At 32.9% G+C, this 72,089-nt stretch overlaps 4 protein-coding genes across 7 annotated transcripts; 1 reads left to right on the forward strand and 3 right to left on the reverse strand.

Annotated features, from left to right (window-relative positions):
- Positions 1-24,092: 24,092 nt before the first annotated feature.
- On the forward strand, positions 24,093-35,911 carry LOC120068532 (mediator of RNA polymerase II transcription subunit 33A-like). Of its 3 annotated transcripts, XM_039020340.1 has the most exons (13): positions 24,367-24,498; positions 24,702-24,786; positions 25,318-25,428; positions 26,634-26,981; positions 27,222-27,541; positions 27,652-27,743; positions 28,475-28,835; positions 29,395-29,608; positions 31,042-31,156; positions 31,272-31,433; positions 32,996-33,653; positions 34,015-34,221; positions 34,551-35,911. In XM_039020340.1, exons 4-13 carry the CDS (start codon positions 26,638-26,640, stop codon positions 35,666-35,668), a joined length of 3,591 nt encoding a protein of 1,196 aa, XP_038876268.1. In that variant the 5' UTR covers positions 24,367-24,498; positions 24,702-24,786; positions 25,318-25,428; positions 26,634-26,637; the 3' UTR covers positions 35,669-35,911. The 3 variants fall into 3 exon arrangements, with proteins under 3 accessions (XP_038876267.1, XP_038876266.1, XP_038876268.1); XM_039020339.1 differs by lacking the exon at positions 24,702-24,786 and having other exon boundaries at positions 24,093-24,498; positions 29,398-29,608; XM_039020338.1 differs by lacking the exon at positions 24,702-24,786 and having other exon boundaries at positions 24,094-24,498.
- An 88-nt stretch (positions 35,912-35,999) lies between these two features.
- On the reverse strand, positions 36,000-38,308 carry LOC120068533 (pentatricopeptide repeat-containing protein At5g19020, mitochondrial). The gene has a single exon (XM_039020341.1). The coding sequence runs from the start codon at positions 38,222-38,224 to the stop codon at positions 36,128-36,130; it is 2,097 nt and encodes a 698-aa protein (XP_038876269.1). The 5' UTR covers positions 38,225-38,308; the 3' UTR covers positions 36,000-36,127.
- A 4,535-nt stretch (positions 38,309-42,843) lies between these two features.
- LOC120068534 (uncharacterized protein At5g19025-like) lies at positions 42,844-47,143 on the reverse strand. Of its 2 annotated transcripts, XM_039020342.1 has the most exons (3): positions 46,299-47,141; positions 44,962-45,023; positions 42,844-43,169 (listed from the first exon to the last, which is right to left on the reverse strand). In XM_039020342.1, the coding sequence occupies exons 1-2, from the start codon at positions 46,925-46,927 to the stop codon at positions 44,972-44,974; spliced, it is 681 nt and encodes a 226-aa protein (XP_038876270.1). In that variant the 5' UTR covers positions 46,928-47,141; the 3' UTR covers positions 42,844-43,169; positions 44,962-44,971. The 2 variants fall into 2 exon arrangements, with proteins under 2 accessions (XP_038876270.1, XP_038876271.1); XM_039020343.1 differs by lacking the exon at positions 44,962-45,023 and having other exon boundaries at positions 46,299-47,143.
- A 3,135-nt stretch (positions 47,144-50,278) lies between these two features.
- LOC120092553 (serine incorporator 3) lies at positions 50,279-55,749 on the reverse strand. The gene is made up of 6 exons (XM_039050673.1): positions 55,478-55,749; positions 53,982-54,215; positions 52,691-52,802; positions 52,424-52,598; positions 51,787-52,027; positions 50,279-50,797 (listed from the first exon to the last, which is right to left on the reverse strand). Exons 1-6 carry the CDS (start codon positions 55,650-55,652, stop codon positions 50,499-50,501), a joined length of 1,236 nt encoding a protein of 411 aa, XP_038906601.1. The 5' UTR covers positions 55,653-55,749; the 3' UTR covers positions 50,279-50,498.
- Positions 55,750-72,089: the final 16,340 nt, after the last annotated feature.

The following is a 72,089-nucleotide window of genomic DNA, read 5'->3' on the forward strand; positions in this document are numbered from 1 at the left end:
TATATATTTTTTTGTTACTTATAAAAATAGTTTTTAACACTTTTAAAAGAAAACTTTCCTCATATAAATTGAAGTTGTTAATCTTAATTCAATATATGAAAATAATTAAATCAGAATTTTACGTATTTACATTTTACTTCTTTTTAAAATAAAATTTTAATCTGAACCAATCCAAATCAAATATTTCATGGTTAGATTAGATTGGATTGAGTTCATTTTTTAATACGGGATATTGGGTTGTATAAATTTACAACCTAAACAATTAAGTTTGATCTAAAATGTCCTTCGATCTAATCCAATCCGATCCACAAACACGACCCATGTAGTCTACCAACCAAGACCACCCAGTATATTTTACTTTTTATAATTGATATTTAAATTACGAATAGAATAATATCCTCTATGTTTCCACGTCATTTCATGTGGTCATTTCGACTTTGAAGGTCTCTATCATTTTGTGCATTTATATATATATTAATCAATCATTTGATCCAAATTTATCATAAAATTATAATATAAATCTATCCAAATTTGACTATAATATATTTTAAAAAGAAATGTTTTCTATTCAAATTTTATAAGCAACAATTTCTTGATTTATGGATAAGTGGTATTGAGACCACCATGAAAAGCATGGAATGAAAAATTGAATGGCTCCTTGCAACTAATATTAAGAAGTAAATAAACTACTTAATTTAATTGATTTAAACATTTTATATTTATTTTAAAAGTTTTTTTATTTGTGTGGGAATCTCAAATATTTATATTCATTTCAAAGTTCCTTTTCTTTTCTTTTCTTTTCTTTTCTTTTCTTCTTTTTTTTTTTTTGGGAATCTCAAATTTTGATGGACTTCTTGCACAATAGTTTTTCAAAATTATTATGATTGCTCATCACTGTCCTTGTGTGTATATTCAGAAATAAACAACCTTATGCAATCTAAACTTCAATTTATCAACCATGACAATCTAATATTTAAAAAAATAAAAAATAAAAAATCTATCACAATCATTTCTCTAAAAAAATTTCTCCATCACGATAATGTATAAGTAAATATAGTCCATTGAAAAAATACTACATCGATTTTAATGTCTTCTTTTAAAATAAGTTGAAAGTAATATTTCGAGCTAAATTTGGGTTGATATATAATATACCACGGACTTTTATACAAAGTTCAAAACAACACAACTTAACTTGCTTTAAAAAAAAACGTAAAATTATTATTAACTAGATTTATAACAATAAAAATATTAGACTATTAAGGACAAAAAAAAAAGTTATATACATTCAAATCACATTAAACCAATTTATAAATTAATTTAAAATAAAAGGATATCGTTGAAATAATGCATCGTTCTAAAACACTTGTGTCAAGCATTTAGGGTGTGTTTGACCGAGGAGTTGAGAACTATGAATAGGAAAGTAGGAGTTTGTGAACTTCCCTCCTTATTTGATCCAATAAATTGGTGGGTCCCACTACTTAAAAATACTTATTGTTAGTTAAAATAATATAAATTAATTAACTTAAATTACAAATAATTTAAATCATTTGATGATTGAATGAGATTTCACGTATTTATTTTTCTAAATTTTGTTTTTAACCATAATTATAAAAGCGCATTGGTCATTTAATCTATCAATTGTCATTATTCTAATTAACATCTACATTTTTATATACAAAATTTGAAAATATGAAAATTCAAGATTGGGCCTTGTATTTCATATTCTTTAACTTAAAGTCTAAGAGCAAAAAAAAATACATATACATATCTTACCCGTAAAAAATATAAATATATCTTAGATGGACACTAAAGTTTAGGATTTGGAATAATTAACTATAATTAATGCATGCTTTAGTTAGTATTGTTGTCCTCAAAATTTAGCATTATAAAACAGAAAAAAGGCATTATTTCTGTTTGTAGAATGGCATTATTTCACATGCACCGTGCTTCTGATTGTCTCTTATTATCATTATTATTGTTATTATTTTCTTTCTCAATTTTCTATAAATAATATTTATACTCTTTCAAATATGTAATAATAATATTTAAATATTTATTTATTTGTTGTATTTTGATTGTTGGCTTCTTGTTCATGGGAGAGGGGGAAATGGCAGGGCCCATTTCCAACACATTTGGGTGGCGATGGTCACCCAATGAACAGTAACCACATGAACTTTTTATTTATTTATTGTTTATTATTTATTTATTTATTTATGTTTTNATTTATTTATTGTTTATTATTTATTTATTTATTTATGTTTTATTTTAGAACATGAAATGAATTGGATTCGATAACTATAGGTCAATGGCCCTGGGTCCCACTTTTTTTTTTTTTTGCCTCTCTTTTTTTCTTTTCGGGAAAATAATTATTTTTTCCTTTGGTGGGGAACAGAATAAGGTTCTCTTCTGGGCCTGCACGTCTTGAAGTGGTTGTTTTCAAAATAATCTTTAGAGTTTAGACTAAAAAAAATTAATTTTTAGTTTTATCATTAATGACTTTTTATAATTATATCAGTTTAATCTAATTATATCAATTAAACTCTTAAACTTCGAATCATTTTAGTTTTTGTAATAATTAATTTTATTGTGTAATAACATTGTCGACACATTTTCTAACCGCTAGTTTACTTTTACATAACAGTTTTATTCCTACCGTGTAACTGATTAAAGGTATGAACTATAAATAACTACAATTAGATTTATTACATGCATAGATAGAAATTAACATACACAATATTTGTAAAAGAGAAAATGTTGTAAATAATCTTCAAGAAGAATAAGTGGGGATAATTTTCATGGATGTAAGCAACTTTGCTGAACTACGTAATCTCTATGTTTCATCTTCTTCCCTTTTATTGTTTTCTTTCGATTCTTCAACATATTTTTGCATAAATCAAACGAACAAAAAGGGATTCAAAATAAACATATTCGAAGCAAATAAAGAATCAGAGAAATTGAGAGAGAAGAGAGAAAAGAATTTTACCTGAAATGAAATATTTCCCATAGTGGAGTAATCTGATCAACTAAGACCAAAATCTTAGCCATACACGTGTGGAGAAATAGCTCAGGAATCATGGCATAATAACAGCCAAGTTCTTCACCAACTCCCTGTAGATCTTACCACATCAGCTTTTGGGCCTTAGTGCCTTCATTCTTTGGGCATAACAATAGAAATAACCCAACAAAACTGGTACCATAACTTGAAGATCATCAAGTTAGTCTTTCTTGAAGCGTCAGGATTTCAAGAAAATGATTCCTGGTGGTTTAAGTCTATTCATCAGATCAGTAATGACTGTTGCAAGATTCGAAATAGAAAAATTTGATGGGAATGGTGACTTTGGCTTATGGAAAGCCAAAATCAAGGCAATTCTTGGACAACAGAAAGCCCACAAAGCCCTCTTAGACCCATCTACTCTATAGCTTAAAAAAAAGAAGATATGGAACTTAATGCTGATGGAACCTTAGTCTTTAACCTCAATGGCAGCATTTTGAGGCATGTAATTGACCAAGACGCAACTTATAAGATGTGGATCAAATTGGAAGGTCTTCATGCAACAAGGGATCTACCTAACAAGATGTTTTCAAGAGAGAAATTCTTCACATTCAAGATGGATTCTGCTAAAACACTATCTGAAATTTGGATGACTTTAAAAATATATTTTCTGAGTTCAAGAGCCTTGGTGAAAATATTGGTGATGAAAATGAAGCTTTTGTTTTGTTGAACTCTCTACCCGAAGCCTATAAGAAAGTAAATAATGCTTTGAAATATGGCAGGGAGTCAGTCATCACTGATGCCATTATCTCAACATTGAGAACTAGGGAGTTGGAGCTTCAAGTAGTCAAAAAGGAACAACCTAATGCAGAAAGACTATTTGTCAAAGACAATAACAAGCAGAACTACTCAAAATGGACCAAAAATCAGCCCAGTGAATAACGTAAACCAAAAACAAAACAAAGGTGTAACTACTGTAAGAAGAAAAGGCACTTAATGAAAGATTGATGCAGTTTGGAAAGGAAGAATCGAGAGAAAGAGAAGGATAAAAAAGGGAAACAGCCAAGAGCTTTTGTGGTTAAAGGATCATATTTCTACTATGATACCTTAGCTTCTACAAGAAACAAAACCAACCAAATCAATCATTTAGAGAAGCATGATTGGGTACTTAACTTTGGTTGTACCTATTATATGATACCTTTTAGATCTTGGTTTAATACCTATAAGGATGTGGATGGAGAATTAGTGTATATGGGGAACAATGAAGCCTGTAAGATCAAGAGAATTGGTTCAGTATCCTTAAAACTAAAGGATGGATCGGTTAAGATTCTTAGAAATGTGAGACATGTACTTTTACTCAAGAGAAACTTGATATCTCTGGGCATGTTAGACTCCATAGAGGTATATATGCAGGGGAAAGAATGGAATCCTAGAAGTTATTAAGGATTCTAAGGTGATTTTCATTGGTGAAAAGTAAATGACATCTATATTGTTAGAGGGGTAGAAATGATGACCGGAGCCTATACCATTTCTACAACAAACTTGATAGAAGCAGACTTATGGCATAAAAGATTGTCCCATATCAGTGTCAAAATGATGTAAGCATTGTCTAAGCAGCGTATACTGCCCAAAGGGATCAATGAACACTTTTCCTTCTGTGAACACTGCATTTTAGGGAAAGCCACTAGGCAGAGCTTCACAAAATCTCAGCATACCGCCAAAGGAATACTGGATATGTTCATCCTGACCTATGGGGACCATCTCATACACCAAGTCTCAATGGCTCAAGGTACTTTCTAACCTTAACATATGATTTTTCTAGGAAAAGTAGGATATAGTTCCTAAAAACTAAGGATCAAGTCTTTGAGAAGTTCAAAGAATGGAAAATTATGATAGAAACTCAAACATCTAAGAGGTTAAAATACTTTAGAACTGACAATGGGCTTGAGTTTTGTAGTGAAGACTTTGATAAGTTTTGTAATGAGAATGGAATAACTAGACATAGGACTATGAGGTACACACCTCAACAAAATGGGGTTGCTGAGAGATTAAATAGAACTATAATGGAAATGGAAAGATGTTTGTTATCTGATGCTATCCTAGGTGAAAATTTTTGGGCAGAAGTTGCTACATGCACTATCTACACACTAAACAGGTGCCCACACATATCCCTTGAACTACTTACCTCAAAGGAGAAATGGTCTAATCACCCTCATAATCTAGACAATCTTAAAGTATTTGGGTGTGTGGGGTTTGTACACCAAAATAAGGGGAAGTTGAAGGTCAGGGTTGCTAGGTGTATGTTTGTAGGTTTTACTAAGGGAGTCAAGGGATTTAAGATGTGGCATTTAGTAGAGAAAAGATTCATCATTAGTAGAGACATAACTTTCAGAGAAGAAGCGATGTTTAAGCAAAAGGAGGAAAAGCCAAAGGATGAAGTTGAGTCTTCCACCATAAGAATTGAGATGGAGATAACTCTTGAGCAACCAGTAGAGCCCAATCTACCTAGTGATTTAGAAGAAGTAAAGGAAGAAGCAGGGGAACAAGAGGAGACAACTAATATACAACTTGACTTGAGTCAATATGCCTTAGCTAGGGATAGACAAAGAAGAACTATTACTCCTCCAGCTAGGTATATTGAAATGAACTATATGAACTTAGTCCTAAATGTAGTAGTGGTTCCTACTGATAAAAAACCAACTTCTTTTTTAAGAAGCTATAAGTGGTTCTAGTGCAAGAAGTTGGATAAAAGCCATGAATGAGGAAATGCACTCACTAAGTGTGAATGATACCTAGTCCTTAGCCCTTCTTTCTGAAGGATATAAATTAATAGCTTTTAAATGGATTTTTAAATTCAAGGAAGGTGTATCCTATGATTTAAAAAAAACAAAAACTAAAAGCAAAAACAAAAACATAGGTACAAAGCAAGGTTGGTTGCAAAGGGTTTTACACAGAGAGAGGGCATAAACTACTCTGAGATTTTATGTCTATAAACAAACTTCTATAATACTTCTCCTATCTCTGGTTGCTCAAGATAACCTTGAATCATACAAACTAGATGTCAAGATTGCTTTCCTCTATGGACATCTAGAAAGACAATTTATATGATGCAACCTAAGAGGTTTGAAGTTAATGGGAAAGAAAACCTCTACTGCCTACTCAACAAGTCAATCTATGGACTTAAAAAATCACCAAAGTACTGGGAGTTAGAAACGTGACTCGATAGCGCAGGCACAAGACCTTTGAATGCAAACAAAGAATAGCGAGACCGCATATCAAAAGAACAACCTTTTCCGTTGTCTTTTTCGAATTCCTTTTCACACCAGAACATCGATGTGAGGAAGAGGAATCGAAGAATGCGAGATGAGCGCTCCCCTGATTGGAGTCTTCCCTCCAAGCCTATATTTCTAGCATTGGATTCAAAAGAAGCTCTTATGACATATGTGTATATGTGAACACAACTTCCTATAAGGATAAAGTTTACTTACTCATATATGTAGATGATATGTTACTTGAAGGAAGTCCAAGCAAGACTTTACTCATGTCAAAAATCTCCTAAAGAGAAAATTTGACATGAAAGATTTGGGACAAGTAAGTAAAATCCTAGAGTTTGAGATCCTAAGGAACCGAGAATAGTCTACTCTAAGCATCAATCAACTCAACTACTGTGAGAAGATTCTTAAAAGATTCAACCTCAGTGATGCTAAACTTGTTACCCTTCCAATTTCTCAGCATTTCAAACTATCCTCAGCTAACTCTCCTAAAGATTTTGACCTAGAACATAAAAAACAGATGTCTACAATACCCTATAGTCAAGCAGTTGGAAGTCTAATATATTTAGTGATTTCCATTAGACTTGATCTCTCATACTCAGCAAGGTTGTTGGTAGATACATGTCTAACTCAGGTAAGAGGCACTAAGAGGCCATTAAATGGATCTTAAGGTACTTAATTTGGTCCAAGAACTCTAGCATAGTCTATTAGAAATCAAATGAATCAAAGCTTGAGCTATATGGATATATGGATGCTGACTATGTTGGTGATTTGAACAAGAGAAGATCCTTAACAGGCTATGTATTTCTCTATGGTCCTAATCTAATTAGCTGGAAAGCTATACTACATCCTATAGTAGTCGTATCTACAACAGAGGTTGAGTACAAGGCTCTAACAAAGGCAATTAAAGAAGCATTGTGGCTTAAAAAATTGTTGAAAGACTTTGATTTAATTCAAACAGTCGTAAAACTCTATTGTGATAATCAAAATGCTATTCATCTCTCCAAAAATCCAAAAATACCACACAAGAACAAAGTATATTGATATAAATTATCACTTTATAAGAGACAAAATTGAAAAAGGGGAAACAAAAATCTTGAAGGTTCATACCTTTGAGAATGCGGCTGATATGTTGACGAAGCCAATTCCAAAGCTGAAACTTCTCAAATGCCTTGAGCTAATTGGCTTCGACCTACCAGACACAGGGTAAAAATGGTTAGAATCTGGAAGGACAGAAGGTTGCATGTGTAAGATTCAATGTGGAGATTTGAAGATTTTTTAATCTTAACACATTTTCCAACAGTTAGTTTACTTTTACATACCAGTTGTATTCCTACTGTGTAACTGATTAAAAGTATGAACTATAGATACCTACAATCAAATTTATTCATAGATAGAAATTAACATACATAACATTTTTATTAAAAAAAAAAAAAAAAAAAAAAAAAAAAAAAAAAAAAACTATTCTAAACAATCTTCAAGAAGAATAAGCGAGGATCCTTCCCATGGATGTAAGCAACTTTGTTGAACCACTTCATCTTTGTGTTTTATCTTCTTCCCCACACATTGTTTCTTGTTGTTAGTATGAATAAATGTTTTATTTTATTATCATTACTTTTGTTTAGAATAAAAATTATATGTGAGTAGGGAGATTATAAATGTTTTATTTTATTATCATTACTTTTGTTTAGAACAAAAATTATATGCGAGTAGGGAGATTCAAACTTCTAAATTCAATCAATGGTATATTTCTAAATATATTAAGCTATGTTTATGTCGATTTTTTTTTTCCCGACAACTCGATACCTATATATACATGGTACTTATGGTACGCTTAAACAAGTATCCTTTTACAAGTAATTTTCCATTTTCTCATTTACCCTTCCCTCGGGTACCATTTCCAAAGAGAATACGTCCTCGTTGTTGTTATCGTTATTTTATTGGTTAATTTCCACAGTTTAAATCTTAAAATAATAAAACATGCCAAATACTTCAGGCAAAATTTTTAAGTCGAAAATTTTGCTACATTGGGCTTATTGGGCCATACAAAGTAAGACTCTTTTTGGGCCTGCGAGCATCAGCCCAATATAAGAAGTATATAACAGAAGTCCAAGTCCATTCTAGATTATTATTATTATTATTATTGAAAGAAGTCCATTCTAGAGATCTAAACTCTGCTCAAATGGATAAATCGAATAAACTTCTTAATTAATTATCTTTATTTCTTAGATAAACTACCGTTACATTCCTAATTTTTAATGTTGTTGTAATTCTCAGTTTTTTTTTTTTTTCATATGATATAAATTTGGTTAAAGTTAAATTATCATTTTAGTCTCATTATTTTAAAATTCGTTCAATTTTAGTCATTGTACTTTTGATTGTCCAATTTTAGTCTCTATATTTTTAATAAATCTTAAATTTAGTATCTCAAAGTTAATTTTTGTCAAAATTAGTTAAATAATAACAATATTTTTTATGCAAATGAATATAATATGTGAATGTATCTTCAAAATCTATAGTAAAAGTGCTAATAGGTAACAATTTTTATTTAAAAACAAAAAAAAACAAAAAACAAAAAACTAGCATTGGAGACTATATTTAAGGTTTATTGAAAATACAAGGACTAAAATTGGACAACTATAAATATACAAAGTAAAATTGAACCAACTTTAAATATAGGGACTAAAATGGTGTTTTAACCCTTTTTTTTTCTATGTACATCAAATATTTGATTTTTATTTTCTTTTTTAATAATCCCCAATAGTCCTTTTTTATCAACCATTAGTTATTGTATAGACAAATACAATTGCTTTAATTTAAAGGTAAAATACAAAATTGACTTATTATTTTTCAAAATAAAGAATAAACAACTAACCGATTATTAAATGGCCCCTTCAATATTTATCTTCTAATATGTCATGTGCATTTCTCACATGGTCCTCTTATGCTACTTATTTATTATTAAATAATTTTTAAGGTAAAGTATGATAAAATTATTGGGAATTTTGGATTTTTTAAAATTTATTTATTTTTTAAAGTTTGAACTATGTTATGTTGTGTGAAAAGCCATCACAAGGAGTCAAACTTTGGCTTTGTACGAATTATTATTGCTTGTACTAATTAATCATCTTTCTTGCCTAGCCTATGATATTTCACTCTTTGACTTGTATTATATATTTTGATTGACTTTTTTTCTCTTTCCAAAAATAAACATATATCTTATAATTGACTTTTTTTGGATTAATGAAAAATAACATGTACTTGATAATTCTCATCTTCCCATCCTTTACCCACTTTAATTTTTACACATTAAATTTATTTTTACTTACCTAACATTATTTTTACCATTTAAGGGATGAAAGGTCGATTCAACGAATTAATTGAAATTTTTTTATATTAATACTATTGCCACGTGTTTAAGATGTCGTGAAGTGGTCGCTTTCTTGAAAAAGAAATATTTTTTAAAAAGAAAGAAACCGTCTATGTGTGGAAAAGGAGCACCCATAAAAAAGAATAATAACAAAATTTTATCTTATTTTAAAATCTTTTCTTTCTCGTAACATTTTCATCAAAGAAGCTTAATTTTCAATTTAAGATAAAAATCAAATCGGTGTATATTAACGAATGTTATAGATGCTAATATCTTCCTCGTGTTTTAATAAAATCAATATCTCTATCACTTTAATTCTAATTGGGACCATTTCGTCCACCAACTTTAAACTTATTTTTCTCAAAGCTTGGGACAAGACTTTGGTCATCATTTTTTGTTAGCATATTTTCCCAACTACCTCAAGAAACTTTGCACCATGTAAAAATTTGCCTTTTATTGCATGATTGAGATGGATGTTGATTTTTGTTGAAACTGGTTTTTATTTCATATATTTTAATCTATATACAAAGGAAGTTCAAATCACAAGAATCTCAACATTTTAAAGAGAGATGTTGAACTTAAAATTTACACCAAAAAAAAAACATTATTTATACACTATGTAAAATGTATGCTCATATGAATATTTAAAAAACCTTAAACCTCGAATAATTTATATAAATACCTAAGTTTTATCCGTTAGTTTCATTTTTATTTTTTAACTTGAAATTTGTTCTAAGAGTACATTTAAATAGACTTTTTTTTTCTCACTAATATGAGATGGAAATTGAAAGAATAACTAATATATAAAAATTGAAAAGCATATGTGACATTAATAATGTACATTTATGTAATGGTTGGTGTAAAAATTGATTAGGTAAATGATTTACGCATATCTTTGAAGATGAAATGAATGGTATGACAAAGATCTTAATATTTTATATAGTTTTAAATAAGGTCATGTACACTTTTCTAATTATTTTGTACATATCAATCCCCACAATTAATTTTCATTGTTTAGTTTAACAATAAGGATACTTTTGTTGAGTTTTGGCAAAATATTAGAAGTGCAACTGTTCCACGTCGAAAAAGTAAATGATGAGTTCTAAGTACTATAAAGGAATCCATGTCTTTGGTTTCGAATTGGCCAACTAGAAAAGTTTTGGTGCGTTAACTCTAATTAAATTTTTTGGCGATAATTTTTCATCGTTTTTTTTCTCCTTTCAATATTGGAATTTTATTATCTTTTAAAATTTGATCTCATTTGTTTATTTATTTTTGCTTGCCTTTGCCGCTTTGATTTTGGTGGTAGGGTACCTTTTTGACAATGGATTAACGTTATTGTGGAATAAATTTCTACTTTACCATCACAGAAAGAAATGTTTAGATTTACTTTTATTTTTGTATGTTAAGCAAGATATATTAATTAGTTTATTTACTTGAGAAAAAAAAAGTATATCGATAGGGACATTTTTAAATATGAAAAAATATATTTGAAAATATTTACATTTTATAACAAAAAAAATTCAAAAGTACGAACACTCTGAAAATTTTTTGCTATAAAATATAAATATTTTTTAGATTTTTATATTTATAAGAAATTTCTATATCGATATGTGTGATATTTCAAACCCTTTTATGAGAAAATTTTCACAAACATTAATTTTTATATATCGAAAAAGCAAATTTTAGATATAATTCTATAGGTACTATTTTTCTTACTACTTCACAATAAGAAGTAGGTATCTAGATTAACGCTTAGTTGAAGTAGAAATGATATATATTAAAGGAACTCTTGCGGTTAAATTAAGTTGATGATAGATAGTTTGGTGAAAAAATGACAAAAGTAGTTTAGATTGCAAAAGTCGGTCATATGTACTATCTCATTCCTTTGAGAAAAAAAGAGAGAGAGAAAAAAAAATTGTAAGGTTTGGTCGATTGATATTATGATAGACATTTTACGAATGTTAATTTTGTTGAAATTTCTTTTCAAGATTCTTGTATTTTATTAGGTTAAAGCTGGTGACTATTTGAGAATTATTTTACAAATCTTAAGAACTAAAATGTATAGTTCAAATATAAGGGATAAAAATGTGTTTATGTTTTTTCTTTTTTTTAAACTATTTGTAATCGATATGATTTTGATAAAATAGTCCTACGTTTTTTTAATCATATATATTCTATAGTCTAAGGGTTCAAATTGACTTGTATATTTATTGATTAATCAAATAAAATAAACTATATCTTACCCAACAAAGCTAGTATTTTAAAAATTATTTTAGGAATGTTCTTTGCTTAAAAAAAACAAAAACAAAAACAATACACACATTGCAATCATAATATGGACTATTTTTCCTTTGAGATTGTGTGATGAAGAGAGTTTAGAAGAATCTTTTTTTGCTTCAAAACTAATAGATATTAAATTTCCACAAGTTAGCTTAATAATTAATGAACCTTTTAATTTAATCTCAACACTCTATCCAATTTAAAGTCACTTTCTTTTTTTCCTATTTAAAAAATAATAATAAGATATCAACTAATTTGATCCTAAAATAATAAAGTTTGTTTGGTATACCTTATTTAGATGACCAAACCACTCTACCTAATCACTCTCTAAATGCAAAATCCTCCAACCACTATAATTATTCCTAAACCCTTAAACTTTTTACTTACTCCCCACATGCAATTAATTAATTAACATAAAAGAAAAGGCAAAAGAATAAATTCCATGTCACATTATCTCTTTTGATATAACATTTTTATAATCACATTAATGTTATCCACCAAATCATGATTTGCAAATCTTCCATTTATATATAATTTTTTTTATTTATAATTCTCAATTACTCGGAGTATTTGGTAGAAAAGTGAAGAAATATGTGTTTGTTTTATTCTAATTTACTAGTCATGAATCTGGTAACCCTAATAAAATATTGATCTCAAACTTATGAACCCAAAATTTATATAATATTTTTATTTTCATAAATAAACTTTTAAATGAAATACATGTTATGTCAATCTAGGTTTCTTAACCAATTTTTTACATATANCAAATCTAACTTTCAAATTTCATCATAAAAAATATGAAATGAGAGGAGCGAATTCAAATTTATAATTTATAATAAAAACTCTATAAATCAAATCTTAAAAAATGTCTTCAATAGTTAATTATAGGCTAATGTTATAAGAATTTGAGATAATTAAAAATTCAGCCATTGACATTTTCAAAGTTGAATGTTGAGCACATAAGATTTAAATTTATAGTACACGAGTATGGTATATACAAATAAAAATATAGAATGGAATAAGGGATTGTTGCAAATATGGTAATCATGTTCAAAGTATTTGTAGATATAGCAAATTTTAGATGTTACTTTTAAAGTCTATCAACAAATGTCACTAGTAGGAGTTTATCACTGATAGACTATATCGTTAGTAGAAGTATATCACTTAGGGGCTGTTTGGGACGCTAAGATGATATAGGATATGGGGAGTTATGATGTCTAGAAAGTTTTAATCGAGTATGAACGATCGAATATGATCAAGTATGTTCAAGTACTGAGATGATATACAATATGTAACACCCCAAATTTTGTTAGTAATGTAATTTCAGTACTTTATATTAATTAAGGACATTTTTGAAATTTTGGAGTTCAAGTGTAAGTACAGGAATTTAATTTTTTGACCTTACAAAATTATTCAATTTAGAAATTAATGGCAAAAATTAATTTCACTTTTTGAAAAAGAAAAAAAGTTAATAAAATAAAGTGGAATAAGGAAAGGAATAAAATAAAGTTTAATTTATTTCTTTTTTAAGTTTTAAGTTTTAATATTATTTTTTTATATATATAAACAAAATTTTCTTCTTCTTCTTCTTCCTCACCGTGCGCCCCCTTGAGAAAACCATAGTCGTCGTTGACACCCAGCTGCTGCTCGTTTGCCCGTGAATCGTCGTCGCTCGTCATCGTTGTTGGAGTGTCGCTCGTTCGCTCGTGGGTCGCCGCCGTTGTCAAAGTGCCGCTCGTTCATCCGTGGGTCACCACCGCTCGTCGTCACTTTCGAAGTGTCGCTTGTTCCGTTCGCGAGCAACCAGACACTCTCCAGCCGCTGCTGTGAGCCTCCGTCCAACTGGGTCGTGCGTCCGCAGCCCCAGCCTCACCACTATCGGTCGCCGTTGTCCTTGTCGCGTCAGGTCCGTTTTGGTCTTTATCAGAATCTTGGATTAAGGGTAAGTGTAAATGTTTTGGTTGGATTCCTTGAGGATTTTGAACAATCACTTGAGTTTGGCCTTGATTTGTTGGTACACATCATGTTTTGGATGTAGGGCAAAATTTTAGGTTGTTGAAGTTGTCGTCCAACCGATTAAAGAGGTAGTCGACGAATCTCGGTGAAGTGTAAGGCTCTAAACTTATGTGGGTTGTTAAGCATGTTGTATGTTTATGAATTCCTCGATTTAAGTTTGACTGAACCATGGACTGCGACCTAAAATAATTTGCCATGATATTAGGTGTTAGGTTTGGATCTTGAGGTGTCCTGGTGTCTTTGTTTTGGGTGATTTAAATTTGATCCTGTGGGCTTTCGGTTTCATTGGACAAGAAAGAGGTTGAGCTTACTAGTTTAGAGTTTGCGAGTAAAAGTAAGTAATCTTACTACTGGAACCGCCTTTGTGCCGGTAAATTTATGATTGATGTTGAGGATTGCAAGACTAGTTACAAGAATAATTTTGACTGTTCTGAGATTTAATGGACTGTTTAGAAAAGATGTACGAGCATGTGATAATATGACTGAAGCATGTTAATGTATAAGCATGATTTAGAATTTTATGAGATATATTAAAAGGACAATTGGGCATGACCGTAAATTATGAGTTAAGCGACACTACTACGGAAATGTTTTAAAATTAGGTGAAAGTTGGAGCATTTTGTTGATGTGCTTATTGATGTGATTTATTATGACTTACACGATGTATTATAAAATTCAAATGTTTAATTGTTACATGAGTTAGTACATGAAAGTGATGTACTAGAGTGGATCCATTAATACTATATTAATTACGTACATTGAGGTTAACTAACCTGATCTTGATCAGGAGATTTTAAAGGATTCATGATTAGGTGAATGTTATATGTAATATAAAGTTAGATGCAATCTTTTTTCCTTTCCAAACCAAGTGACTGCATGAAAGTGATGCACGTCCAAGAGCGCTAGTACATGAAAGAGATGTACTAGGGTTGGTGTGTATGAAAGTGATACGTACCTAGAGGGTATTGGGGTGTACGAAAGAGGTACATACTCAGTGGGTTATGTGTATACGAAAGAGGTGTATGTCTAACCATGTGTACGAAAGAGGTACACATCCTTACATTTATAGAGAGGATCTGGGGGTGTACGAAAGAGGTACATACTCAGTAGGTTAAGTGTATACGAAAAAGGTGTATACTTAACCAGGTGTACGAAAGAGGTACACATTCAGTGGGCTATGTGTATACAAAAGAGGTGTATACATAACTAGATATACGAAAGAGGTACATACTCAGTAGGTTGGGTGTATACTTAACCAGGTGTACAAAAGAGGTACACATTCAATGGGTTATGTGTATACGAAAAAGGTGTATACGTAACCATATGTACAAAAGAGATACACATTAAGTGGGTTATGTGTATACGAAAGAGGTGTATGCATAACCATGCATATGTAAGAGATTGTGTTTCTTTCGGGATTCACCATAGGTTGTGAGTTATATGGGAATTACTAGATGTAGTGGACATACTTAAATACAGTAGGATAGAAATAAGTTTTTCATGTATATATATGTCCCATGAGGACTATAGCAGTTTATATGTTCCACTAGAGGTAGGCATCTAGAGGACATAGATGCCTAGCCTGACCCCAATAGTGGGGTTACTTACTGAGTATTTTATACTCGCCATTTTCTCATGTTTATGTTTCAGATAAGAGTAGGGATGCGTCGGCGAATGACAAACGAAATTCGTGATTGAGCCACTGGGACCAGTTTTATGTTTCCGCTCATGAGATTTAAACTTTTTTTCATGTTTTTTTTAGCTTTCGGTGTTGATGTTTAGTTTAAAACTTACTATTAAGAATCGCTTCTAGATTTATTTATTATCATTTATGATTTATGGGTACTCTACTGTTGTTTTTAATATTTGAAATTAAATGCAAAGTCTTTTAAATTTACCTTATTTAATTAGCATTTATTTCACCATAACAAAGTGTCGTTTTAAGTTCCATGCATGCATGTGTTTAGTAACGGTCTAACTTAAGTCCTAGGATCGGGTCGTTACAAGATACACGTAAGGAAAATGACAGAAAATGGTAGTGAGATACAAAACACATTCTAAAAATGGACCCACAAACAATTAAAATAGATAATGAGTTTCCAAACACTAAAATGATATAGGATGTGGGGATATATCATCTCATGTTGGGCTCCCAAACACACCCTTATTGATTTTTTTTATATTTGCAATCTTACACTATACAATTACTCCTACATATAAGTTAATTTTATTATTATAATATTTTTTGTTAAATGCACACACATAAATTAAATACTTTATCACGTTTAATTATTATTTATGCAACGTATAAGAAAATTTTCACCCAATAATATTCAAATAACATAAAGTAGAAACCACAAAAAATGACAAGCAAGTTGTTGAAAAAGAGTGTTTTTTTTTTTTTTTCATTTTCAAGAAGATTAAGTATGTGTTTTGAATGCATTTTTAAGTGTTTAATTTAAAAAAATAAATTATTTTGAAATAAATTGTAGTGTTTGATAGTTTTTTAAAGCATATTTTAATCACTTTTGATAAAAATGTTAAATATAAATAAATTCTTTGAAAAACATTATTAATCCAAATGAGTCCTAAGTAGTTAATATGAAAAAAAAAATAAAAAGTCAAATAAAGAAAATGGATTAACAAGTTATAATGTAAGTCAAAATTGATTGTACATCGATTTGAATCATTTGTCGTAAATGACAAGTCAAAATAAATGAACAATGTCCCGTCTACGGCTACTTCAAAAATTGTGACTATATGACTCTTTATCAAATTAATTGTTTGACTCTTTATCAAAAGTGACTTTTTCAAAATGAGAATTTGAGTCAAACCCCTGATCGATAGCATTTGGAAAAAATACTGAAAGACAATACAAATATTATTTTAATCCATATACTTTAAAGTTTATTCCATTTTAATCATTATATTTTCGACAAATCTTAAATTTTGTGTCATTGCTAGTTTGTTTCGAGACCTCATCGTTTAGATTCGGATTGGTCTCTCGAAAGCTCATGTGTCGTAGGTGGTAAGATGTGGGCTGGAATAGCATGTTAATAATCACCGCAGGCCCTTATGTCCTGCTTCCTCTTTCATTTCCAAATCTGGCTTGCTCCCACGTGTCCTTTGGACCCTTTGCTTAGAAGTGGATTTGAACTATTGAGGAGAGGTGGAAGAAAAGGCTCGAGATGGATTTAGGAGTCTTTGTGCGAGTCGTCTTGCATGAAAAATATTATTATTTATTGATACTACAATCTCATTCACTTTGGTTTCCTTGTGGGTGCCCGATGGCCTCGACCTCCGACCCACTTTTTTCTAGTTTTTGGTTTCGATCTTATTCGAGTTGACACGTGTAATTGATCTTTGCACAGGTGTAGTGTTGAGCCAACTGCACTATGATGCTTAAGTTAATACAATGAGTGAGCAATTCAGATAAGCATTAGAAAATTCAAGGTCGACTCCCTTAGTTAGAGATTCCTTACCCCTCCTGTGGGATGGTTCAATTGGGCTATTTATAAGTATGTCCTCTGATACAATGCCCATGGTTGCGTGTGATGGCAAGCGGTGTCATGGACATTTCTATCACTCGAGGCTGCAGGGTACCAATCAGACTTTGGCTTGTTTATTTTTCGATTAGTATATATGTACGAACTCGGTTGGTTGACCTTGACCTAGAGGCACTGACATTTTCCTCTTGGGATGCACGCTCCCCTATTATCTTTTTACGATACTCCTTGGGCTTGGGACCCGCCATAGGCTTTGAGCCTTGCCATGGACAATCCTTAACATTATTATATAACCAATTTCGGTAAAATTTAACTTTGAGAGACTACATTCAAGATTGATTGAAAGTACATTAACTAAATTGGATAATTGAAAACATAAAGACTAAAGTTAAACAAGTTTCAAAGCATGAGGAGCAAAGTTGTATCTTAACCAAAGAAGAAAAAGGGGAACTCTGACCAAATTGTAAACCTTTCATTTTCTACACAAACAAATATGATACAAAACAATGTATAACACAAAAAGAACGTTTGGGACAAGGATTATTGTAAGACTATAATAATCATCTCTTACTACAGTAAATACTATTTTGTAATCTCCAATTAATTATAATTATCACTATTTCAAAGCACCTATTTACTACAACATCTACTATTTATTACAATTTTTACTATTTTACATTCATCATTTTTTTTTATTATTTTCTATAGTGTTTTCTGTTTTCTTCTCAAACTAAAATAGTTTATACCTCAAATACATACTATTATAATCCAAACTAAAATAATTCAGCCGAACACAAACTATTATAATCTAACTAAAATAACTTAGAACTATAATAACCAACTTATTGTCTTAAATCCCAAAAAGACTTTTATTATTTATAGCATAGAAAAAATATTGCCAAACAATTCTATGGCCTTATGATGGTGAGGATGAGGAAAGTGATGGATTGATGGACCATTATCTCCTTTTTGCCCCTCAGTAGTGACTGGTGCACAGTTCATTCCCACCACATTTGTCATTGTCTCCCACCTAACCCTACCCACTCTAAAACCTTTTATCTTTTAAACTTTTATATATCAGGTTACTTTATTTTGTCCCGTTCCTTATAACGATTTGCATATTTCTCAAGTATGATGATTGAATTCTTAGTCAAATTTTAAAAGCAATAGCAATTTTTTTAAAAGTTATTTTATTTTTTAATTTTGGCTTGATTTTTTAAACCATTAATAAAAAAAGATAACAAATGAAAATTTGAAAATAAAAATAGTATATATAGACTTTATTTTCAAAACAAAAAACAAAAAACTACTTATCTTAGTAATTATAAGTTTAGCTTGAGTTTTATAGCTTATAAAAAATTATCGTAAACTTTTGTAGTTTGAAATGATTGAATAATGTCTATAATATGAATTCAACCGTTTAACTTATCGAAGCAACTTCAAATACATATGTGATTTCTTGTTGGCTAATTAACAAGTGCAGTTGGATAACTGATAAAGAATTGTTGTGGGTCCAAATGAATGATATGTATATTGTGAGTCATTATTTCTTACCATTGTGATATGGGGTAAAGCAATTTATTACTTCATCGTTTTGTATGATTGCAATAGGTTAGACTAACTTATAGTTACACGTAAGAAATTTATTTTTGTTTGACCTTTGCCTTCCTTAAAAGTTTAAAAATCATTTATCAAGTTGATTAGATAAAAAGAGAAGCATTATCTAAATATTTTAGAGAAAAGTTCAAAAGCAATTTATGATAAGTCTTAGCTTTCAAATATTTAATTATTAAATTGCAAAGGGAGATTCAAATTTATTTACCATTCACAAAAAGAGTTAAAAATATATATAACTTATACTTTTTGTTTCACATATTAATTATTACTTCAATAACATTGTTGAGTAATGATATTAACATAAAGGTTAAAAATATTTCAACATAAACTTCCATGAAATCAATAATTTAGTTCATAAATTTTAGTTAGATTACAATTTAGTCCATATACCATTACATTTGTAACAATTAGTCTCTAAATTTTATTAAGTAATGATCTAATCCCTATTTTAATTGTTTAGTTTCTATTGTGAAAAAAATCATCAAAGTTAAATGTCAATTTTTATTACATAACAACTTAGACTTTATAATTTGTAAATAAATTTGATTCCTGGTCAATTTATCAATCTACACATATAAAAAATGTTATTAAATCATACTAATATTTTTCACGATAGGGACTAAATTGTTTCAAGTGAAATATAGAGACTAAATCGTTAATTATTAAGGTTCATGTACTAAATTCTTACAAATTTAAAATGATAGAGACTAAATCGACCAACTAAAGTTCATAGACTAAATTATTGTTTTCATGAAAAGTCAATGACCAAAAGTATTTTTTTAACAAAATTTTATTTATCAATTAGAAAATTTAAAATCTAGAGACTTATTAGATAGAAAATTGAAAGTTCACAGACCTATTAGATATAAAATTTAAATGTTGATGACATGTTATGTACATTCAAATATTTGTTTGACATAAGGCCACATTTACCAATCCATAATGAAAATTTGTGTAATCTGATAGATCAATCACAATGGGCCACAATCGCAAACGTAATTAGATTGTTTTTTATCACGTTTACTTAAAATTATGAATTTGTCACATTTATTGTTAATATTATCGTTACTGTTTATTGTCATACGGTAACAATATATAACAAATTTTGGCGGTTTTTAAGTTGCAATAGTACAATAACGGTAACGTTAACGTTAACGTTATAGGATAGATCACCTCCGCTACTCAATCAAACTATATCTTTTTATTACAAATTTGGAAATAGACTTTAAAGGTAAGTACGAATACGAAAACAAAAGTAAAAAACACCAAACGTAATTCAATGCGACTCACTCTTCGATATGGCCTAAATCTAGAGATCCATGGGCTAAAACAATAATTATTCCTTTAACCAAACATTAAAGTAGTAAATAGCAATTATTCTAATTTGTTTGGTTAGAAATATGTTGCAAGATAATTGAAATTAGTCAGCCAAGTGGAAGTTTTTGTGATTGGTGGACCAGGGCTGTTCTGATGGCCATGGTGGGCTAATGGTGGGCGTGAAAACTGAAAAGTCGCCATTAAAAAAAGAAAATCAGAAAATATAAAATTACGAAAAAGTCCTTGACCGAGGACCCGTTCAACTAACTAATAGAGGCGGGGCAGTTGGATCCTGCGTTTCCTTTTATGACTCGGATTCCAATAGGCCTGACGAGGGGTAGAGATGGTAATTTGCTTAAGATAGGATTTTTGGTGGTCGTCAAAATCTGAAAAAAAAAAAAAAAAAAGAAAAAGAAAAAAACACACACAAAAAAGGAAAGGGAAAAAAATTATAAAATGGGATTTTTATTGACCACCCTCGTTTTTGTTGGATTTCTAAATGTAGAAATAAATTAAAATCATCAAGAAATTCAAGGTAAATGTTGATCTCTCAATATATATGTATATATTTATCTTATACGTGGATGGAATTTTATCTATAAAGTAATGAATAGATCTATAACTATAACAATTGTAAAAACAATGTTTATCACTCAAAAAAAATCATAAAAGTAAAATTTGATAAAACAAAAAAAATTGTTTAAATGAAGATAAAATTACCTGTTTAGTCATTGAATTTTGTAGAATATGTGCATTTGGTTTATGAAAATCGGTCTATTTTGTTCCTGAGTAATCAAAATGTATTTTTCTAGTTCCCAAGTTTATAAAAACAGGTTAAAAAGTTCCTTAAGTATTTTTTGTTTGATTTTTTAAAAACAATTATGTGATACTTAAAATTTAAATTAAGGAAAAATTAATTTTTTAGTCCCCAAGTTTTAAAGAATATGTACATTTGGTCTATGAGTTTTAATAATATACTTTTTAGTTCTCAAGTTTATAAAAATAAGTCTATTTGGTTTTTGAGTATTCAAAATGTACCTTTTTAGTCTCTAAATTTATGAAAACAGGTTAAGAAGGTCCTTAAGTATTTTTCGTTTGATTTTTTTAAAATAATTATGTGATACTTAAAATTATAAAAAATAGTTCTAGAGAGGATGTGATTTTTAAAAATTAATTTTCTAATTTGAAATGTAATATAATTATTCAAAATAATAGTATAAAGTTATTTGAGAGTCTTTTTAAACCTATTTTAAAAAATTCATGGACTAAAAAGTTACATTTTGAAAATTTATGGGCCAAATGAGTTTATTCTTATAAATTTTGGGGCTAAAAAAGTATCTTTTTAAAACTCAATGACCAAGTATACATATTGTTCAAAACTCAAGGACCAAAAGGATAATTTTTCCTTAAATTGACAAATAAACATTTTCTATTTTTAAAAAATCATTTTTTTTCTGCACACGATTTTTTTCTATTTTTAATAAGTGGTTTTTTTATAATTAATAATATAGTTTTTTTTTTATATTCATCGATTTTTTATTCAATTCACCTTTTAGATTGATGTGAAACATATTAAAAAAATGAACTTTAATGACGATTTAATATATAATCATGATAATAAATTTAAAATTATTATATATTTTAAAAATTATAACATTTCTTTGTGAAGTTTTGTTTTGTTTTCATTCGGTTTATCTGAATTTTGAATATAAGATTTTATTAACGCGTAGATTAATTGAACATTGTGCAAATTGAAAGTTTGTTAATTTGACTAACTATTCTATTTTATAGTTTACTTTTTAGAGATGTTTTGGGATTCAAACAAAAATGTATACAAACCAAGATTTTCAACATATTTTTATGTTTGGTTTTTTTCTTCTTCTTGACATTTAGTTGAAATACATTAACTAGTAAGTTGTTTTCAATAGTTAAAATATAGATTGTTATAGATATTAATAGACTACTATTCTATCACGGATAAACGATGATAGATATTATTACTGATATACCATGACATTTTACTATATTTGAAGATATTTTCAACAGTTTTACCATTTAAAATAATTTACTCTATATGCATACACGAAGAGGTGTGCTTGAATCATTTTAAACCCATATGTAAAAATAACAATATTGTATGCATAATTTGATGTGTTTGAACCATTTATAAACTCTTGTATATGGATGATGAAATAATTTAATATGAAATTTAATTTAATTTAATAGGTTTGAGAGTTTTTTTCATGAGAATTAACTATTCCAAAAGAAGATTTGTAAGAAATTAACCATTTAAGTGAAGATTGACAGTGAAAAATCAACTATTTAAATTATTTTTTTAATACTATTTCATATTTTTGAAAAAAGTTAAATCGATAATGATTCTAAAAAAGTATTGGAATATGACACTTGAGATATTTTTATTTTTTAGACTAAAAGATATTTTTATATTTATTTGTCTATAAGTTAAAGTTAATCCATGAAAAATTTACAATTTATTGACCGAAAAGATCAAATCTCTTTCGAAGTTGATTATACAAGCACAATACTAATTGAGTTATGTTTATTTTGATTATATATATATATGAAAGGAATGACTTTCATAATAATATAATAATAATAATAATCCATCAATAATAATAATAAAATAGATATAAAAGTATTGGGAATGCATTACTCAAGCTAAATTACTTAGATATCAATTACACACTAAAAAAAACATCATCAATTAAAATTCTAAATTTTCATATTAAATAACATAGATATTCTTTGTGAAATCATTTCAAAATATTTAAATTTTGATTTTAACCATTTTATGATCTTTCACTAGTAGAATTTAATTGACAACAATTACCATTCCTTGTTTAAGAAAATTAATTTACTAGTTTTGTCTTCTTTAGACCTACTATGCACGTGAAATTTAGTGTATATATATANAAAAGATTATAATTAATAAATAAAACAATAATTTATAAAATTTTAAAGAGTAAATGTTGGTCATCGTCTATTTAAACATATGTCAATGTAAGATCTGATGTTTAATATCGATAGTCTAAATTACACCCATAAATGAAAATGGTACACTATTACGACATCACAATGGAGAAATGATGCGACTGTTTATTTAAATATATGTCTATCGTTAGATCATGATCTTTCATATAAATAGTTTTAGATCACACCCATACACGAAATGATATACAACTTTATCGTATAACTATTCGATTAAAATAGTTGTAATGCGACAACATATGCAACTATTCATTCAAACATATATTCACAATTAGATCGTAATGTTTCATATCTATAATCCAAATCACAACCATAAACGTAAGGACACACCACTTCATATGTAACTACCTAGACACAAATAGTTGTAACAAAGGACAAAATAACAATTATCAAAAGATGTAAGAGCAAATTGGGGATGTAAAAGTTATCTTTGTGTGTGTGTGTTTTTTTTTTGCAAATGAATGTGAAAACTATCTTATGAAAAAACATTTCATTAAATAAATAATTTTGGAAAAAATTAGAGTATTTGAAAACTACTCAAAATAGTTTTTTTTATATATATTTTAATTAATTTTACAAAAATATTTAAATAAAAATGAGTTTTTTTTTGAAAAACATTTTTTTTTCCTTCAATCAATCCATAGTATATATATAAATTTAATCAACTAGAAAATTACATAAAAGTATTAATTTTAAGAGAATCTAAGTAATTATATAATTGGCGATCCAAAAGCCACTGTTCTCAAACTCTCTCCTTTTTCTCTCCGGTTTTTCCGTGTTCTTCCCGCAGCACTTTACCACCAGCAATTAGCCAAACAAATCGGTTCAATCTGGCTCGAAAATGGCGGTATCTGTTCAAAACAGTCTTTGGGACAGAGTTACAGAACTAACCAAGGTAGCTCAACAAAAGGGAGTTGATCCTCTTCTTTGGGCCATTCAGCTGTCTTCAAATTTGAACTCGGCGGGAGTCGCTTTGCCGTCAGTTGAGCTCGCTAACCTGCTGGTTTCGCACATTTGTTGGGATAATAATGACCCTGTTTCATGGAAGTTCCTTGAGAAGGCTCTGATGTTGAATATTGTACCCCCAATTCTCGTTCTTGCCTTGCTCACAACCAAGTTCGTTTTCGTTTGTTTTTGCTCTCTACTTTTAATTTTTGTTATTATTGTCGTCTCCTTCTTCTTCTTCTTCCTCTTCTTCTTTTTTTTGTGCATGAGTTTGTATTTTGCTGTATGAGTTCCTGAACGAATTCTTTTTTTGACGGCAAAGTCGTGTCCTGTGGATGTTCGTTTGTGAGTTGAGTGTAAATCTTGATTGATAGGATGAATATGGAGCTAGTTTGATGGAATTTGTTGCAACTGCGAAGAAATTGTAGAGATTCTTCCCTTTTCACGATGCTTGACGTGGTATGGAGCTCGTGTTTTCATGATCATCTGTGCGCAAGTACTTGTTACTTTTGGTTTGAATTGCGGTTACGTGATCCCTTATTTTTTAGTTTTTGCCAATTGAACTCATGAAGTTATGAGCTGAATTGGAATTCGCTGATCATGAATTTATTTGTTATTTTGTCCGTACTTTACTTAGTGGTAGTAGTTAGGTTTCGATTTTTAAGCATGACTATGAATAGTATAGTACATTTGCGTTTAAGAATAGTCTTTGTTTGCTACGTTTGATCCAAATAGATTCCAGCCAGGATTTGGATGATTCCCGATGGATATCCGATCTGTTCGATGAGTCGAGAGTGGCATTTTTTTTGTGCGTGTGCAAATGGTTCTTTGATGTAGGGTTTAGCTGTAGAATTTGCTGTTGATTTGCAAGTCATTGTGTATATTATCTGCTAATTGGATCTGATCTGAATTTAATTTGTTTACCTTCCACTTGTCAATTTATAATCAATAGGAACCAGTGTTGATAATTGTCGTTGCTTCTTTCTACAGAGTAATTTCAAGAAGACAATTCCAGCCAGTAGCATATCGGCTCTATCTGGAACTCCTTCGAAGACATGCTTTTAAACTTAAATCTCATATCCATGGCCTCAGATACAAAGAGTTAGTTTTATGATTGAGAAGGATAACGAAGTTCAAGTCACACAATTTTGCTGCCGTTTTTATCTTTTATGTTTAACAATGCACTTGATCTTTTTGTGGAACTGTGGAACTGTGGAACTTAGGGAGAGTTTTGGTTAATTGTTTCTCACTTATCATTTTTTTTCCTAAAACAAAATTAGATGTAAGATGCTGAAATGGAAATTGTAATGGTTGTGTTTATCTACCTTTTCTAGTTCTTGAATCTTGACAATCCTCTTGACCCTGATATGTTCTATTTTGTATCTCTCTTCCCTTTGGAAGCTTTGATTCTACTTCACAGAATCATTGATTTTTTTTTTAATCCAACTTTTCGTATTTTTCCATTATAGAGCTCTATATCTTGTTAAGCTTCCTGACCACGACTTCATAAATGATAGCAACAGTACCTACTTTTGTACTTCACAGGACAATAGCTGCTCGACAGTCCATTGTTATCTCCATGCAATATTTTCCCCTATTAGTTGGCATGTGCATCTAGGAGTATATAAGAAAGAAAAGATGTTTCATAATGAAAATATCAGTATATGAGATGATTTTAGATATTTGGGTTTGCTAAAATTTAATCCCAAAGTTTTATGATGATTTCAGCCCTGGTCAATGGGTTCATATACATTTTCTTAAATCACTAATTGACCCAAAAGCTTAAGCTAGTGGGTGAAGGCAAATTTAATTATATATTAACTAAACTCCCCCTCACTTGTGAACTTGAAATATGAAGAATGTCCAACAAGTGGAAGTCAACATTAATTGGGGGAGGAAATAACATTTCAGGGGTTTGAATATAGGACCTCCCTGGATGACTGTTCTGGTACCATCTTAAATCACCGATTGACCCAAAAGCTTAAGCTAGTGGGTGAAGGCGAATTTAATTATATATTATCTAATATATTGTTTAATACTTCTTATATTGTTGATGCTTTATAAAAAAGTTTTGCAACATATCTTTATTTAATTTTTTACTCTGGAAGATTAGTGAATCATAGAATTATGAGTCTACAGATCAAGGTTTACTGAAATATATTTTCTCTGTTGATACCATGGCTTTGATTTTGAAGATTAATCTATTCTATGCAGCATTTGAGAGAGAATGGATCGGTTTTAGTCGTAATTTTGCTTCTTAGTGTCATGCATACATCTTTAGTAATAAACCTCTCTCTCTTATACAGGGTCATGACCTCTGTTGATTCCGTTCTTCGTCTTTCTGAGACATTCAATTTGCCAGCAAATGATCCTGGGACCCTTGTGGTTGAGTTTATATTTTCAATTGTCTGGCAGTTACTTGATGCAACACTTGTTGATGAAGGGTTATTGGAACTTATCGTGGAAGAGAAATCCAAATGGCCGACAAAACCTCAAGAAATGGAACTAGATGGTCACAATGGTTATGATGATAAATGGACTGAACAACGTGAGAGATTGCGGAATGTAAACATTGAACTGACAATTGAGATAATTGGGAAATTTCTTCAAGATACGGTTACTTCAAGGATTCTTCACTTGGCTTGCAGGAATATGTAAGGACTCATCTATCAAATTAAAACTTTAGCTTTTCTTTGTGACTTTGAAGTAGAACGGTATGAATACACTTAATGAGGAACTGTGCTATTCAACTTAACTAACCATGATTTTGCTATTTATATGATTAAACTTATATTTAGTCAAAAACTACTTGTGGAAAAGATTATAACCAATAAAATGGCTATCTTATCTTTTCTATCACTGTTTTCATCAACCTTCTTCTTACAAATTTCCAGGCCTTTGCATTGGGCAGATCTTATTCAGCGACTCCAGTTGCTGGGAGAAAATTCTTCAGTATTGAGAAACTCAAAATCTCTGAACTCAGAGATTTTTCTGCAGTTCACATCTGATACTTGGACGATCTTCTATCAAGAATTTAAACAAAATTCACAGCAGAAGTTCCATCCAATTAGAGCATTTGGATCTCCAGCAGCTTCTGCTAGTTTGTGTCATAGAACTCGGTATTCTGCACTTTGGCTTCCTCTCGATCTAGTTCTAGAAGATGCAATGGATGGATATCAAGTAGAAGCAACAAGTGCCATTGAAAAAATTACCAGTACAACTAATTTTCATCCTTTTCTCTAATTTCTGCTTATATGCACAAATCATATCAGTTTGTACAGGAAAAGTATACATGAAAGCGAACATCATCTTTATTTCTTACAGGTTTGGTCAAAACCCTCAAGGCAATAAATGGAACTAGTTGGCATGATACCTTCTTGGGTCTCTGGATAGCAGCTCTTCGTCTTGTTCAAAGGGTTAGAATTCTTTGGCCTCAATAGATTATCTGTAGGTTTATATATATAAAAGAGTCTTGTGATGAAATGGCACATCCTTCTTTGCTGTAGTTTGCTAGAACTCATGAAACACTCAATACAAATACATGTTCTGTCTGTTAGTAGATCCCAAGTCAATTATAATTCTTTTTAGTAAGACAAATGTGGGGTTGGGGATTAGAACCTAAGGTCAATTATGAAATTTTGAATCAGGATAGTTGTCTGGTTTATTTGGTTTAACATTCTTGTCCATAAATCAAACAAGCAACTCAAATATTTGGTGAAAGTAGATCCCAAGTCAATTATAATTCTTTTTAGTAAGACAAAATGTGGTTGGGGATTAGAACCTAAGGTCAATTATGAAATTTTGAATCAGGATAGTTGTCTGGTTTATTTGGTTTAACATTCTTGTCCATAAATCAAACATGCAACTCAAATATTTGGTGAAACATATCATATTTAGGGCGATCAAGTAGTATTAGTATATACATTGTACATCTGCATTCTTTTTGTTGCTTGATTGCTTTTTCATCTATCATTATTGCAGAATACATTACTTTAATGTTCTCTTTTGATATTTATATTTGTTTACTTCTGAAATGATGATCCTCTTTTCAAAAAAAAAAAAAAAAAAATTGATTATATTTGTTTACTTCATTAATAAGATTTATGTAAAAGTGGTTTGATATTCTTTTTTTCAAAATGTTAAAAAGGAAAGAGATCCCATCGAGGGGCCTGTGCCTCGCATAGACACTCGTCTATGCCTTCTATTGTGTATCACAGTCCTTGTGATTGCTGATCTGATTGAGGAGGAGGAAAGTACGACAATTGATGAAACAGAGTATGTTGCCTCCAATCACTGGAAAGAAAAAAAGGCCCCTGGAAAGTGTCGTAATGAACTAATTTCCAGCCTACAGATATTGGGGGAATATCAGAGTTTGCTGACTCCTCCTCAGGATATTATCTCTGCATGCAATCAGGCGGCTGCCAAAGCAATGATGTTTGTATCTGGAATCAGTGTTAGTAATGCATATTTTGAATGCATCAATATGAAAGACATGCCAATGAACTCTTGTGAGTATTATATCTTCTTGATAAGCATCAATTATAATAATTATGAAATCCACTGGCACATGGTACCAAAACCAACATAATAAAATAGAATACTGTGGTCCTGGACCCATAGACGGTAGATGATAACTGTTCATGCGCTTTGTAAAAGTTTCGTCCCCATCAAACTGTTTGTTGTGCATTTATGCTTAACTCTCATATGATGAGATGTTTGGCTTGTAGAAGAAATAATAATGGGTACATCTGATCATTATACTGAAAGAGTTCATGTTTGATATTCTAGTATGATAGGATATAAGTTTCAGATTTAATTGGTTTGCATGTCCAATTAAATAGTACACAAGAAATTGCAGGGTAAGAGACTGCAAGGCAATATAAGTGCACATGACATTTATATTCTTCAGAATGCATTGATTATTTCCAGCCTTGCATACATTATTATATTTTTTTGACGCTTCTATTTCCCAAAGATTATGTATTTTTTCAGCATACGAGTATTTGGTTCTTTAAAGGAGAAGCCAGCGGCCTGGGTCTTCTTAACATAATTTTATTGTGCTCTCAGCAGCTGGAAATATGCGTCATTTGATAGTTGAGGCTTGCATTGCTAGAAATCTCCTGGATACATCTGCATATTTCTGGCGAGGCTATGTGAACGGTTGCATTAGCCAAATGCCTCAAAGTATACCACCTCAAGCACCTGGTTGGTCAGCTTTCATGAAGGGGGCTCCACTTAATCATATAATGATAAATGCCTTAACTTCAACTCCTGCTTCAAGGTATACACAAATGAACCTACTTTTGGCCCTTTCAGTTTTTTCTTTTCTGTTTGGACATTGAAAGTCTGAAAATTCACATCAAAAGACATGTAATGCCACCAGGTTTTTCATTCAATATTTGTGCTGGTTTCCTTATTGTGAAAGAAGTCTCCACCAAAATTACATGATAACTTATAGAATTTATTTTGGGAAGATTACCCATAGAGTACTTCTATAATCTTTATCAATCTCTTCAGGCTGGTATTGGTTATCCAGCAAATGGAATCTTCCTACTCCCATTTGACCTGTGGGCATAATTTTTTTTTTTTAACTATTACTCGAGTGTTTTGATCTGAATAAGTGCGAGAATTGAGAAACCCAATTGTACTTCTATTTAATTGGTTTTTCCCGAAACAAGAAAAACAAAACACATCAAAGAACACGTATAAATAAGATATTTCTCACTCAAACACCCAAAAGGATTACAAATGTGAAAAAAAATAAAAACCTTCAACAGGCTTGAATGGTCAAAAAATGACAATTATGAATATAAATGGGTTCTGATGCTGGATATGACTGTGCAGTCACAGGCCAGATTCGGCTCAATGAATCAGGTCGTCTAGTTGGTACCTGCGTGTTTGATCACTTGAACCATTGTGATGTTATGGCCAACACACTATGATGCTTAAGATGCTTAAGTCAATATTGGATCGAAGTAGTAGTAGATTGAGTAAAGGTAATGGCTGCATATCTCAACGGAGAGATTGTTCCCTTTATTTATGTGTTCCCCTTCAGACGTGTCAGGGGCCAGGGCCGTACAATGTGTTGGCTGAAATTGTGGAAAAGTGGGATATGACCTCAGCTCAATTAACACCCAACTTGGAGGTGTGAGGCCATGTCCTTTTTCAGTAATAGTCCTCACTCCTCGGCTTGGCCCCAAGGGCCAGTCGAGGGAGGCCTCTCTCTACCTCATGGGCCTGTGGCCCAATTGGGATTGGGTCTTCCCTGGCCCACGGCTTGGTCTTTGGTCCACCCCATAACAACTAGTATTCTAGTTGAGGCTGTAAAGCAACGAGATCCTTCACCTCTTAATTTGTTTCTGGATTTCTAAAAAGAATCTATGTTCTTCCCAATCCAAAGCACCCACCTACACTCAGTATGATAACATTAGTCCTCAGTAATTCAATTTGCCTGCCGCTGTGGCCATGACCCAAATGTAGAAGGATCAAAGAATCTTTGACATATGATTATACCTAGTATTCTTAGTAATCTTATAGAGAGAACGCATCATATATTGATTTGATCAAATATGGATGGCTTTCAGATTAGCTCTTGTTTACTTATGGCCTGTTCTTCAGTTGTTCCCTTTTTTCATGTAGTCAGGTATATCAGATGCTCTTTTTTTGTAAATTTACCAAAAGGTCTGAATTTTAAGCTCATGGGTTTGATGGAAGCTTAGCAGAACTGGAGAAAATATTTGAGATAGCAGTAAAAGGATCAGATGAAGAGAAGATATCTGCAGCAACCATTCTTTGTGGGGCCTCCTTGATCCGAGGCTGGAATTTTCAGGTGACCATTGAAAGATAATATGACATAAAGTAAAAAGTTTTTTTTTTTTTCTTTTTTTTTTTGGTCTCACATATCTTCTAAAGAAGTAATGGTATTATGACCTACTTCCATGCAGGAGCATACTGTCCATTATATTACCAGGTTACTTTCTCCTCCAGTTCCCACAGATTACTCTGGATGTGAAAGTCATTTGATAGGCTATGCTCCAATGCTGAATGTGCTTATTGTTGGAATAGCATCTATTGATTGTGTTCAGATTTTTTCTCTACATGGTTTGGTATGTTCTTCATTGTTGCCGGATATTTATACTGAGGCACTATTCCGTTACTGGTTTAATTAGAACCATTTACTTTGATGTACTTGTTTCTGGGAAAATTGAGGTTCTTCTCGTTATTAAGGTGTATCTATCTATTTATTTTTATTTAGAAGAAACAACTTTATTGATATAAACAAGTAGGAAACTTATCCAGAAAACAAGAGGTGTTACAGAAAGGCCCTTCGACTAGCCTATACCGAAGAGAGAGTTGCAAGGAAATATATTTGTTCTATGTTAACAAGAAGAAGAAAGAAAAAGAATGACATCTCAAATAACCCTTGCACCGTGAAGTCCTCAGGAATTCTAGGGATAACTTTATCTGCTGCCTTTAATCTTTCAACTCCCCTTGTCAAAGATTTCACGTTCTTAAGGAGCTTTCTATTCCAGATGGCCTCAATAACCATCTCCTTCAAAACTAAAAGCTTGGCAGTGAACTTCTGGTACAGAGACATGTAAGAAAAACCCAGACAATTTAAGAGTCCACCTTCGACGCTATCTCTGGTTTATCAGGTGAAAAGTTCTGTAGAGAGGTCCACTGCAAAAGCTGCCTCAGTCTCAAATCCATAAGTTCCTTCGTGGGATATCTCAGATGGTTCTACCTCATCCCAACACAAGAAGTCACAGAGCCACCTCTAGGATTTATATACCTAGTGTCACGGTTGTACTTCTTTAACTGTGTGGCACTGATTTACACTTGATCATGGTCAGTCTTAGGGAAACTCAAGTCCCAATCTACTTGTCGCTGGACTCATTGAAGCTTCATTGGACCTTAGGAAGCTTCATCGGACCTTAGGTGAGGTCTATCATCCTCAACTGAAATTGAAACTCATGCTTTTCAATCATTTTGAAGAGAGAAGAAAGGTTCATGGATTCTGATTAGTTCAGAGGTGGTGTTAAAATCCCTTGGTTTTAGACAGTTGATTGAGAAAAACTCCAGGTTTATGGTGAGTTGCTGATTATAAGGAGATCATGTTTGATTTTAGGAAGATTAGGGGCTAGATGATAACTCATTCAGAAGCTTTTTCCCTATTCCTCACTAGGAGTGTTAATAGTGAAATATGGGATACTGCTGTTTCTATATCCTCTTGTTGGTTTTTCTTTAAAGAGTTCTCTAATTGCTCTCCTTCATATAATTTGTCCAATTGGAGTAGATTTTTGCGACTATTAGAGTCAGAGATCTCACCTCCTTTTTGTTTATTCTATTCACGTTCTCAATAAAATGGATGCTAATGGCTTATTTTAGGGGGAAAGATAGGATGATAATAAAATTTAGTCTAGATGCACAAATAGCCAATGGCTGGTTATCATTTTAGATTATGCTAAATCTGATCGAAGTTTTCATCTCAACTGAGTTGAATAATTATCGAGTCAATTAAAGTTTTGACGTAGAGATGTCAAATCTATAAACAATCTCCATTTATTTATATGTAGTTTTGTTTCGTTTTTCTATATTTTTTTTTTCAAAATGAGATTCCAACCTCCACCTATCAATTTCATTATGCCTTGATTGATATCTGTTCTAGGTTCCACAGCTTGCATGTTCACTGATGCCAATCTGTGAGGTTTTCGGCTCATGTGTGCCAAACCTCAATTGGACATTAACAACAGGGGAAGAAATCTCTGCTCATGCTGTGTTTTCAAATGCGTTTACTCTTCTCTTAAAGCTTTGGAGATTTAACCATCCTCCTCTAGACCATGGAGTGGGCGATGCACCTACGGTTGGATCTCAACTTACTCCAGAATATCTACTCTTGGTGAGAAATTCCCATCTGGTATCTGGAAATGTCCACAAAGATCGCAATAAAATGAGACTTTCAGCTGTGGCAAGTTCCTCTTCCCCCCAACCAATATTTGTAGACTCATTTCCCAAATTGAAAGTCTGGTATCGGCAGCATCAAGCATGTATAGCGTCGACCCTCTCTGGTCATGTTCATGGCAACCCAGTTCATCAGACTGTTGATGGACTGCTTAACATGATGTTCCGAAGAATTAATGGGGGAAATCAACCGTTAACTTCAGTTACTTCTGGAAGCAGTAGTTCTTCTGGGCCTGGAAACGAAGATTCTTCTTTAAGACCTAAATTGCCTGCCTGGGATATAATGGAAGCTGTTCCTTTTGTGATTGATGCTGCTCTAACAGCCTGTGCTCATGGAAAGCTTTCTCCTCGTGAGTTGGCTACAGGTCAGTATAAATACTGGTTAAATAAAATTCACAATCTCTGCATTTCTTGTTCATGACCGAGTTTGTAATATCTTTAATATTTCTTTTAATGTTTTTAACTTTAAAGCTAAGGTTTTCTACAATCATGGCAGCAATCTAAGCTGCTATGCGATACATTTTGTTGAGGCTTGCTTGTCTGAACTTAGGATTTCAACTAAGTTGTGCACTTAAGCAGTGACTTTGAATAAACTATAAAGAAAAAGAGTTTATGTAAGTTGCGCTAATAGTCATGCCCATACCCAATTTTGAAATGAACAGACTTTAAATCAAATCATTAATTTTTTTTATTAATTTTTATTTTATTTTAATCTAATCATTCCAGGACTCAAAGATCTAGCTGATTTTCTACCAGCATCTTTAGCCACCATAGTGAGCTACTTTTCTGCAGAAGTAACTCGGGGATTATGGAAACCTGTTTTTATGAACGGAACAGATTGGCCAAGCCCAGCAGAAAATCTTTCCAACGTTGAAGAGCAGATCAAGAAAATCCTGGCTGCTACTGGCGTTGATGTCCCTAGCCTGGCTGCAGGTTTGATCATTGTTATCACTGTAAACTTCTAAATGAAAATATTCAAATTTGAGTTTGATTATGCATATCTAGATCACTTCCAAAGCAAACCAATGACTATTCAAGTGATAAGTTAGGGCCTTCATATTGTTTGTAATCACCGTCTCGGTTCTATCAAGCACCTTCTTTTTCATTGGCTGAAATGTATGAAATTTAGACCCTCCATTGAAAGCTCATTCAATACGAAAAGATTGACTAGGAAAAGGAAAACCTAATTAGCCTTGTGCATAAATCTATCAACCAATAAAGAAATGGGCTAATGATGAGTTTTTTATCTGTGATTTTTGTAGGGGGAAGCTCTCCAGCTACACTTCCTCTACCCTTAGCTGCCTTTGTAAGCCTTACTATAACATACAAAATTGACAGAGCATCCCAACGTTTCCTCAATTTGGCTGGCCCAGCCTTGGAGTCTCTCGCGGCTGGTTGCCCATGGCCATGCATGCCAATTGTTGCTTCCTTGTGGACTCAAAAAGCCAAACGTTGGAGTGATTTCCTGGTCTTTTCAGCATCTCGTACAGTCTTCCTTCAGAACTGTGATGCCGTGGTTCAGCTGCTCAAAAGCTGCTTCACCGCCACCCTAGGCCTGACTGCCAATCCTCTCTCAAATCATGGGGGTGTCGGGGCCCTTCTTGGTCATGGATTCGGATCTCATTTCTGTGGTGGGATTTCTCCCGTTGCTCCAGGAATTCTTTTTTTACGCGTCTACCGATCGATTAGAGATGTTGCACTATTGGTTGAAGAGATTCTCTCTCTTCTGATGGATTCTGTGAGAGAAATAGCTTGTAATGGTGCTCGAAAAGAGAGATCAGGGAAATTAAAGACAACCAATAATGCAAAAAGATATGGACAGATTTCACTATCTTCAGCAATGACTCAAGTAAAGCTTGCAGCTTCCCTTGGAGCTTCACTAGTATGGCTATCAGGCGGTTTAGTATTGGTTCAATCTGTGATAAAAGAAACATTACCTTCTTGGTTCATTTCAGTTCATAGGTCTGAGCAAGAGAAATGTTCAGAGGGGATAGTTTCAATGCTTGGGGGATATGCATTAGCTTACTTTGCAGTGTTATGTGGGGCTTTTGCTTGGGGCACCGATTCTTCATCATCTGCATCAAAGAGACGTCCCAAAATCCTTGGTGTCCACATGGAGTTTCTTGCAAGTGCCCTTGATGGAAAGATATCACTAGGATGCGATTGGGCCACTTGGCGTGCCTATGTGACTGGGTTCGTGAGCCTAATGGTTGGTTGCACACCGAGCTGGGTTCTAGATGTAGACGTTGAAGTATTGAAGCGATTGAGTAATGGACTAAGGCAATGGAATGAAGAAGAGCTCGCTCTTGCATTGCTTGGACTTGGTGGAGTTGGTACCATAGGCGCAGCTGCTGAACTGATTATTGAAAGTGAGACGTAAGTTTATTTAGCCATTTTTGTATTCTTTTAGGTCGGTTTCTAGAGTTAGAATAGTTTGTACTATAGTTTTATTTTATTCTAAGGTCAGTCCTGTTAACCATCAGCTTTAATTATTGAAGTATAGGGTTGTGAGTTAGTTACATCAATGGAGAATTTTGTTATAAGTTCTTCCATTTTGTACCTAAGCTAACAAATGTAAATTGTTTCATTTCCCACTACTACATTTTGAATATATATTTTTTCATAAGAAACTTGTGAGAATATGAATTAAACACCTTTCGGGGCAGGGGGAAGAGTGAACCCTCTCCCAAGAGAGCTTAATTACAAAAGAATTGATAAAAGCTGAAAATTATCAGAAAAAAATAGTCAGTTACATTCAGTGTTAAAGACAAATGCAATACAACTTAAAAGGGTTAGTTGACAAAAGTTTTCATATGGTTTTTTCCTTGCTTATAATTCTTCATACAATACCACTGCACCCAGGTGATCTTATCACCTTTTGACTTTGCATTGCTTTTCTAACCAAGGCTGCATCCTCCCATAACCCTGCATCAGCATATAAGTTGGACAGGAGGACTCGACCTGGCCCGTGAGATGGTTCCAATCTAGCCAAACTCTCTGCAGCTCTTTCGCCTATTTCGACTTCCCCATGTGTTCTACATGCTGCCAATAATGTACCCCATATCACAACATCTGCCTTCATTGGCATGGTTCTTATAATTTCCTCCGCTTCCCTTAACCGCCCGACCCTGCCTAACAGATCTACCAGACATCCATAATGCTTAATGTTTGGTTCTATGCCATGTACTGTCTTCATGCTCCAGAAGCATCTCTCCCCGAGCTCGACTAATCCAGCATGGCAACAAGCACCGAGAACCCCAAGAAATGTGATTGAGTTGAGCTTGATACTCATTCTTTGCAAGTTGGAAAATATTTTGATAGATAAATTTGCATGCCCGTGCATTGCCAATCCACATATGATGGCGTTCCATGGTGAGACTGTGGAGGCCTTGTCTCTGATCTGATGGAACACATCCAAAGCAGTGTTGATACTTCCACATTTGGCATACATGTCAATGATAGCAGCACTCAAATTATCGTTAAGAGGAATGGCTTTGTTGCAAACATACTCATGGGCCCATCTTCCTTCTTGTAGTTGACCTAAAGCTGCAATAGCAGAGAAAACGCTAGACATGGTGATCTCGTTAGGCTCGACTTCACTAACAACCATTCTATGGAAAAGCTCTAAAGCCACATCAGGCAACTCATTCTGTGCATAACCAGAAATCATGGTGCTCCATGAAAAAACATCTTTTTTAGGCATCATATCAAATATTTGCCTTGCTTGATCAATCATTCTGTTCTTTGTGAAGCCCACAATAAGGGCATTTGAAGATGCGAGATGACTCTTATCACTCATCTGATATTGCAAATAAGCAAGATCAATCCTTCCACAAGCTGCATAGAAACTAATAATAGTTGCTTGTATGAAATCATAACAAACAAAACCATTTTTTACCATCAGAGAATGGAACTGCCTGCCCTCATCAATTGAAACTGACTGCCCACAAGCAGAAAGCAAATCAACAATCATCACTTCATTGGGATGCATATCACTCTTTCTCATTGAAGAATACATCAACAAAGCTTCCCTTAACTGTTTCCCTTGCACAAACCCATCAATCATTGTAGCCCAAGAAATCACATCTCTTTCTGGAATCCTGTCAAACAACTCTCTTGCTTGATCAAGAAGACCTGATTTCACATACCCTTTTAACATCACATTCCATGAAACAGTATTACGCACCGGCATCTCACTGAATAATCTCCTAGCATCCTTTAAACTTGAACGAACACAATACATGTGCAACAAATTTGTCGAAATAAGAACAAGATCAAAGAAATGTAACTTTATTACCAATGCATGGAGCATCCGGCAGTTCCACATATCACCAATATGTGAACATGCTGACATAACACTTGCCATTGTCACTTCATTTGGGGCCACACCTGCAGACCTCATATCCTTAAAAACCTCAATTGCTTCCCTCCAACAATCATTCTGTGCCAAACCCAAAATCATGGTGGTGTAAGAGACGCAGCCTCTTTCAGGCATTTTATCGAACAACTGGCGTGCATTCTCCAATTGGCGAAGTTTTACATACCCAGATATCATAATGTTACAAGATACAGAATCCAAGACAGAACACGAATCAAACAGCAATCTAGCATCGGAAAGAAGTCCACATTTGACATACATATTAATCAAGCTATTAAGGATGAAAGTATTGGAGTTAAACCCAGATTTGAGGACGATTACATGGATTTGTTGCCCTGGAAAAATGGCTGAACTGGATGCGCAGTACTTCAAGGTTGAGACCAAGGATAGCTCGTAATCCAGGCAGTTGCTTGAAGGTCTGCCATTGAGGAATGAGGAAAGATTCCGGAGAGGGCGTGGAGAAGATCCGATTGTGGAGAAGGCGGAGACCCATTTGGGATAAAGAGGAATCGTAATACGTCGAGGGAAGAAGAATTTGGGTATCGAAGAAACGAGCATGAGACGAAATCATCTAAATATTACTCAAAATGTTGGGTTTAAATCCCCATCTAGCAGTCGGTTGAAATCGAGTCAAGAGATTGTAGTGTGACAATTAAAATATTATTAATTTTTAAATTTGAATTATGCTGACTTGTTTTCTTAAAAAAATTAATGACCCCAAAATTATACCATGTTTTTTCAATTACTTACATTAAAAATGTGAATGCTTTTAAAATTATTTAAGTTTGTATAACTTTTTTACTCCAATTAATGAAATCCTAATTTTATAATTCATATCATAGTTTAATTTGTTTATATAATATGATTAATTAATGTCAGTGAAAGCTTAAACAAATCTTATCTAAAAAATCAAGCAAAGAATATACATATATAATTAAAAATGATAATTTTTTAAAAATAAATATAAGGATATAAAAGGAGCAAGTTAATTTTTATTTCAAAGATCTTTTTAATTTTTATTTTAAAGATCTTTTTGTTTTTCTAAAAATAGATTTTGAAGGTTTTATATGTTAAAATCATACCAAAGAAAATATATTTTTTTAAAACGACCAAATCCCATGATCATTAAAGATTTGTTTACCAACAATTTTAATATTGCGTTATTTAAAATGTAAATGGGATACTTCATTTATAATATAATTATTAAAGTAATCAATGGTTTTTTCTTTTGCAAATCTGATTAAGAATTATTTATGTCAATTTTAATGCTCGGAAGATTTTTTTTTTTTTTTTAAAAAAAAAATTTCTAAAAGCATATAAAGCCATTGTAATTAAATATAAAAATCATATAAATCTATTGCATTTGAAACCATGGAGAGGAAGAATTCCTAAATCAAATCCGTCCGTAGTCCAAAAAGCAAAACACTAATTTAACATAAAAGATTTCTAAAAAAAACATAAAAAACGAAACTAACCGTTAATCATTTGGCTACCATGGTACTTGAGTTTCTTCATATTTCCTTTTAGAGATTTTTAAGCTTAGGGTGAGAGATATTTGAAGAGGATCTCATTTCTCTTCCAATCGACTCCTTATATTATGATGATTCATGATATACGTTTATTTACTTATGAGATATCTTGTCAAATAAAAACTGTTTGAAACGAAGAGTATATGTATGGACAAAATGGTCATTATAAAAAAATGTAAGGGCAAAAAGGAAACATAAAAATTCTCCCCCTTTTATTCTCATTTATATTTATATATAGTATAGATGTATATTAAAAATTGAATGGGGAAGAGGGCTGAAAATATAAGGAAATGTTTGGTAGAGAATTTGAAAATGAAAATTTGAAAGCAAGGGATTCAATAAAAACATGGTTGTATTTCATGTTTTCATATATGTGTTTAGTATAAGATTCAGAAATTTGATTCTAATTTAAGGACTCGTTTGGTAACTATTTGGTTTTTTGTTTTTGAAAATTTAAGTCTATTTCATTCATATTTCTTACAATAATTTACTCATTTTTTAAGGACAATAGTTGAATTTTTGGCCAAATTCCAAAAACGAAAACAACTTTTTGAAAGCTACTTTTTTTTAGCTCTCAAAATTTGGCTTGGTTTTTAAACCATTGGTGAAAATAGATAATAAAAGAAAAAAAATTGAAGTTGGAAGTATTTTCCATAGACTTAATTTTAAAAAAACAGAAACAAAAAACAAAATGGTTTTCAAACGGGCCTAAACAATTGTTTAAAGTGTGTTTCTATATATATATATATTAATAAATCATAACAATAATTGTAGTTACCCATTAATATTTAATTGACAATAAACTATTATTAATTTATTTATGGATATAATTTATGTTAAAAACATTTATATAATTATTATTTTGTAATATTATATAATTTATAATATATTACATGATACATATTATATTTTTTTACAAAATGAACCGAGTTTATAACATGACATATTGTATTTCTAATTTTTTTTTTTTATCTTTATTTAATATGATTATGCATTTTAAAATATAAATTCAAAATCTTGATACAATGAACACATAAAAATGTTGTTTTCAGACTTTGCACTACATAATGTCTGCCAAACACATATTTGCAACTGTGTGAATTTGAAAATATAAAATAGAATATGCATTCTCTACCAAACAAGTCATAAATGGACCCGGGCTTTTATTGAAAATAATAGCCTATTAGGTTTTTTGTAACGTCAGGATTCGAAATCTAGATTCGGTATATGATGGCCCCGACATTCCCCTGTAACCAACCCAGGTCTCACCCAACATAAGATTGCTCTAAACTAAACACACTTAACTATGAAATTTTTATGATTGAGCCACCGAAAAGGAAAGTGTATCTTATTGGTATAGGTAGTGACTTTCAACTTTTTAAACCTTTCTTAATCATACCTTCATATTCTCAGCATCTGTCTCATTTAGATGTGATCTCAGTTCATTCATATCCCCTCTTAAACTTGGGATGTTACAACTTTTCAGGTAAAAAATATGAAAGTCTAGATAATTGTGTAATTGATCCTATTTATACTATATGTGTAGAAAATCTTCTTTAAATTGGCACATCCAAAGTTCCAAACCAACCATCATCAATTTTTTGGGTCTTTTTTGTTGGAATACCAATCGGATGAATACCATGACTATTATTTGGTAAGTAATCTTTCAAATTGATTTGGAGATATTGTAATAGGAAAATCGAAAAGAGTCCGTGACAAGGAGAGAATCAGAGATTGAACTGAGATTTGAATTAAGAACAATATAAAATAATAATCAATCTTGATTTTTGTTGTAATAAGAATATTTCCACCTTTCACAAATAACACTCAAAGGAGTACTATTTGTGAAAGGTGGAAAACTCTGAGTGTTATTTGTGTCAGTTACCCTCAAAAAATAGGATGTAGAGTGAGAATAAAAAATTTAAAAACGAATATTTGCTAAAGCTAGAAAAAGTTTTTTTTTTTTTTCGAAAAATGTTTGAGAATAGGGAAAAAAACATATTTTGACAAAGTAAAATATCATTTTGGCTCAATATTTTAGGTTACATGTACAAAATACCCAATTAGATCTCTCAATTAATAGGTACATCAAATTTGTTGGCCTTTTATATTTATATCTACGAGTAAAGTCAAGTCCATAAGAAATCCACGCGATAATGATCACGCACGAGATCCGAAGGCCAACAAATATAATTAGTTAAAAACATGTATTTTTAAACCTAGCCAAGAATTATCTACGAGACTTCTTCCATCCAGCACCCTTCTTGATTGCTTGATTAGTGTTGCATGGGCTACAATGTTTATCGATTATGTAATTAAATAATAAGAAAGTAATATTAAACAAATGTTGTCGTAATACAAATCTTTCATATGATGATAGTGGAAATCAAACCCACATTGTTAGCTTGAAAGACTAGGAGTAATAGTTGGCGTTGATTTATCATTTTCAAGGTCTCTATTGACTATTTATCTCCTCCTCGACGGTTTAAAATATTACATCATCGAGTAAAAAGTTAGATCTTTGAATCTCATCCCCATTTTTTTTATGAAAACCTTAAAAGTTTCATTAATACATTAAATAAATGCTCACAATGATCGTATATGAATGAAAACTATTTATCTAGAACCTATCACCTCCCTCTTTCATTAGGCCTCTTTCCTCTATTATAATATATGACCACCTAACACTTCCTCAATTTTTTAAAGTTATTTTGAGTTGAAAAAGAACCAATTTGAAAACAACTCATATTGATATCCTCATTTTTTTCCATTCAATACTCTATAAATTTGGTAGTACACATGATTTTTTGCTTTTTCTTCCCAATGATTGTCTCTCTTTTTGTATATCAAATCCAAGTATATTAATTCATATTCAACTACTAACGTACAACCTTTAAGTTCTAAGATCACGTTTTGTGTATCAAATCCAAGTTATTCCATTATTCTCCTTTCTTGTTTGTTTTGTTTTGTTTTGTTTTGTTTTTTTTTTTTGAAAACTTCTTGTTATATACTATATAACTTGATTGGAGGAGGTAGTTTTAGGAGAGAAGAAACAGAAGAAAGAGGTAAAAAGGGGTGTAGAGAATCGGTTTTTATCCATATGTTGACAATAAGAGATTTTTTTTTTAAGGTTTAAATTGCCATTGCCAATATTGCTCCAACCCTCTGGGATATTAGACTTAAAAAATCAGGTGAAACTATAAAATATACCTTTTAATACTCAGAACGGGTTCCTTTTCACTTACCTGAATTAAAAAATAAAAATAATAATAAAAAAAATTCTACACAAAAACAAGAAGACATTCATTGATGTCTGATGGCTCATTAACCTTCAACTATAACTTAATTCAAAATTCGGCCTATTTGGATTGATTTGAGAAAAAATGTTTTTCAAAAAATTCATTTTTATTTAAACACTTTTGATAACAACTGATCATATATTTGAAAAGTTATTTTGAATGATTGCCAAACACTCATATTTCTCTCAAAATGACTTATTTTTTAAATTAAACACTTGAAAATGTATTCCAGATACACCTTAAATAGATCCAAATAGATCTAACGAAAGCAAATATAATAGATCCAACGAAAGCAAATATAAGGGGAAAATTTCCCAGAAGTTAAAGATCCTATCGCACTAACAAGATGGACCAGGAGACATAATTATCATTGTCTATCATTTTATTTGCAGTTTGGTATATATTTTTCCATTTCCATTTCCATGGAGGAGGAAGAATCTCCCAGGATAATGCAGGGATGGGGGAAGCCTGTTTCTGACAATGAATATCACTGTGTAGTATTTTCTTATAGAAGAAAGCTCTAATCATCCATATGTTTCAGAAAGAGCATCTAAAATTAAAGTAAAATGATGGGAAGAGATGGTAAGTTATCTGGAAGGTCTGCTCGACAACGAAGTCACCATCTACAATCAGTGATGGTCTCCTCCCCCATCAAGACCCAGTGTAGCCAGAGCCCTGCAAAAAATGGCAGCATTTGAAGATTACAAATATGATCTAAAACTAAAGTAAGTCTGCTGCAAGGTTACAAGGTCATAGATGTGAATGAGTAATGAAATCTCTGCTGCAAATTGCAATTGTAACGATTGAAACAGAGAGTGCAATATGAAGATGGTCTTCATAGTGAATGTAAGATGTGTTATACAGCTTCCACAGTTCATCAGAAATTGAAATTCAAAACCTTTCCAAGAACTAAATGTTAGACACACTCCACAACAGTTTGACAATCTTACTTTCAAGGATTGAAAATTTTGGTTCTGTTCTTAATAGGTTTCAAATCTGCCGAAATCATCCCTATAAGTATATATCATCAGGTGGTGACAATTTTTAAGGAAGCGGTTTCTAAAATCTGCCAACTAACACAACAAAGATGTTTGAAGTTTAGAATGGTTGACTTCAAGAACAAAAGAAACCCCTGTTATTTACTTTCTGAAACCAAGAACTTGAAGGTCATTAAACTTCACACGGAAATTGATTTGGGTTCAGGTTTAATATAGCTCAATGTGAGCTTGATGTAAAGACTGGGCAAAAAAGCTGAGATGAACGTGACACTATAATCTACAGCCAACGGATATGTTTGTTCACTACTCGGTAGTAAGTAGCGTGCAATGAAACGGGATGCATTGAATTCCCAACGCATTCGCCCTCATGGGGTAAACAGGATATTAGGACAAAACTATCAATCCAAGATCCTGCAAGTAAATTACAATGTTCATGCTTCCACATCTTTTATGAAGCTGAAACCAGTGAAGTAAAATAGGATGAAGATCATGTCACTTGTAAAATATCCAAAATACAGCCACATAATTAGATGGTCTTAATTAGGTTTCCAGGAAAGAAAGGCTACATGCAATAACGGCGATTAAAAATGCTATGAGACAATACATGACAAGACTTGATTATGCATTTTTATAAAAAAGTTAACCAAGTATATGCTTTTCATTGAAAAACGTCCAATGGATCTCAGACGATAACTCATTTTGAACAGACTCGTAACAACCAATGAATAGGGTTCTAGTTGTTTTGTGCAAGAGGTTGATTATTTGGTAACATATAGATGAAAGAAATTCAACCTTCTTATGGTTTTTGCCGAAACAAAATTAAGTTCCTCAGGTTCCATTAGCTTTTGGAAGTCTGGGTAGCGTGGAGGTTTGAAGGCAACACTAAAGTTTTGTGGAACTGTGCGGTAGGAGAAATTGGAAGGAAAAAGGGTTTCATTGGGAAATTTTTGCGGTAATGTACGGCTAACTTCCTCATGGTGGTGCTTTCACAAAGTTCTTTTCTAATTAGAGCCTCTCCATAATTTTTTGCAATTGAAGACTCTCCTTTTATGGTCCTTTTGGGAGAGAGTTTTCTCTACCCAGCCCCTAGGCTGTTCTCTTGGGTTCTTTTAGTTATGATGATGTTCAAGTTCCTTTCCTCTTCTTCTTCTTCCTTTTTTTTTTTTTTTTTTTTTTTATTTTATTTTAAATGAAAGTTATTTAAGAGATAAAGATATAACATATTCTCCCAGATATAGGACCAGAATACATCATATACCAATGTCAGGGTTCATTAAAACAATCAAATATGCCCTGTTAGGTAAATCATGACTGAATTTTTTTTTTAAAAAAAAAAATTGGGTAAAGTTAGCAACATTAGGTAAATTGAGCACATACTAGAGCTGAACACCATGCATACAATAAAATTTAATTACTTAGAAGCTAGGAGAACAGAACATCAGTGCTTCAAACCTAGTTTAATTGCTCACCAGAAACCAATTACTTGGGGTATGTTAACCGAGCCCCTGAAACTTGCTTGCATAGCTTCCCACTGAAAAATAAATTAACTAACTTGAAGAGTGGACTCAAGAATGAAGCGAATTTACATCATGTAAAACGGCTAAAAAAAAAGGAGTAAACCCTTCAGTAGATCAAAACATGAAACAAGGTGCTAAATAATATTAATAATAAATGACAAAGAAGAGATACACACAAGGGAAACAAACGAGAAGAAAAAAAACTCGCCATGATTAGTCGTCTTCTTCCTTCTTCTTTTCTGGTGGTAATTTTAGATTCTTAATCTTAATGAATATAAAACCTATCCAAAGAATTTTAATAATAAATGACAACTGCACCAGGATGAACAAGTTACAACGTAAGTTTACATAAACTCTACATCATGACACACAAAGCGAATTCATCATCTTCAATGGATGTCATAAATGGCGAAAAGAGACGATAGTATGAATTACCAAATGAGAACGGTATGAATTTATATATGAGCTCAGAAATAAAACAGAACAAGTAAAGACTAATTAAAATCTAAATCAATACAATCCAGACCTTCAAATCCCTATCATTACCAACATCGACGACATTATTCAGAGTTCAGCATCTATACTTTTCAACAAGAAAAGTGTAAATGATCGAATTTTGAGCATCTAACTCGAGTTTTTGGTCTTGAGGAATTGGTTATAATTCCATGAAGAAAGGAGTAAATGTACAAGAAAAGAAACAGCATCAACTATGAGTCCAAGATGCAAGTATAGCTGCAGAATTAGTTTCTTTTAACAATTAGTCCAGAACTTCAATCTATGTGCAGGACCTATGATGGACTCTGCAAGTACTTATACCTGATTTCTGTCAGCACTCAGCAGGTGTTGATCTAATCAACTTATTACTATTTTTCTTTTTTGAAAAATCAATATCCAATAGGGAACATGATAGATTTTGATTTAACAAACTGAAATAAGATAGTCTTCCTCTACCGTAATCCCACCTCCCATAAAATTGTTAATAAAGATTATCTAATAACCGCAATGTTAGACAGGGGAAGAAATTTATTCTCAATTCCGAACTAAGTTGGATACTACAGTTCATAAAATGTTTCATAGATGCCACCGGGACTTGAACAAATGATATCTAAATCCAGATACACCCTTTTCCTTCATCATTATCTTTTTAGTTTTGGGGTTTTGCTAGGGAGAAGGAGATCGTGATAATTTCAGCAGAGCAATACCCAATTCCAGAATTAAGAACAGAGAGCGAAAGAGCTCAAGCCATTGAATGATTAGAGCAAAAAAAAACAAATAAAAAACGAACTCACTTCTTATGCCGCCGCCCGCGCTTAGTCCCCCAGCCTTCAAGCTTCGCGATGGGGCAGCCACAGCGTGCCCGGAAGAGCAGAACAGCTCGGCCATTAGGTGGTGCCATCTTCCTCAGCTCAGACCTCAAGCACTCATAATCCGGGTTGGCCTCACTACCTCCCTTCCACGGCAATTTATCAATCTCCTTCGACCCACTCTTCACACACTCCTCCGTTTGCAATTGCAGATCAAACTCCATAGCTTTTTTCAACCCTTTACATCCCGGCTTAGCACATTTCCTCGATCTAGCGCCACAACAAATCTCAAACACACCAATAGTCACACAAAAGAACAACAAAAACGCAGCAATAAACGGAAACGGAAATTGAGGAAGCTGCGGGGCGGAATGCGACAAGAGAATCGACAAAGAGTTGAAAATGTAAGAGAAATATGACGTTACAAGAAAGGTACCAGAAAATAGAACGAGAATGAGGATAAGAAGGTCGAGGGTTGCCGATGGTGAGTGTTTACAGAGAAAAGAATTGCTAGGGCTAGGGTTTGTTGAAGTTTTGGATTTGGAAATTGACGACGATGAAGTGAGAATTGAGGACGGAGGCATGGCGGTGGTCGGAACCAGAAGATTGCGCATGTTATAGAGAGAGCCCAGTGGGAGCTTCGCAATAATGGAGTTCAAAATTAGGGCAAAATTAGGGATCTGACAGTAAAAATGGGATTTGAGAGAAAGGAAGATTGATGATGAAGAAGAAGAAGAAGAATGGCGCACGTTAGCAAAGTGGTGGTGACGGACCGGCGATTGTGAGCCGTCTGATTGAGGATCTCACACGCGCCACGGACGAGAGTGGCTAAGAAAACACAACATATTATATATTTATAATTTTTCAGATTCTTTTTTTTTTAATAAAAAATTAATTTAATTGTTTTTCCGTTTAAAAGTTGATGAAATTAAGTTTAAAATGACGGTTGAGTTTACGAGCATTCACGTGATTAGCAAATTAATTAATGATTCTTTAAAAAGAGAGTTAATGTAAATGAGGAAAGATATTTATTTGTATTTTAAAAAAGTAATGGTGTTTATGGATAACCTTTTTAACTTCTTGAGAAACCGGTTGTTTGGTTATCATAATTCCATTTGTGACTTTTTTTTTACCAAAGTAATGGACCATTCGTATGGGTTAGCAACTAAGAGATCAGTAGGTTAGACATTTATCTCAATTTTGAAGATTTAATAGTTCGATCTCTCTATACAAAAGAAAAAATCCGTTTGAGTTAAAAAAGTATACGAAGATGGCATGACTTAGATGATGATTGAGCTTGTTGATTTACAAAATTTTCCCCCTCTCAATGTTGCCCTCACCACTCCTCCCTGATCATTGTCGCACATTCCCAATATGAAAAGAAGAAGGCTAAATAGAAGGAAGTTGTCTCTCTTGAGATTTGAACTACAAGAGGGAGCTCGATGCCCCTTTACGTTCATGACGTTTTCCTTTTCGTTCAAGTTTGAACAGGATAAATTCTCATTCCATTCAGATATGAAAAGAGGAAGAAGCTTCTACTTAATTATCACTTACATTTTTATATCAATCAATGCGATATTGGGGGTTGTTTTGATAATTCTCCAGAAATATTTGAAGGCCGCAAAACTGTATTAACAACGAAGTCCAAACTTTTGCTAATGATATTCGAGCATTTCATCAAAGAGACATTGTTTTAAACTTCACTTTTTGTCCATGGAACTATAATGATATTGCTTACATTCTTGCGTGTAATGCACTACGGACCAACATCTTTGGTGTATAGCTTAAAAACCACCCCATGAATCGATATTGCTATGTCTAGTGAATTGATATCTCTTTAGTTTTTTTGTTCTTATTCATATTACTAAAAAAATGCAACATTTGACATGGACGATCGATCTGGCATCGACATGGACGAGCGACGACGAAATACATTAAGAAAAAGGAGGAAGACGACGGCAATAGTGAAGCTTGCCAATAAAAGGAGGACAAAGAGGTAAGGAAGATGAAGAGAAAGTGGGAGGGATAATTAAACTATATTTAAACTAAAATAATTACGAATGATGGTTAAAGATGTATTTTCATTTTGGTTGTCTTTAAATTATTTTTTTCTTAATTTTAGTAAATTTAATTGGTAAAAAGTTGCATAAAATTCCGCCACCACCTCCAAATCCTAACAAATAAAGAACTTCTTCGTACCCACCCATCAAGGAAGATAATGTAATTTTAATCCAACTGAATTGTTACATCGACTTACCAAGGTAACCCAAAATTTCAAAATATCTAACATGAATATGTATCTTTAAAATCACTTCAAAATATATTTTTAACCGATTAAAATTAATTTAATTTTATAATTATAAATATAATTTTCATATCATCAAAATAAATTTTGGAGAATAAAAACATTCTTTAGAACAATTTTAAAAACAAAAAAAAAAGAGATTTTAACCGTTTTAAAATCACTCCAAAACATGCACCAATATTGCCTCACAATTCTAACATAATTTCAAACCAACAAAAATGGAAGAACTTTATTTATTTAATTTTATATTTTCTATTCTCACCTAAGAGAGTTAGTGAGTTGGATTTAGTTGGGTTGAAGGATTTTTTTAAACCCAACCCAATTGTTTGGTTTGTTAATTTCTTCAATTCAAATAGTCCTTATTAAAAAATGAACCCAACTCAGTTGAGTTGGGTTCGGTTAATCACGTTATTTATTTAAATTTATGTTCTAAAAAGAAGATATTAATACAAAAATATCTGATTTAATTATTTTCATATATTGAATTAAGATTTAAACATAATTTCCAAAGTGCTAAAGAAATTATTTTTAGAGTTATTGGAGAATAAACTATAAAAAAAAATGTATGTATATATAATTGTATCATAAGTTATATATATATATATATTTTAAAGTTAATAATAAGTTCGGATTGATTTGGGTTATTATAGGTGAATCCATGAACCAATCCAACCCACCTAATCCAACCAAAATGAGTTGATCCAATCCAAACCACATAAGTTGGATTGAGTTGAACGAATATTTCGGATTATCAGATTTTTTGAATATCTCTATTTTCAACCACCCAACAAGTGGCAAATACAACAAAAGATGTTTTTTTTAATCTAAAATAAAAGATAGATAAATAAAGCAAAAGGTGAAAGAGAAAGCTTATCCACTTAGATATTATAAAATAATATTACTTTGGCACGGAACATGCAAGACTCTTTTTCTTTTTAAATAAAATAAAATAGTGATTACTATTATTATTTTAGCATCTAGATGCCAAAACAAACAAAATTTGAAGCAATTTAAAGATGCCCACAAGTTCAAAACAGAAATTACAAACAAAAACTTAACACTAACACAACTATGTAGGTCATTTTCCTTCCCACTAGGAGTTCATCAGTTGAATTTGATTGGGTTGAAAAACTTTTTAAACCCAACCCAATTATTTGGATTGTAAATTTCTTTAAAACCCTTATTAAAAAATAAACTTAAACAAACCCAACCATAAAAAATATTTAGGTTGGATTGGTTTTATTTAAAATTTTATTCTAAAAAAAAGTAAAATGTTAATACGTAAAATTTTGATTTAATTATTTTTATATATTGAATTAAGATTAACAACTCAATTTTAATTTGTATAATTAAAAGTTTCTTTTCAAAATGCTAAAATAACTATTTTTATGAGTTTTTTTAGGGAAAAAAAACAACGAAATTAAATAAAATTAAAATTAATATATGTATATATAATTGTATTATATGTAAAAAAAAAAATTATATTTTAAAGTTAATAATAAGTTCGGGTTGGTTCTAGCTGGTTTGGATTATTTTAGATAAACCCATGAACCGAACCAACCCAACCCAACCCATAAAATTTTCATTTATTTGAACCCAACCCAACCCAAATGAATTGATAACCAAACTTAAACCACACGAGTTGGGTTGAGTTGATCGATTTTTTAAATCATCGAGTTTTTTTTGAGCACCCTTCCAACTCTAGAATAATTTTTTAGGGTCCTCTACATAGAAATTAAGATTCAACTATACAACACTCTTTTTATATACCTTTTTTTCCCCATAGAGATTTAGGTTGATGTTTTTCCTGTTGCTAGCAATTTATGTTATAGAAACATATACTAGTATGCCAAACATTTACTCAGAATGAAATGACAAACCTAAAAGAACTCACGATCAGGGAAAAGGAGAGGGGCGACGAGTGACCAAATATATAGACCAGCAGTGACCCACTCTGTGCAAATACGTACCCAAACCGATGTCCAGCCGACGTCTATGAGGTCCGAGCTCTCGTTCAGGCTAGTCCAGCCTGAAAGAAGCATGGCTGAGTACATGCTTGCAAGAGCAAATATCAGGTGGAAGAATGTATAGGAGTAACTGACAGGCTGTCCCTCTCCCTCAGTTTTTTTGTTCTTTCCATCCTCCAAATCTTCTGCTTCAAGAAGAGGTTTACTCCCACCTGACCAAACAATGAGACATTAGATGCCAATAATGCAGCACCCTTTTTTTCCCTTTAAAAAGATTAAGAGTTCAAAATATTCTCATCACCTTTCCTGTTTGTCATTGGTGAGGAAATTTATGTGAGCAGAAGAAATACAATATTCTACTTTAATGGATAGGAAATGGTGCAAGTTGGACAAATAAATAATTGGAAAAATATCAATTTATACCTTTCAATTTCAACCCATCAATTGAAACTCTAAACTAATAATTATATCCATTTAAACCTTGGACTTTAATTAGTATATCAATTTAAACCCTTAATTACATTCTATTTGGAAAAACAAAATTTACATAAGCAAATCCATTTAGATTCTCAATTAAGATTTTCTTTGAACATTGTCTATACATCAATTCCAATTGTCCATTTTGTTATTCCGACGTTTGAAGAAGCCAACACAAGGGTAAGAATTAAATGCATTGATGATTTTCAAATATAATCCTAATTAAGGTTGTAAATTGATTCACATATAATAATTTAGAAGTTTAATTGAAAAATTAAACGTCTCGTACGATATTTTTCAAGCTAAATCTGAAAGAAGGTGTAAATTGATACACTAATGAAAATTCAAGGTTTAAATTGATACAATTCTAAAGTTTAAGGTGTAAATTTAAATTTTCCCTAATTCATTTGTAAGTATATGATATTACAAAATGTCAGTCCTCTTCCTTACAATTCTCAATTTGTATTAAATTATTTAACTCCATTTGATAGCGGTCGAATTTTAAAAATAAAAGCAAGTCTTTTAAAACTATTTTTTTTTAGCTCTAAGACCTTGGCTTGGCTTTTTAAGACATTGTTACAAAATAAAAAATTTATCCGTAGAAACTGTTTATAAGTTTAATTCTCAAAAACAATAAATAAATAAATAATCAAATGGTTATCGAAAAGAACTTTAAGAATGGAGGTCGTGGGGTGTTTTCCAAGTTTAGTTTAGGTTTACTCACCTGCCCTCGGTGAAGATGGTGGAGAAAGAAATGTTGTTGAAGATCCAGCACGAAGAGCAGAATAAATAACGGAGACGACTGTAGTGAGCAATCCAAGGACAAGGGTGCCAACGGAGACTGCTTTAGATTTTGTATGAAGACCATTGCATACGTAATCACGTGGTTCACTAGAGAGACCAGTATAGCACACGTATGCGCAATAAACTGATATCACAGAAGCAGGCAATAAACTTCCATTTACCTGTTTAACATAACCAGCCACATTAATCACATCCCAAGGTTTTCTTTTTCATTTTTTCATAACAAAAATTAATAATAATCTCATGAAGGCATGGAAAGAGAATACAATTGCTTGACTTGCTATTTCATGCTTATCACTTATTACTAGGGAAAAAAGTGTTTTTCTCGAGCATTTCCCACCTTTGACAATTGGCATTTTATTTTCTGTTTCAACTATCTCAGTCTACTTATTAATGGTGCATAAACTACTTGAACAGAATTTCAATTCAATGTCACAGCTGAAATTCATAAAATGCAGAACAGGAAGTGCACAGGAATGGATATATGATCATCGATACAACAAGAAGTTATGTCCAATATGCATTATAAAATAATAACAACATAAAGTAATCCTCACCGCTGGGTGCAAAGCAATTACTGCAAATACAAATGCAAGAATCATAGTCATGACAAGGAAGAAGACATTGAGGCCACAGTCATGGCCTGATGGATTGAACCAGATAAACAAAAGTCCCGAGAAAGTGAATGTTGCAAGGTAGCAACCAATTGATACCACAAGGAGAGCAATATACCTGTCAAAAAATAGATAATCAGAAACCAAACAAGAGTTGGGCGCAAAAATGGTATTATCCTAGGGAAGGCAGCAAGTAAGACTTGAACTGACCATTTCTGTTCATCCTTCTCGACCCAGGAATCATTCCAGGAGTGTGTAAAGTCAAGTAAGAGAACCACTTGGACCAATAAAAACAACCCAGCCCCAAATATGGATAGAACTCCTGCCAATACGAGAAGTTTACACAAATACACCAACTCCAATTAATTTTCCTTTTTAGATGCTAAGAAGCACAAATACGGATACAAGACACGGATACAACATGACACTGACACGGCGGCACGCCATTTCTTTAAAATTTAGGACATGGACACGCCAAAGACAAATATATTAAAACATACCTTTTTTAACATATATATCATTTTTAAACAAGAAGAAAATTTAAAGTTAATGAGTCTATTTATTTCTATGCTTAAAAAATTAATTCGATTTGATATATTTCGCTCTCAAATTTTATTATTTTTGTCATATATGTGTTGACTTAGTATATGTAAGAAAAGTTTGATGCATGTCTACCAAATATTGGTCCTATTTTGGCTTTGTACAACTAGTGTCTAACATATCTATTGCACTAACAAGTTTTTTATATGTGTCCAACAAGTGTCAGAGTGTCCAACACGTGTCAGACACCAACACGCTAGCCAAATTAAAGTGTCCATGCTTCTTAGACTAGCATCAAAGGCAATCACTATAAAATTAACAAAAAATCAAGGTATGATGAAATTCAAGGCAACCACATGAACTATCCTGAGCAAATTAAAGGTCCATAGATTATTGTCAGAAGCATTTTCTAAGGGAAAGTACAGAGGAGATGTCATTATTTTCAACATGAAAAACAGTAGTCTTTTAAGATAACACTAATAAATTGAATTGCTTATTCTTAAAAAACTGGTCAATTCCTAGATAATCATTGATTGTCTTAAAGCATTTGAAAGTACTTGAATTGAATATTTGAAGAGAATTTTTCCAAGGTCTCATCTAGCTGCTTTTGTGGCTTCTAATCTTTTGGAGGTTTTTCTGTAACTATAGTTATCTTTTGATCATTGCCAGCAGTATCCTCTTTTTCTCTCTTTTGGCAACCTCCTTTGGTTCCCCTCCTTTTTTCATTATTACCATATACATATTCAATGAAAAAGTTTCTTGTTTCCCATTGAAGAAATAATTTTCTTCAACAAAAAGGGATTATAGTACTTGATTGAGTAGTAGTTTGAAGCTTTCTTGCCATGAACCTTGTTGCAAGTCAAAATACTTACCTAGGTTTAAAATAACCTTCGATTACCTTGTTTAAAGAAAAGCAAAAGAAATACCAGTTCAGAAAGGAAGAGTACAAGAGACAACTCACCATATATTGAGAAGATAACATTTGGCAGGAAAAACATGAGGACGACAAGCAAAATCCAGATTACCATCTTAGCCATCCATCCTCCATGATGCCAAGCATCACGTCTATCATTTTGGTCTTTTACACCAATCATTATAAGGGCAAATATAGCAAAAAACAGGAAATTTCCTAAGCTCACACGAAGTACTGCCTGCATTTGAAACCATTCCTCTGGTTGCGCCTCAGTTTTTATCCCTATTAGGAAACAAGACAGCATTTATAAATAAAAAGAAAAAATAAAAACGAAGCACTCTTCACCTTTATTATGGAACCAATGACAATTTCCCTTATATAACAAACAACTTCATTAGCCAGTGACTTTGTAACTTAAGGACCACGTTCCAGAAAGTATCATTTCATAAACTTAATAGTCTCAAATAAGGCTTAAAAGTACCACAAAACTTTACACTTCCCCCTAGTGTTTTATTCTCTGAACATGTTAAGAGTGCAAACAAAGTCCCACATTGGTTAGGAGAGGAAGTGATCGTGTGGATGTATAATTAATGACAATTATCTCGATTAATATGAGACCTTTTGGATGGTACCAAAAAGCAATGCCATGCAGGTTATGCCCAACGTGGACAATATTATACCATAGTGGAGATAGGTGGAGGTTCTGTTGTCCTTATCTGAACATTTCACATTGACAAACTCCCTACTATTAGTAATAGGATTTTACAATTACTTTCTATATCTTATAGTATTCATTTTGCTCGTTAATTACAAGGAATTTTAAATACTATTGGTTTTTAAAAGATAAATTTGGAGTGTAAAGTAGTTTTCGAGAGTGAAAACAATGAAAACAATGGTTAATATAACCTCTTTGGATCAACTCTGAAAGCGACTATATTCGTTCCAAGGATTTTAAATTTTCTTTACTAAGATCTTTCTATTCGAACTAATTAGGGGAGTCTACCTATTATTTATTAATTGCCTTTTCCAGAGGTAAACTGACATTCGATCAATTTGGGAGACGACCTTTCATTTTTTTCCTGTTTGAAAGAACCTAAGATTGAGAGATGACTTTCCAAACAAACCAAGATTTCAATCAACTTCCATTTTGACCTATAGAAATCCCAGATACACTCAATAACCGCCCGCCACAATTGGCAAACATAAACTAGCTTCACTTCAGATACAACAATCAGTTCACCGTTACTCAAAAAATCAATAATTCTCCCGATGCAACGAATACCGCATTTGACCAAATTAATACAGCAAAACAACGTAATTCACAATCGACAAGCATACTGCGATCAATTAAAACATGGAGTTAACATAACACACAAATAACACAAAAAATCAAGCTCTCAAATCAACGAAACCACAATCTGTCGTCACAATAATAAAGACACTCGGGCCATTCAGCACAAGAAGCTTAAGAAAAATCGATGATACGAACAAACAATTGAAATCAGGTAGAATAACAAAAAATTCAAGCAAGTGATGAAACTCACATGGCATCTTCTCCATCAGAGGAGCTCCAAACTCTCTGAGAATCCATGAAACGACCAAGGAGACGCCGAAAAGGCCACAGTAGGCAAGTCTAGCGGAGCTTCTCGAGATACCGGCGGCGACGGAGGAGCAGAGACCACATGTGAGAGATGCACAGCACGAAAACAAGCAGGACATTGCTTAGCTCTTGATTGCGAGAATTATGGATGATGTTCTTCTTCTTGTTCTTGTCTTGCAGGGAAGTCTGTTCTTCAGTTTTGCGTGTAATAACGAAACGAAGATTTGCATTTGCATTTGATCGAATTTTGCTTTCGGAAATTTTGCGCGGTAATGGGCTGGGCTTTGGGTTATGGGCTGATTAGTGCAAACGGGATTTATACAGGCCTGTACTCTTGGCCCAATAAGGATAGTGGGCCTTTTCTTTGAGAAATTAGGCCTTGATCTTGATTCAAATATCACTGTTGTTACAAATAGATTCAAATTTACAGTTTTATCTAAAGATTATATTTAAAAACCTAATTTTTGAAGCCTATTTACAAATATACCCCTATTTGCAAGCCATGCCACTAAATTGAACCAAATTTAGAGCTAATTTATTAATTTGTAGCAACTAAAAATCATACATATAGTAACGTATCATCTATTGTATTATCATACTGTAACATCTATTTCGGCCTATCAAAATGTTGGAAGGTTTGGCTATCTGCTGTTAAAAGTTTATGTGAAGGCCCTATTCCTCCCCTTTGGATTGAATCCAACTCTTTGACATTATAAATGTGCTCCAACACAATTTGCATGGCTCTTTCTAAAATTAAAAACATTTTTGAGGCAATAAGGATGTTCAAATGATCCGATAATCCGAACAATCTGAATTATCTAACTTAAATTATAAAGACTGGGTTGGGTTAATTTTGTTTCTGGATTGGGTTTAGAGTTGAATTAAAAAAAAAAGATTAACACAGCCCAATCCAAATTGCATATATATTAATAAAAAAAAAAATATATTTCTTTTAGAATGGATGAATTTGTGAATTCTTTATATTTTTCTTTTAAAAATATTCGTTTTTGTATAAAGTTTGTAATAGATATTATAGATATTTTGTATGTTTAAATTTAGTTTTATGAGATTTTAGTTATTATATATGTGTTGTAGATAAATTTAAATATTTTAAATTAGGAAAAATAATAATAACCCGACAACTTAACCCAAATTTTGACGATTGGGTTGGGTTGAGTTGGAAAACACGTGTTGGGTCATTTGGGTTACCAACTTTACCAATTCCAACTTTCAAATTGGTCCAAAAAATATAATACAACCCCATTCATATACCCTTTTGAGGCAATTTTGGAAGTTGTTGAGTTGATAGAGATGAAGTTTTCTCAAGACTTAAGGGGCCGTTTGGATTGAGGTTCTCTCAATGCCCAAGAATTAAGAATGTCTGGGAATTATATGTCTAGAATAAAATTATTGGGAATCAAGGATGACTATGTTTGGTTGTGCATGAGAAAACAATGTCTGGAATAGTATGTGTGAGAATAGTATGTGGGAATTAAAAAAAAAAATTGAGATTGTCCCTATCAAGCATTTGTTAAAATGCCTTGAATCTGTTTGTTGGCGCTTCGAACAACCAAGTACGAGGGTACGCCCCCGAAACCTATTCAAAATTCATAGTGAACCACGTATATCTGTGTGTCGATCTTCTCTATCTCTACGTTCCCTTTTTTGTGTTCTTTAATTGTCGATTTCGTAACAATACAATCGCTTAAATTATCTACACGATCGTTGAGCTCCGCTATACGATCGCTAAGTAACAAAACATTATACAATCGCCTACTCAATGCTATACGATCGCCTACCAAATGCTATACGATCGCTTACCAAATGCTACACGGTCGCTTAGCTTTGCTACACGATCGCTGAGTAACAAAATGCTATACGATCGCCTACTCAATGCTATACGATTGCCTACCAATTGCTATACGATCGCTGAGCTCCGGTAGATGATCGCTGAGTAACAAAATGCTATATGATCGCCTACCCAATGCTATACGATAGCCTACCCAATGCTATACGATCGCTTACCAAATGCTATACTATCGCCTACCTAATGCTATACGATCGCTTACCAAATGCTACACGATCGCTTACTAAATGCTACACGATCGCTGAGTAACAAAATGCTATACTATCGCCTACCCAATGCTATACGATCGCTTACCAAATGCTACACGATCGCTGAGTAACAAAATACTATACGATCGCCCACCAAATGCTACACGATTGCCTACCAAATGCTATACGATTGCTGAGTAACAAAATGCTATACGATTTCACGGCTGGAAGGAAGAAAAATCGTGGTAGGAAGCAGAAGAAGAAATGAAAACCCACACTTCTTAATAGGTATGCAATTCCTTCATTTGTGTGGGTAAAAGATACCTAAGAATTGCCTTTTCCAAAGTAAATAAACAAACCCACAAACCAAACATGGGCTTTGTAAACCCATTCCCATTCCCACCCTCTTTTCCCTCCAACCAAACGGCTCCTAAATATCATAGAACTGACAAGAAATTGCTAACATGAGCGTAACTCAACTGACATAGTGCTCATACTATCGATTTTGAGGTCAGAAGTTCGATTTTCCCACACCACAATTTAATTACAACACATTTAGGAAAAAAAAAAAAAACTGGCAACAAATTGCTCATCTCCTTGCTCAAGCATCAATCAATTTCCCTTTTGTCTACTCTTTTTCCTCCTTTTTAGAGGAAGAAGCTATTTTTTGGAGTTTGTAATTATTCTGGGTGTTTCTCCTTTGTGCTTTTACATACACATATATATAAAACTTTGTAAATATGGCTAATACACACACAATTGACAGAATAAGAAAATACCATGAGATAAATATTATATATTAGGCATATGCATTGATTTATTTATCTATTCAATATATATAACAAATGGTATATTTATAATTTTAATTTCATGATGCAAGTGCATAAGAGAAGAATGTCAACATTAAGAACGTTGACATTACTATAAGTAATAGGCAAATTGCAAAAATCACCATTGAAATATGGTGGTAGATGCAATTATATCCTTAAACTTTTAATAGTAACAATTTAATTCCAACTTTTAAAAGTGTTAAAATTGAGCCCTCAAATTTATAATAATTGTAAAAATTGAATCTACAATGATAAAATTGAACCCTCAAACTTATCCAATTATTATCATTTATACAACTATGTAAGTTTAAGGGACCAATTTTAATATTTGGATAAGGTTGAGGGTCCAATTTTTAAATTTTGAGAGTTTAAAGGTATAATTGTAACTACCATCATACTTTGGGGGTGATTTTTGCAATTTTTCCTAAATATTATAAAATATGTGTAATATAGATGTCCATATTCAGTGCCAAAAACCATGTGTCATTCTCTCACTATCCCATGTGTTAAGCATGTCCAACACATCCTAATCGTCAAAATTCTTGTGATCATTTGTAGATTTTGGAGATGGACACCCATGGATGAAAATTATGGAGAAAAATTTAGAGATTCCTATGTCATAATTTCCTTTTTAGTTATTTTATTATTTTGTTTTATTTGTTTATATATTTGATATGTTATATTATATTTTCTTGGTGTTTGCGTTTCCATTATGTCTTGTTATACAGAAAGATCATGAGTTACTAAAAACAAATCTACGATAAGAAAAATTGTTACAATCACACAATAATTTTTTCATCGATTCTAATTATAAGAGCACTCTCTCAAAGTTAGTGTACTATTCACACCCCTTAATCCAACCCTCAAACTATAGAATACAAAATAAAATTTGAATAGAGTTAGCATACGAAAATTAAAGTGTTTTTAATTGGGACGATTTGAAACCAAAACTATAAATTCATTTTATAATGCTTGAAACTCATCACTTTCTTGAAATTTTCTTATGTGAAATAATTATACTTCTAATATTTTTTTCAAAACCTAACACGATATATATGTTTTGTGTTATATCTATCCAATGTATAGTTATGTTAATTCGAGAAATGATTTATATGTCCTAAATATCGTTTGATAATACAAATGTCACTATTGCAAGAATATCGTCATAACATGAAAAATACACAAACCAAAGAAGTTGATGTATATATTATATATAGAATAGATGTCATGCATAATGCATAACACACAAAGATGAGTTTATTCTGAAAAAAAAACCTAGCATTGTAACGTGTTAATTCAAGGCAACTGGGAATTTGCTAGAACTCCATCTAGTCGTTCTTGGACTTTAACAAGACCCTTTCTCTTGTTGCTCCAAGTGAATAAAGGACCTTGGAATCCCAGGTCCATGAGGCTACAAGAACAAGTATTCATCATTAGCTGAGTCTAATTTATAATTTCTTGTTAGACTAAAACTTCTTAATTTAGGCATGATCATATTTGAATCTTCCTTTTCTCATAATCGAATTTTTAGCTATTTCCATTATTTACTTCTTATTTTTATGATTTCAAAAATCATCAAAAGAATTTTTGGTTACTAAGAATTTTTGTTGAAAAATTGTTCCCTTGGGAGACAACTTGGAATTCTTCCAACTTTTCAATATTTGTCGACATTGTGCACTTGTACTAGACTAAAAACTTTTCTTTAAAGAGATTTTTAGTTTAGCTAAAGTATTTTCAGTCGATCACTCTTCCCTCACTTTTAAATTGAGTTCAATGGAAATAGAAGAAGACATAACATTTTTTGAAAAAAGAATCATTTTGATAAAAGTTGGAGCATTTGGCAATGATTCAAAATAGCTTTTGAAAAAATTGTGTTTATGAAATAAGTTTCTTTGAGATAAAACATGAAAGCATCTTTTAGAAAAACGATTTTGAATTATTTAATGGTTAATCTCTCCCTAATTTATATAATATATAAAATTATTGAGATATGCTCACTAGTTCTCTACCTCATCTCCACCATAGTTGCTGTCAGCTACCATTGCCCTCTGCTGACCACCTTTAGTAACCACCCAACAATCTACGTAGACAATGAAGGATCTCATATCGAAGAATTCCATGAGCACATTCGGATCGCTCTGATCTCACAGTGATCGAAATACAACATTATACATTCATACGAATAGTTATGCAAACAAACACTAATTATCGACATGTTATGAACAACAAAATAACAAGAGAATGAGTGTCATACTAGTTGAAGACAATCTTCACACTATGGAACTCAACGCAGCGGAACCCATCTACTAACGCCCAGCAGCAGCGTCAACAATAGTAGCGAACAACCGCATGAACACAAACGTTGCGGGGACGACACCACCACTAAAGAGCCCCGGATATTCTCGGAGTGAAAACCCAAAGGATGATCTTTGGTGAATTTGGTAGAGGAAGGAGGAAACATGAATCATGTAGGCGATAAGCAAGTGGGAGGGAAAAAGACCGCTATCGCATAGCAGACTACTTATCGTTTAGAAGGAGCTACACAATCGTGTAGGATTTACTGAATGATCGTTTAGGAAAAGGTATACCATTGTTTAGTAAAAAAGGGCACACTATACGATCGTTTAGAAAAGCTATCCGATCCTGTAGGAAATAACGTGTGATCATTTAGGCGCGAGGTAGACGATCGTTTAGACGGAGAGGACTATCGTATATGCTCTTGAAAAAACTTAAGCGATCGTTTTCTTTTCTCCAACGCACGCTTGTGAAATCTTTTTGGGCGATTGAATGATTGAACGAACGAACTCACCATTCAAAATGAAACAATTTCATTTTTATTCATCGGTTACAATAACCGACGGTTTCCCACTAACCCACGTCTAAACGTGACTTTTGGATTAATTATCATATAATTAACCAATTAAAAAATTAATAAATATAATCATATTATATTTTTATCTTATAGTTTGATATTTCATATCTACTATAGTATTTTCTCCTCTACTTGATATAAATCATATTTATATCTAATTTCCTCCAAAATAATGTATCTCATTCATTTAACCAATTATATCATATATAATTAACCAGTCCAATTATATCATATATAATCGAACTTCCTCTTGTCAATTTGAACATTTCAAATTAACCCAAACACTGGTTCTCGACTTTATCCAAGCTACCCAGGGGACCTAATTGACCTATAGCTCGAAGCTCCAATGGTTCGTGAATAGCTGACTAAACTCTTTAGCCATGAGATCCACCATCCGTTAATTGTCAGGCATTTCACTAAAGATCAACAGCTGAACTCTTCTTATCACAGATATATTTCTGTGTCCATCGGATATAACCAATCATGAGTACGATAACCTTTCACAGATGCTCGTAAGTACAACTGGACCAAATTATTGTTTTGCCCCTGTAGTTACATCTCACTTCTTAAGTACCATTGATTCCTCTAATGAACAATACAACATAGTTCAACTATGTGTGAACACCTTTCGGACCAAGAGAAGATGTGCGACGCCACATCGTTCAAGCCCCGAAATCAGCCCTTAAGGGAGCTATCTATCTACTTACCCCTGCTTCGAAGAAGAAGTGGATTCCATCTTGTGTAGTTGAGTTTCCAGCTCCCAAATCAGACCGAATCCCCAAAATGGTAGGTTTGAATCGGCAATCTGGCCACTCGCACCCATACAAATAAAAGGACCACCCTCAATGGCAGGAGTTCTCAACTCACTCAGGATTGAGGTCATGTTACCTATGGTCATCCTAGTGAAGTGAAGTCTCTGTCATGAACGATATTATATAACGAGACGTTAACACTTCGTAGTCAGGTCTTATACAAACTCTTTGTATACAACGCCCCCGCTCGCATGTCCCTAACACGAATGAGAATCAGACCATCTGTGACAAGTCACAACACTTGTGACTATTTCACAAAACGGGCCGCATCCGTAGCGTTACCAGGATAAGGTTTCCCTCCTATATCCATATACTATAGACCATTTTGGTTATCACTCAAGACATGATCCACTTGTATGTCACCACATACATGCTTGAGTCACATACAGATAACTAGGGATTTTATGTTTATTGGTTTGTTGTAAAGCAAATAAAATAAGTAACTGAGCAAAATACAAGATGTGAAGTAAATATCATATATTAACAACACAAGAGTTCGTACAAACTGTTTACAAACTACAGGACATGAGACTTTAGCGCACTAACTTCAACAAACAAAACTTCTGGCAACCATCTCTGGCGACCACTATGGACGATCAACTCTAGCTGCCACTTCCAACAACCAACTTTCACAACCTTTCCAACAACAAACTCCAGCAACAACCACCTTTGATGGCTAGTTTTAATGACCAACTTCGTCGACCAATTGCATTGACTATTTCCAATGACCAATTCCTAATAACTACTCTAATGACCACTTAGAGATCGATGATCATATGCTAAAAAAAAAGTACTCAAACAATAAAAGTATTTTTTGTTGGATTTTATGTCCTAAAACTCGCAGTTTGTAAAATGATAAACATTTTCTATAATCAATAAACTTATTATTGATTTCATAAATTGTATGAAAGTCTAAATCTAATAAACTAAGACCCTTGACTATTGTATGAGTACTCTTTATGTGGAGACATAAGAGTGGATCAGATTCGAGTAAATAGTCAAAATGATATATGGTACATGAATAAGGTTGGGTATCGTATTCTAGTAACACCATTGGATGCGGCCTACTCTGTAGTTGTTACAAAGAGTTGTAAAGTGCTACATCCGAAGTGATCCTAATTTGTACATGTTATGACATAAGGAGTGGGGGCGTCCTATGCAATGAGTTTGCATAAGATCAGGACCAAGAAATTAGTCACTCTTACTTTTTAATGTTGTTTACTATATAAGACTGACTATTTCACCTATATGACGTAGGTAGCTCGATCTTAATCTTGAGCTAACTATGAACTCCTGTTTATTGAGGATTGCCCTTAGATTTGCATAAGTGAGGGTTGGCTCAACAGCGCCGGTTCAATAAGACTCCCATTTCAGGGGTAAGACCTAATAGATAGTTGGGGACATAGGATGCAAGATAAAGTTCATGCCTACCTGATTTAGGGATAGGAGAAAGGTTGTTCTCTCAAGTACTGAATCCAGGTCTTGAACAAGGGGCCCCATCCTCTCACTGGGTTGAGAGAGTTTGATTTAGTGATCGAATCACAAACCAGTTGTTCATTAGAGGATCGGTAGGAACTTGAGGAATAAGACGTAATCTCGGGGGTAAAACAGATATTTGACTTGCTGATTATGGTTAAATCATGTGGACATAATATATCTATAGTGAGGGGAGTGCAACTATGGGCTTTAGTGGAGTGACCCATTAGTTAATGAATCTAGATTAATTTGGTCTAATGAGTTTAGCCAATTAATCTCAGATCCTTAAAGCCCATGATCTGTAGGTTCGCGAGGTCCCCCTACTAGCTCATAACGGGCTAGCTCTAGAATAGTATGATAAGTTAATTTGAAACGTTCAAATTAGAATTAAGGAAATTAGTAATTATATAAGATATAATTACGTGTTTAATTTGAGAATTAAACAAAATAGGAGAATTTATATTTAAATATGATTTAAATATATAAAGATGGATATGTGTTAAAATTAATTTAATATTTGATATTAAATTAATTAAGTTTTATTTAAAAATTAATTTATGAAATTAATTAAAATTTTCAGTTTTTAAAATCAAAATAGATTTTAAGAAATCAAGTTTTTATTTTTTGATAAAGTTGGAAAATTTAAAAACAAAACACAAAATGGAAAAATCTTGTTTTCCATTATCCATCACCTAAGTAGCTCACACAAATAGCATCTTCTTTGCCTTGTTTTCTCCAAGCATGAGCTGTAACTCATACAACTCTCTCATTTGCATGTTGATCTACAATATAATGAATTGGAGTGAAATTCGGGCATCCAATCTATAGAGAATTTTAGAGAAAATTCGGGTTGAAGAAAGGATTCTTCACCAAGATTGTTGTTGTGAGCTTTTCTTCTTCATCCTTGATTCAAGCTTGTTTTGAGTCCCACAATTCAATCTAGAGTATCAAGAGAATAGTGGGGAAGATCTTGAGGTGGCCTGCAATAAGATTCGGGGAAGATAGCAGCTGGAGAAGGAGCTTTGAAGAAGTTCTACAAGAGGTATGTCTTGAAACTCACTTGTTTTCTACAAGAGCATGCTTTATATTTTGCTAAAATTAATGAATTAGAGTGTTTAAATGATTCCTGTGCTTCCACTGTTGCTGATACAATCTTACAATTAGTATTAGAGCATCTTATAAACATTCAATTCGGTCTAATTTTGGTTTGGTGGGTGTTTTATATGAGAAATATGAAACTGATGCACTGATATGGTTTTCTGAGTTTTGGCATTTTAGTTCTCTTTTATTTCTCATTTAAATTTCTAATTGGCTCTTGTTTGATGAACTTTTATGTGTTAGCAAGAGTCTGTAATTTATTTGGAATCATTAGAGTTGAAATTAAGATGTAATTGAAGAAACAAGTGAATGAGGTCGAGCTGCTGTTCCAGTTTTTTCAGCTTCTACTCAAAATCGTTGTTGAGGTTCAGTTGCTAAGCGACCGTCTAGCTCCAGACGCTACATGATGTGAAGAAAAGCTAGATGATCATTTAGCAATGGGCGCTGGTCGTTGTGATGTTGAACGCTAAATGGTCGTGTACCTGCGGGAGCTAAACGATGCGTTCAATTTCCTATACGATAGCACTAAGCAATCGTTTAGCTAATTTGCTATACGATGGCACTACACGATCGTGTAGCTGCTGTGCACGCTAAGCGATATGATGAAGTGCTACGCGATAGCGCTGAGCGATCGTTTAGATGCGAAGCTAAGCGATCGTGTAGACGAAAAGCTAAGCGACGCGATGATGTTCTATACGATGAAATTAAGCGATCGTTTAGCTACGACGGATACTAAACGATGACATGAAGCTCTAGGAGATGGTGTTAAGCGATTATTTAGTTCTATACGATAGAGCTAAGCGATGGAGATAAGCGATCGTGTAGTTCTATACGATAGAGCTAAGCAATCGTTTAGCTTCGACAGACACTAAGCGATTGTATAGTTTTATGTGATAAAGCTAAGCGATCGTTTAGTTGCGCCAAACACTAAGCAATCCTGTACCCATTCACAACACAAGGCGATGGAGCTAGACGATTGCCTTCAGCGCTACACGATTGGCCTTAGCAAGACTTTGAAGTTGAACCGAGAGCAGCCGATTCGACGGTTTTCTCAAAGTCCAATCCGGTTCTACCTCGAAGTGTCTTTGGCTGGTCCGGTTCAGACTCATCCAGTCCGGTTCAAGATGTTTGGGTTCAGTTTGGAGCGGTTCAAAAACGGTTTTGGAGCTGATTGTAATAATTAGGCTTATGTTTGCTTGTTTATGCCAAAACTAAAACCATATCAGTCTGTGTTTAATTATTTATGCATTTGATGTATGTTATAATTAAATAAATCTTGTATGTGCATATAGTATGTCATTTAGATTTAAAATTCCACCATAGAAAGCATGTTATATGCATTGAAAGTATGTTATAAATTGTTATAATATATAGTATGCATGTTAGGGTTTCTTGTATTTAATATAAGTGTTATATTAAATATTGAATGCCTTATGTATGTTATGGATGTCTAACATGTCTAAAGTTTTATAAGTTGTTATAAAATTAGGTTAGACATTTAAAATCCATAATCAACAGTTGCATGCTCACGTAGGTTGACCACCTGTTATAATTATTAAAACTTATAAAACCTAGGTTACAAACTCAGCCGGTATATAATCCTGTTTAAGGTTGGGGGTTCTTAAGTTGACGGTTTACAGAACACCTCCTACCTGGGGATTATGGTCGAATTATTGAGCATTGGTAACTGGTTTTATGAGCATATATGAGTGATGTAAGGTAACAAAATGGTTTATCACCTAGACATCGTAGGTTAAAATCCAATTATAAGAGTTATACTTGGATAAACCACATAGACTTAGGGTTATTTTAGTAGCCAAAAAGAACCTAAGTATAAATCTACCAATAAAACACTTCAGTGGCAGTTTAATAACTTCTATATGATAGAGTTATTTGAAAACTTCAGTGGGATATTAATAACATATACGATACATTATTTTTACCTCTCATGTCTCTAAAAGTTCACAACCCAGATTTAAGCGATACTTCGTGTCACCTTGGAAGTGGCCTCCATTCAGAAAGTATTTTTTTTTAGCTTAAATCTAGATTTTGGTGAATAAGGGGAAATTTTTCAAACATAAGTCTATTATTCGATATATAGATTTCAACTGCCATGACTCCACATAGTTTACACCGTGAGATTCATATGACGCTTCGTGTCACCCTGGAAGTGGCCTCCATTTAGAATTGTTGGGATTGATGTCCTTATTCTCCCGGAGTCTCGTTGTTTTGTAAGGATACACATTGTTCAATGAATAAAATAAGTGTTATTTAATTATGACATTTACTCATATCCAATAAACAAAGCTCCTTGGTTATCTTATGTAAACTTAAGCATGTATATGTGATATACAAGTAGATCATGCCTTAAGTGATAACCTAAATTGGTCTGTAGTATAAGGATTAAGGTGGGATACCTGATCCTAGTGACACTACGGATACGACCTGCTTTGTAGAGGTTTGCAAGTATTGTAAACTACTATAGATGGTTGATTCTGACCATTCATGTGGTGGAGCGGGGGTGTCTTATATAAAGAGTTTGTATAAGACCTGAACCACGAGATGAATAGACTCTGTATATAACGCCGTTGATACTAGAGACTTGCATCTCACCTAAACGACCATAGGTGACACAACCTTAATCCTGAGTGTTTTGTGAACTTCTGCCTTTGAGGGCGGTCCTTTGATTAGTATGAGTGAGAGTGGCCAGATTGCCAACTCAACATGCCTACCTTTTTGGGGACTTGTCTGATCTGAGAGCTTGGAATTCAATCCACAAGATGGAATTCACTCATTTCCCGAAGCAGGGATAAGTAGAGAAATTGCTCCCTTAAGGGTTGATTCCGAGGCTTGAACATAGTGGCCACAGCTTCTCTTTGGAAGAGAAGACTCAGTCATAGTAGGACTATGATTTATGTTCATTAGAGGGATCAGTGGTACTTAAGGGAGGTAGATGTAACTACAGGGGCATAACGGTTATTGGTCCAGCTGTACTTATGAACGATCTGTGAAGGGTTGTCGCACTGCTGATTGGTTAAGATGGACATATAATATATCTGTAGTAAGGAGAGTTTAACTGTCGGTCTTTAGTGGAGTGCCTGACAGTTAATGGATGGTGGATCCCGTGACTAAAGAGTTTAGCCAGTTATTCACGTATCGTTAGAGCTTCGGAGCTACAGGTCCATGAGGTCCCTTGGTAGCTTGGATTCTGTTGAGGATCAGTTCTTGATGTTGATTTGAAATGTTCAAATTGACAAGAGGTATTTTGATTATATGAGATATAATCGATATGATGTATGAGATACATCTAGTGGAGGATTGATGTAAATGAGATTTACATTAAGTACCATAGAATAAAAAAAGAACTATGGTTTATATGTTTCATGAGAGGAAATATTAAAACTATAGGTTATAAATATAGTATGATAAGTTGGTTATCATTTATGTTTATATTAATATTAATTATTAGATAATTAATACTTTTTCTTTTAAATAACCAAAGTAGTGAGTGATTATTGGATCATGGTAACCGTGAGTTTAAAAGGAAAATTGGTTTTCCTATTTGAAAAAGGTTTTTACAAAAGTTTGAAAAGGTTTTTTGAGTTTTCTCTCCGAGTAAAGAAACTCACAGTGGTCGTCAAGTAAATACAAATTTACTAAACGATGGCTGGGCGAGCTAAACGATCGTGCAGTGTTTACTAAAAGATTGCATAGCTTTGCTAGACGATCGCTGGCTTAAGGTAAACGATCGTGTAGAGTCTGTAGGCGACAAACCGAGCTAAATGATAGAGCTAAACGATCGCATAGCTTTATCTAAACGATTGGGCATCGACCTATTTACAATAGGTCTCTGCTATCTCCCACTTGCCCAGTCGTGTACGCGATCGTTGTTTCCTTCGTTCATCTGCCTCATACCAAAGTCGAACAGAGCCCACCCTCTATATTTTTCACACCGAGAATACCGAGGTCTCCTTGTTGTGGTGTTAAACTCAACTTGATACCGCGAGGTTTTTCTGTAGGCCGTTCGTGGTGCTGTGGAGGTCGTTCGTGTTGCGAGGAGTTCGTGACCGAGGAGATCGTTGAGGACGAGCGTGAGATTTCATGTTGTATTGTTCGTGACGAGGAGATCGTATTGATGCGGTGTTGCGGTCGGTAGATCGAGTGTTCGTGGTCGCTGTTGTTCAATCTGAGTATGCATCGGAGCATGGAGACGCTTTTGCATATGTGTGTAGAGTTTCCCTCTGTACATTTGGTACTTGTTCATGCTGTGATTTCTGCATTATAATTGTATAACCATTTGTTTTGAAGTCGACTATACATATGTTAATTCATGATTGTAATTGGGAATAGTTTTTTTCTGCTGCTTATGGAAATTGCACTTTCGATTTTCTTCAAGAAAGTGTTTTGTATGAGTCAATATCAAGGTAAACGGAGGAAGTAGTTCATAGTAAGTGGGTGAAGGATATGTGTCAATATATCCTACGATCTCCTCCATTAGTCTGAACCGTGAGATTCCTATGTTGCGCCTGCTGGTTTGCTTTAGGCGGCGCTTTGCTAGTCGTTTAACGACGGCTATCCCCTCGGAGGGTTGTAACATAGGATTCGGAACAACCCAGGCTTCAGTAAAATGAATAGGTTTTATAGTTCCGTCTTGGATATTGTCTTCTATTTTGGAGGCAAATTCATACCGACCTACAAGATCTAAAAATGGTGGGTCATACTTACAAGAATTACTAAGTTGTTAGAAAAGATCTTGACCGAAAACGATAACTAAATGACTATAGGAATAAGAGTTATTCCAGAGACAATAGAAGTAAGATTTATTCCAGAGATAGTGTTTGGTCAAAATTATTTGTTTTAGTGAAGGAGTATGTGACTACCCCTTGGTAGCACATATTCTGACTCACTAAAGTATTGTTGCAAATAAATAATGGTTATGAGTACATTATTACTTTTTGCTAAAACTTGATCTTGGATTTAGTTACAATTTGCTAATTAAAATTTGTTTGAATTTTATCAGCATGTCGAATTCCTCTAGAATACTCACTTCCAATTTAAATAATAGTAAAATCAAATCAACAAAAAAATTACTAACGGTTGATTACACCAAAAGAGTTTTAACAGAGGATTATCCTCTATCTCCCAACTCATCTAAAATTATGAATTATGTAGATGAGAGTGCAGATTTCGAACAACAAGATAAATTGGATTTACTTGTTATCGAAGCATGTTTAGTGAAAAACGATAAAATCTGGATAATTGATTTAAGTGTTGCGATTATGTTTGTACTATCTCATAGGAAACAAGTTCCTGGAGACAGTTGACAGAAGGTGAAACAATCTTTAAGATAGGGACCGGGGAGATTGTTTCAGCCAAAGCAGTGGAAGATATGAAGTTATTTTTTAGGAGATAAGTACATTTATTTGAAAAATGTATATTATATTCCTTCTATGAAAAGGAATCTAATATTCGTCTCTTGTTTGCTAGAACAAAATTATAAAGTTTATTTCGAAAATGATGAAGTGTTCATCAATATGGGTAATAAACAAATTTGCTCAGTAAAATTAGAAAATAACTTGTTCATGTTAAAACCAACGGAGGTCAAAGTTATTTTGAACATAGAGATGTTTAAAACTGCTGGGACTCATAAGAAAAGGAAGATTTCTCCAAATGACTATCTTTGGCACTTAAGATTGGGTCACATAAATCTCAACAGGATTGAGAGATTGGTTAAGAGCAGTCTTCTAAATAAGTTGGAAGATAGTTCATTATCACCATGTGAGTCTTGTCTCGAGAGTAAAATGACAAAAAGATCTTTTTCTGGAAAAGGTCTTAGAGCCAAAAAAACCCCTAGAACTGATTCACTCAAACCTTTGTGGGCCTCTAAATGTTAGAGCGAGAGGAGGGTGTGAATATTTCATCAGTTTTATAGATGATTATTCCAGGTATGGGCATGTTTACCTAATGCACCAAAAGTCTGAAACTTTTGAAAAGTTCAAAGAGTATAAGGTTGAGGTTGAAAACCAATTAGGTAAAAGATTAAAACACTTCGATTAGATCGAGGTGGTGAATATGTAGACATAGAATTCCAGAACTATTTGATAGAACATAGAATTCAGTCTTAACTCACGGCCCATGGCACACCTCAGCAGAACAGTGTGGTAGAAAGAAGAAACAGGACCTTGTTGGACATGGTTTGTTCCATGATAAGTTACGCTCAGTTACCAAATTCTTTTTGGGGACACACAGTTGAGACTACAGCGTATATTTTGAACATGGTTCCCTCGAAAAGTATTTCTGAAACACCTTACGAGCTCTGGAGAGGACGTAAAGGAAATTTATATCACTTAAGGATTTGGGGTTGTCCAGTACATGTGTTGGTGTAAAATCCTAAAAAGTTGAAATACTGTTCAAAAGTATGCCTATTTGTAGGCTACCCAAAAAAAAAAAAAGGTGGCCTCTTTTATAAACCTCAGGAAGATAAAGTATTTGTATCGACAAATGCAACCTTCCTGGAGGAAGACTATGTAAAGAATCATCAACCTCGCAATAAGCTAGTAATAGAAGAAATATCCAGAGAAATGACAAATATATCAACAAGAGTTGTTGATAGAACAAGTTGATAACAGGCAGAAATGCACATTATCATAGTGCTAAGTTCTTAAACAATGTTGGATTGCGCTGATAAAACATGTTAAATTGCATCCATCAAGCATCAATTTCATAATATTGCGATCGCATGCGTTCATCGCATAGAAACAGTTGATTTTTGTGTTTTTATGCAGAATATGCGCTGATGCAATGCAAGAATTGCGATCATAGGAAATCATCGGTCGAGCGCAACTTCACCGCAAGGATTTGCGATGATTGTGTTCACAAACATTCGCCCGAGAAGGATTGCCGCAACTTGGTTAGCGCAACATGGTGGGCGCATCTGGGTGAAAGGCTAATTAATCGTGATGGGTCAGAAAGCTGATGACAGTCGAATTCGAATTAAGTTGACAGTCAATAACGATCACAAGTACATTCAGCTTTTCGATGACAAATATTTGGTGCATCAGTCATGAATTAAAGTCGTCCCATTTATACAATCATGAGAAAGAAGTCGCCGTTCACCTTGGATGTTCTATAAATACCAGAGGCTTCCTTCGGAAAATGGGGTTCACGAGTTCAGCAGTTACAGATTTCATACTTCAGTTCGCACATCTTTGTTCATAGTTTTCTTTCGTTTTAAGGCGGACACGAGAGAGAAGGTTGTGCCGATAGATCGTTCCGGTAAGCTTGGAGAGCGCCGGAAGCTTTAAGGACAGAGAGAGGGCCGAGCCTGTGGAAGCGGGAACATCTTTAGAATCGAATAGAGATTACAGTGTAAAAGTCTCGGTCAACAAGGAATTGTTACCAGGCTCTCTACCT

This window comes from Benincasa hispida, chromosome 12 (genome assembly GCF_009727055.1).
Source record: "Benincasa hispida cultivar B227 chromosome 12, ASM972705v1, whole genome shotgun sequence".
NCBI lineage: Eukaryota > Viridiplantae > Streptophyta > Magnoliopsida > Cucurbitales > Cucurbitaceae > Benincasa > Benincasa hispida.

What these genes read in the sequence shown, in the direction of transcription:
- LOC120092553 (XM_039050673.1), bottom strand. Translation starts at nt 55,652, where the DNA reads ATGTCCTGCTTGTTTTCGTGCTGTGCATCTCTCACATGTGGTCTCTGC. An exon ending in TCTGATGGAGAAGATGCCAT is followed by an intron (nt 54,216 to 55,477) that starts GTGAGTTTCATC and finishes GTTTCCTAATAG; the next exon opens with GGATAAAAACTGAGGCGCAA. An exon ending in GAGAAGGATGAACAGAAATG is followed by an intron (nt 52,599 to 52,690) that starts GTCAGTTCAAGT and finishes ATTTTTTGACAG; the next exon opens with GTATATTGCTCTCCTTGTGG.
- LOC120068534 (XM_039020342.1), bottom strand. Translation starts at nt 46,927, where the DNA reads ATGCGCAATCTTCTGGTTCCGACCACCGCCATGCCTCCGTCCTCAATT. An exon ending in CGCGGGCGGCGGCATAAGAA is followed by an intron (nt 45,024 to 46,298) that starts GTGAGTTCGTTT and finishes TTTATTTTTCAG; the next exon opens with TGGGAAGCTATGCAAGCAAG.
- LOC120068533 (XM_039020341.1), bottom strand. Translation starts at nt 38,224, where the DNA reads ATGCTCGTTTCTTCGATACCCAAATTCTTCTTCCCTCGACGTATTACG.
- LOC120068532 (XM_039020338.1), top strand. Translation starts at nt 24,224, where the DNA reads ATGGCGGTATCTGTTCAAAACAGTCTTTGGGACAGAGTTACAGAACTA. An exon ending in TGCCATTGAAAAAATTACCA is followed by an intron (nt 27,542 to 27,651) that starts GTACAACTAATT and finishes TATTTCTTACAG; the next exon opens with GTTTGGTCAAAACCCTCAAG. An exon ending in TTTTTTCTCTACATGGTTTG is followed by an intron (nt 31,434 to 32,995) that starts GTATGTTCTTCA and finishes TATCTGTTCTAG; the next exon opens with GTTCCACAGCTTGCATGTTC.